At 37.9% G+C, this 72,089-nt stretch overlaps 1 protein-coding gene across 5 annotated transcripts; it reads right to left on the reverse strand.

Moving 5' to 3' along the window:
- Window positions 1–1,659: 1,659 nt before the first annotated feature.
- Window positions 1,660–33,253, reverse strand: VSTM2A (V-set and transmembrane domain containing 2A). Of its 5 annotated transcripts, none has more exons than XM_015447402.4 (5): window positions 32,851–33,253; window positions 30,864–31,030; window positions 28,715–28,765; window positions 25,540–25,876; window positions 1,660–6,643 (listed from the first exon to the last, which is right to left on the reverse strand). In XM_015447402.4, exons 1-5 carry the CDS (start codon window positions 32,927–32,929, stop codon window positions 6,555–6,557), a joined length of 723 nt encoding a protein of 240 aa, XP_015302888.2. In that variant the 5' UTR covers window positions 32,930–33,253; the 3' UTR covers window positions 1,660–6,554. The 5 variants fall into 5 exon arrangements, with proteins under 5 accessions (XP_015302888.2, XP_005549623.2, XP_045245091.2 ...); XM_005549566.5 differs by having other exon boundaries at window positions 1,660–6,765; XM_045389156.3 differs by having other exon boundaries at window positions 4,711–6,825.
- Between the last annotated feature and the right edge of the window lie 38,836 nt (window positions 33,254–72,089).

Below are 72,089 nucleotides of genomic sequence, written 5' to 3' on the forward strand. Positions count from 1 at the left end.
TATAAAATGTATTGGAGAGCATTCCTTGTCTTTCTGTTGACTGCAATAGTTGGTGAAAGACTGGAATTATTACTTCCTTGAATGTTTAAAGATATGTTTGGAGCCATCCATGGCTTCGCATATTTTATAAAGTTTTTCCATCCTGTTGAGTGTGTATATAAATACATAAAGGCCTCTAAGGTGCTGCTTCTTCCTGATCTCCAGATCTCATCAATAGGACATCGTAGGGGATGGTCAGGCTGACTAAATTATGGCTCAGATCTGGAAAATCAATGCAACTTGGAGGCAAAATTATAATGTAAAGGTACTTCCATCCCTTCCAGGTAAACAAATAGAAAACAACAAAAAACAAGTCAGACACCTTTTTCTAAAATTCTAACTGCAGTAAGGTAGAAAATTACCAAATTATAGACTACAGGACAGGAGCCAGGAACTCTGCTAATATGCTCCAGTAAGTAGCCCACATGAGGACCAGCAGCAACCACTGTGCTCAGCGTGGAAGCAAGTCTGTGATGGTCCAGAGTGAGGACTCCGCTGCCCCGGGTACTACCAAAGAAAGAGAGAGATCCACGTTTCCTCCAGGGACAAGACACTGCTTTTTACTGACTATTTTGGTAAAGAGGAGAAATTCCCAGCCCCTTCATAAAATTACAGCCTTTACAGGACAGAGAACCAATGCAGACTTTCTTCCATCTTTAAGGTATACCTTTCAACTGTATGTTTAGAAGCTGCAGAAATATTACACGTGGGTATAGTGGTCTCCTAGGGCTTAAGGGGGTCTAAGTACTTGCCCCCTAAATCTTTGACTAAGGCACCCTAGTGACCCCAATATATAGTATTAGTTCTGAGCCACTGTCTGGTCACACGGCGTGGTGTGAGTATTTTTTTTTCTCTAATAGTCTCCAAAAGGCCTCTCTCTGTGGGAGGCTGAGAGTAATACTCCCAGTACACACAGGACATATTATCGTTGCAGCCAATGCGCTCTTCAGTGATGGTGCTCTAGGCTTATAAACTCTGCTGGTGGGTTTGGATCAGGGGGTGTGACTTTATTGTGGTGGCCCATAACTCTGCTTTCAAGAACTGAAGAACCATTCTTATGAGGTTATACAAATCAAGCGTGTCTTCAAGAAGGTTGTCCTTCTCTTTCCTCCCTAGCAGCCCCTTGGGCCACGTACCATTCAAAGTTGGTCAGACTAGTGATTACCCAGAACTTCATCAAAGTCTGCTCACTCTCTGGGTACTGGGGATAGCACAGGTGGACTCACGGGCTGGCATGCTATTCTCCAGTGCATTCTTCAAGCTTTGAAGAAGGAAATGTCTTCTGGAAGACCCCATGAGCTGTCACTAGGGGTTGGGGATAACTCAAAATAGGAAGGAGTTCAGAGGATGATAAGCCAGAAAAGAAAGAAAGAAACCCGAAACAACAGGAAAGACCACAGACATGGAAAGCAGCCCCATCGCCTCCCAATGCCAACAAGAGTCACAACCACTTATAGCAGGGGGCAAATAATGCATTTTTTCTTCTTTGAATCATTTCTGACTTCCTGGCTTTTAATAACATAATAAGAGTGTAAAACTAAAGTTATCATTTTCTATGATATATTCTCACTTAATTATGTTTGCTATTGGTATTCTATTTTGGAATAAATACATCTGTGATTTTTATTTCAAATTGTAGGTTGCAAAACCAATTTAATGTTTTGTGTCAAGCATGAACAAAAAAAGAGACAGGACAAAATAGAAAATATTATAATGCACTGCATATACAAAATAAGGGTATTATTTGGTGAAACTTTTGTTTCTTTTCACATACAGTGAGATACAATAAAATACTGACCCATTCTTTAGATTTAACACAATCTGGTGGACAGTTTATATTATGCCTATTTATTTTCAACCTCACCTTTGATTCCTATCTTAGCTGGAGCATAAAGCCGACATAGATTTCAAGACGAGTAAATACATGCTATTCTCCTCTGAGCTTTAACTACCTCAAAATGGTCTGTTTATTTCTTTAACAATGAAAACATAGCTAAGTATGCAATGATTTTATCACAATATTTCTCCCTGACAAGACTGTAATCCATTGTCCTCTAGGGTTTGTATTGTGGGGTCTAAGATCTAATTTTTTTGAATATCTGATAACGTGTGTGTGTGTGTGTGCGCACACGTGTGTGTGTGGTGTACATGTTGTAGCTTCTTTCCTTCCTTTACCTTTTTAATTACACTGCTTTCTCAGCACCTGTCTAGAAGTCAGTCTCTTCTTTCTGTCCACCTACCCTTTCAATTTATATACTCATGCTTTTATTTTGAATTGCATTTGTAGTTATTACAATGAGTTCAGTGCCACGTCCACTCAAAGTGGTCCCAATCTTTCGCTCTTTGCTTTGGCTCCTCAAAGTGATCAACTGTAAAGCAGAGGTACTGATTGCCTTCAAGCTTCGGGTTATAGGACCTTTGGCTGGGAGCTGATGGCCCTACATAACTGATCTTCTGGTTTTGTAATGAGAGAACATGGAAGAATCTCTCTGGAAGGAAATTGAACACTTTAATAGTTCTGCCTATCTTTCTTTGCCAGATCAATTGTAAATCAGCATAGAATGTCTCTAGTAATTCGAGAGACATTGTAACTCTAGAAAGTTAGTCTCTACTGCCTCCTGTATCCCTGCCATGTCAATACAAAGGGGCAGCCTGGCTGGAAGACTCAGTGCTGTGCCCCAAGCAGTTTTGCTAACAAGTTAGTTAAGCACTAGAAGAGGTCAGGCTGGGGAGAGAGCCTGTGTCCTGATTTTGCAAGTCATTCATGTTGGAATTTCCACACACTCCTGCTCTGTCCTGTGCTCTCCCATTGGTGTGGTCTTGTCTAAGGCGCCCTTGCCTGATGATCTTGCCTCTCGCCACTCTCCCCACACTTAATGCTCTTGTCCTCTTTCTCGTCCTTGAGCAAGCCTAGATGGACTTCGCCTCTGGGGTTTTCCACAAGTCCTTCCCTTTCCCTGTAAGGCTCTGCTCCCAGATATCTTGCCTGGCTTCCTATCATTCAGATTTGCATAAATATCACCTCCACGGAGCAGCCTCCTCTGACCTCCCTGAGATACAGGGTCACACCCCTGTATATCATCCTATTGGGTTTTCTTCTTAGAATGTATCAGTATCTTACATGTTCTTGCTTTTGAATGTTTACTATCTCTCCCTAGATCTAGGGAAGAGCCTTATCAATTTCATTGCTGAAACCCTGAAGTCTTCACACTTCCTGAAACACTGAGTGCTCCCATAATTAGTGAGCAGTTCTGAAAATAAAATTACTTGGGCCTAATGTTTGAAATTATGTGCACACATATTTTTTTAGCTTCATAGTCTTAACTCCAAAATATAATCATCAGAGTTTTATGTGTTATCTCAGACAGGTTGCATTGACCTCCTGCAATAATTTTTTCTTATACAAACTAAGTTATGTTTACTATTTTCACTTTAAAAAAATATAGGATAAATAACAGAACCATTTATTTGAATGGCATCTACGTATCCATTGCAAAATTACATTACTATTCCTGAAAATTCAGCCACCATCATCCTGTATCATTAGTCTATGCTGTTAACAAATTGCAATAATTTTTTTTTCTGAACTTAAACATGTGTTTTTTTGTCCCCCCTGCACACACCCACACATATGTGTGCCTTAGCATATCTTCCTAAATTATATTCAAGAACTTTAAGGCAAACCAGTTCAAAATGATAATTATCAGGTTTTCTTAGATGCTCAAAATCATCTAAACATTCTTCTTTTAGGCCAGCAAATCATAATCAAATCACTCAGAATCAATGAATTGATTGGCCATATGAAGGACCATCTCCATAAAACAAATATGCAAAAATATACATGGAATTTCAGTGGGTTCACGAACTCCACTAAGCTTATTTACTAACCCCGTCTAGCGGCTTTTGCTTTAAATAATTTTTATCTTATTTTATTATTTTATCCTCATCTGTTTTCATTTGCATTATTTTATTGCAAGCAATTTATAAGTCTTTAAGAAAGAACAAAAGCATTCAACTTAAATTCAAGTAAGCAATTTTAATATTTTAGGATTCTCTCTTATGATAAACATTACATAATCTTGGAAACAAGGTTGAGAATGTCTGCTAACTTATTTTTAAATCTTTATTCATGTTCATAGTTATGGTTATTTACAAAGTTATACTTGCAGAGACAAACTATAAGGTTAAAAATCTCTGAAAGATCTCCTTAATTTGTTTTCGTTTCTGTTCCAGTTTTTAAGGTTCCATATTAACTTCTTGAGTTTGAAGCAAATAGTGCACCATGTTCTTTCTCAAAGTGGCCAGTGAGTTGGACTCTTGGTGGCACAGTGACAGATAAATCTTCATTCTTTTGGACACCAATACAATGAGCCAGTAGCTCATTCCAAACTAGCATATGTATTTGATTATGAGCATGGCAAACATTGCTGATACAGGTACAAGTCTTTGTTGCTTTAGAAATGACCAATCTCATGACCTAAATTTTGAGTAAAAGTACATTACATGTAGATTTTTTCCAATTTGACTGAACTTGAAACAATATACTTATGCTTTAATGTATGCAATCTTTAAGGCCCAGCTAAACTTAATAGATGGTGTTTATCTTACCATTATTTTATGCATTTTTAAGTATTAAACTTTGAAAGAAAATACATTTCTAGATTAATAAAATAGCGCAGTCAAAACCTTTATTAATTTTTCTCATTAAACTGAAATGATAAACCAAATGAATGAGAAAAATGGCAGTAAAAGATTTAGCATGAAATATTATTTCTCAGGTAATGTCAAGAATATTATGAAAATATATACTTGCTTATAACTGAATCAAAGAAAATGAATGCATTTACCTTTGAAAAGCAGAGGTACTGATTGCCTTCAAGCTTCGGGTTATAGGACCTTAGGCTGGGAGCTGATGGCCCCACATATCTGATCTTCTGGTTTTGTAATGAGAGAACATGGAAGAATCTCTCTGGAAGGAAAACTTAGGTCATTTATCTCTCAAGCTCTATCTATTCCATAATGTATATGGAACACTTTAATATTTCTGCCTATCTTTCTTGCCAGAGTAGGAAACAGGTTCAAAATAAAGTAGTCTGAATTATCATAAAGCCAAAAATAAGAATGGAATATTTAAAATTGTAACTCACTTAACCAGTGAAAACTGAACACATTAATCTTCTTTAGTCGGGGACCTGCCATCATCTTTTGCATATTGTATTTAGCCAACAACCAAATTTTAATTTTTAATTAGGAGACATTAAAATATAATTAGCAGCAAATAACAGAATGACAAAGGTACAGAAATTCATAAAGGTCAAAGAAAGCAGCATTTTTAGCCATAGCAAGAAATGTTCTAACATGAATTTTGGGAATTATGGTGAGTGCTTCACCTTCCCCACATTCACCTCCAAGGCAAATTTTCTAGAAGCAACATTTCTATTTGACAAGAGTATAATGATAATAATACAGAAATAGCTGTCAAAACCAGAGAGTGTACATTCTTCCGAGTCAAGAGACTCTCAAACCTCAATAAACCTTTATCCCATGTATAAAGGAACATAGCAAATTCCAACTTAGCACAGATGTAACAAAATTAATTAATCGATCAGAGACTGATACAATTTTGAATATGCACTTTCCAGAATGAAGCAGAGGACAACAGAGACCATCTGCAGCTGTCAAACCTGTGGAAGTGAAACAATGGATTACAAAATTCACGGAGTGTATGAATTATCAACGAAAAACAAACACTTGGTCAAAAAAAGTTGGTCAGTGGCCCAACACGTAGATATTCTTAAGTATATATTTATATATATAATGATAAAAATTAGCTTGCATGAGGGTCGCAGTACATCTACTTTGAAGTTATAGCACATATACTATAAGCAATTTACAGAATTTGTCAGGTTTGCATATACAGGAATTGCAAAATGAATTAAAATACATTGAAATATAGAACACTCAAAATGTAGTTCTGTAAACCTCCTAGGATTGACGGAGATTGGCCATAACCAGCACTTGCCACCATTGAATAAGAACTGTAATTAAGAAAAATAAGAAAAATCCAAGAAAAAAGGGGAAAATAAAAAAAAATTCTTTCTTGTGTTATTCCTTATTTAAAGTAATGTCCTCCTTGTTGACTTGCAGTGTTGATAGTTTTGTTCTTGCCCTAAAAAGGGGGTTTTGTTTGATGATAGCTTCTGTTTTGTAGCGTTTTGATCTCTGTTTGCTTCCTGAAGATACTGGGTCCTTTAGTAGGAAATCAGTGGTATCCATAGTAAATATTCCCTATCCTGATGACATTCAGGCCAACCCTCGAGCAGTCAGTGAGATGATTTTAGTCGCCGAAAGAAAAGGGAAAAAAATAGATCTTGCTATTAGAAAACGTTCTATCGCTTCACACTAATTCTCTTAAAATAAAAGATCAGTGTTTTGCCAAAGAAAATATGATCAACAAAGCATGTGATAGCCTCTTCATTTATGCTTCCGGAAGCAGGTGCTCCTTGTGTAGTGAATTAGAGTACAGTGGGTGCAGGGTGGTGCTTGGAGTTTAGGGTCAACTTTGCTGTCCGCTCCGTAGATTTTACAGGCGATTTGCTCTTTGCTTTAAGAAGAGAAAGTGATATTGGAAAAAAGTCAGCACTTTAGATTAAAGCAAAGCACCCTTCACAAAGCCACAAACAAGAAGCAGGACAGAAAGTCCATGGCTTGTAGCTATCCTCGCACCTGCGGAAGAAGTTATAAGATATTCGCTCATCTTGAAGATTTCCAACGCTCCTTATTAGGCTGTTTTAAACACATACATATATATATTTAATTAGCTCGCCAGCTTGGCTCTGGTGCTCATGAATGTCTTGGCATGCACTGCAAACAACAACACATACAAAGGATTTCAGTCCCAGGAAGTTGGTGTTGTTTGTTTTGTCTGTTTTCAAACAATGCCATCCCATGGCTGGGAACACTGAGGGGGCAAATCCAGATACTTTTCCCTCAAGTAATTCCTTGAGGATCATTCCCTAAAGTCATCTGGTTCTTCCTATACTGGTACCTAAAAACACATCCCTTTTTTCTCCTACTGCATGAGCATAAATCCACAGGGCATATGACACAACCTGAGAACAGCAGGTTCCTCAACGAGGGGGGAACTTGTTCTACGGTGGGTGCATTTGGGCATTTACTTTTAGAGTGAGATGTTTTTTTTTTTTAAATCTTCAAAATCTTGGAGAAAGTTAGTGCTATCAAGAATTGGAAACTCCTGAAAGAGCTCCAAGACTATCTCAGGGAAGAAATTGTAGTTTTGCATTTTTTTGTCATATATTTTATTCAATAAGCTTCTAGCTACAAATGACATATTGAATGCCTTTATTAGTAAAGAACAAAAATGTGATGAGGATCAAAGCATTACCTTCTTTCATCTTTAACTGGACAAAGATTAAATGTGTTTGAAGGGGGTAAGCATGGGGAAATGCAATCTTTTGAATACTTCATCTAAATCATATTTGGGTCCACATTGACAATGATAAAAATTGTGGCAGAACCCCTTTTTCTCTAAAAGTCACTGTTTGTAGAATAAATATTTGGGGCTTCCAAAGTAGCCATTTAGTAAACTCACATTACTGTGTTTCTGCTAGGTTACTTTAGTGTTGTCATTGATTTGCCTTACTGGTAGGAGGGCTATATATTTACCAGTATACAGTATCTCCTCACAGAAACCTAGTGACTGGAGGAAGACCCAGAGGTTAGTAGTGGGGCTCTGCAGAATGGTCCTCTATTCAAATTGGGTGACACATTTCAAAAAATGCAACAGTGATAGCTCAGTTCACATGCAGTTCTAAGTACAGAGATTTTGCAAGGAAAATGTACACAATCTATGTAAAACCAATAACATCAGAGCTTTCCAAAATTAAACACGTATTCTCATTATCTTTTGAAGAGAAACTCTTTGACAGGGATTCATTTAATGAAAAAAAAGAAAGAAAAATAAATTATTAAATGCTTCCCCAAATAGGCAATGGTCCTTGATTTCACACAAAGTATGTCTGGTATTGAATACAAGTTTTAAAATGCTGAAAGCAAATACAACTTGGTAAAATAATTCACTATTTAAAATGTATTTTGTGAAATAATGGTTTTCTTTTCAACATGGGCATTGCAGATTGGCTCGAATTTGTTGAAACTGCACCATAACTTATGTCGTCCCTTTTCTTAATTAATCAACCCTTCATAGGACATGCCTGATCCCATTAGCCCAGTGAGATATTATGGAAACAGCTGCTTCATTTTGACCCACCATTTCCTATCATACTATATCCAGCATGTGCAAGTTAAAGCATAATTTACATGAGTATTATAACTAAAAGGAAACCCAATGATGCAGTGTAAAGAATATTTTGAGCCTACTAAAATTTTGAACTTCCATCAGATATGTAATAAACTATTGAAGCGGGGTACTTTTGTTTTCAGATTGTAATCATTCAACCACTCTAGGTGCATGCATTTCCTAGCATATTTTTAATTAAATACAATTCATTTTCACCAGGAAAATTACAAAGATTTTTTCCTATATAGTGAATTCTAAAGCAAATGTGCATTGTCATCAAATTACTGACTGTGTTTCTCTCCTTTCTGTTTTTTATGTCTTGAATGAAAAGATATGTACTTCTTTATCTTTGTAGGCCCAAAGACTTTTAGAAGTGACATCTGAGAATCTAAAATGCTACAATTTGTCCTGTGTAATTTTAACAAATAATCATAATAGTCATTTTCATTCAGATTTATACTAATTACATAATGCCATTACTTCTTATCAAACATGTTATGGTTTATTGTATGGAAATATTAACTTTTATGTAACAAGTAAACTTCGGCCACTCTGTGCTCATTTTACAGATAGAAATGCTTTACTTTTGTGAAATACTCAGAGCCAGGGTTGCCGTCAGGACCCCTGAGTTCTGATTTTCTCTGCTGCCACTCACTTTTGAGATCTTAAATGAGATACTATTTCCCAAGGTTTCCTAAAGTGAGCATAATAACTGTGTAGAATTGTCTTATTCTCATCATATTAGTATGCCAGGTATTGTGTTGTGATAGGATTGCCTGTTTTGTTTTATTTGCTTTTGTTCTCTGCTGAGGCCAAGCAGGATAATTTGTTATCCCCTTAATACAGTCACACATCTAAGCAACTATTGCCCTCAGATAATTGCCTGTCCATTTATCTGTTCCTAGTAGCTAGTTATAATCTCTCTCTCCTCTGAACTTCAGCAGTATTTTCTTTTGCTAGGTTCTTTACCAGGCCTACATTGTGTGTAATTAATCATATTTGTCTTACCTCACTGATTATGCTATTAGCTCATTAAAAGCAAGGAGTAAAATTTTTTGCAATTTTAAAAATTACTTTCAATGTGTAAAGCAACGCCTCGAGAGTTTTCAAACTTTACCCCCAACATAAAATGCTCTGTGAAGAAGAAAGGAAGATGCTATTATCTAAATTATGTGAAGAAAATTTACAGGCAGTAGGCTTAGATGAAGATAGGCCTAATAGGACCTAGAGGTTTCTCTTGGACACAGACTGCCGTTTCATAATGTCCTTCGACATCTGTTTAATCATGATGCCTTTCATTTGCTTTGTTTCTACGCTTAAAGATTTTCATAGTGCTCTCATAAGTGTAATCCCCCGTCTTTGTAAGGCGGAGGAGGTAATTTCTTCATTTTGTAAATGGAAGAGTCTGAGAAGTCTTAGAAGTCTCAGCAGGGCAGAAGCTTGGCTTCCATTTCTCATCCTTTTCTCTTCCTCATGCAAGAGTGGTGTGGGCCTCGCCTCTTCTGAGATGCAGCAGGCAAGCATTTCTCAAGAGAGTGTGACAAATGAAAGCCCGGCCGAGGAGAAACATGGAAAAAGCCTTCCAGGTATTAACTTCACTACGGTTATGATTTCAGAGAATAACAGAAATTCCATATATTTCATTACAAAAAGAAAGGAAAATTAAAAACAATCAAAGCATAGTAGTTGAGACCTCGGTAGCCTCAGCAGTCCGGCGGAAACGGTGTGGGGCTGCCCGCCTCAAGTGGACTGCCTGTTGCCAGCCAGAGAGGGCCACTGCCTGGAGAGGTCAGGGTCTGCTTCTGCGTCACTGCCTGAGTGCCACCAGCTCCTGTTCTCATGCCTCTTGCCCTTCCATGCCCCTCTCATATGTCCGCCAGGTAGAAGTGCTTGGCTGCCTTTCAGCACCTTCCTTTTCAGTTTAGACCTCCGTCTGTGCTACCATTTTTTCCCTGCGTCTGCAGTCACCAGGCTGGGAGACAGTGGGCAGGCTGAACAGTGCTGCATCTCTCCGCGTGCCCACACCTTACCCTCCAAAACGGCTGAAACTATTGGGGACCTGTTAGGTGCCAGGCAACATGCAGTAGGCACTGTGCCTCCATCATACTGGTTAATCCTCACAACAACCCTGTGTGGCAAATATGCAGATCAGGAATATGTAACCCAAAAATGTGAAATAACTCATCCTAGCAGGGAGTAATGCAAAGACACAGAAATGAAGAAACAGCAGTGTGGTCCATCAGCACAGAGCAGAAATCTGCCGCTTTCTGAAACCTCCTGGGACAAGCAACCTTGCTCCAATACCCCACATTTGTTAAATTGAGATGCGCAGCTATCATTTGAACGTATACTCATCTTTTCAGAGGAAATGCACCACGTGTAACATAGTTCGCATATAACATACTTCATACTTGATATAAAACTTAACTTTTCCCCAACTCTGAACTGATAAATATTGAATATGAAAACATTACCAGCCTCTTGGTTTTTCTATGCATTAATAAAATGTAAAGCCTGTTTGTTCTTCGTAATGTACCAAATTTCTTATGATATAACAATATTTTTAACTTTTCATAGCATACACTTTTACAGCTTGCAAAGGTTCCTCTGAATTCCTTTAAATATTCATTTAATACCTGGCTCCACTATTATTCTAGCATTCCTTCCTCTTTTCAAAAATCTCTTTTCCAAGCTTTTTATTCAAATTTGGTAGTCTGGGCCCAGGAAAGGTTACATTGATGGATCAAAGTACCATCGTTAGTTAGTGGCAGGTGGGGGGTGAGAACCAGACTTTTGGCAGGGGATGTGGGTATTTAATTCAAAGTGCTGAGTGAAGAAAACTAAATAAACCACTTATTCCATGTACATTTGACCAATTCTCCAAATATCCACTTTCTCTTGGCTTTGAATATTTTCTGATGGATTAATTTCCTATGTAAACACAAGTTTAGTTGGCTTAGATATGGGGTACCATCAGTATTTTCGGGGCATCGTTCTGCAGAGTTAGGCGTGATTCGTGATTGGCTTTTCTCTTCTTTCTCTTCTTGTTTGGGTATCTAATGGAATCAAAAGGAGCAAGGAAAAAGAAAGAAAACATTTTCTACTCCCACCCGCCACCCCACTGTGGCTGCATGGTCTGACTCCAGAATCCTTGTTTTGTAAAAATGAATATGAGTGAGGTTCATAACCACAAACTTAAAACTAGAAATCCTCCAACAGTAAAAGTAGCAACAGCCAAATACTTTTCTGTCTGTGAAGAAGTCCAGCTTATGAGGAACTGAGTGTCCATTACAGCTCTTCGAGCAGACGGGCCCCTTCAACATATTTCTCATTTATTACAGGTGCCAGCTTCAGAAATGAAAATCGCTGTGTGAGAAAAACTGAGCTAGCTTCTAATGCAATTTTTATTCAGGTTTGAACATACTAAATCACTGTTTAAGGGGAAAGGTCAAATAATAGAATGATTTTATCCCATAATTTTTTGAGAAGAGTATCTTTTTATTAGAATGCTTATGCGTCCGGTGCCAATTTCTTCCAGAAATCTGCTTTTTAAAAGAAATGTGCTTCACTTTGACCTAATACATAAATTGCCTATTTAATGTGCCCCGGCATGCTGGTAGCAGCTGTTTAAATTTCCCTTCTTGCTTTCCTTTAGTCAGCAAATTTACAGCTCTGTTCTAGTTATGAGGGCTCTTACTGTAGCTGAGGGGGAGTGCAGTTGCCCATGAACGCAGGTCTACAGGACAGGGTGCATGGGTGCCACTCCATTCACCAAAGACCGTTCTCTTCTGTTGCTTAGAACCCTCCTCTGCAGCTGTCAGGCCTTTCTACCTCCTGCAGCAACTGAAGAGTGGATGTGTGCAAGCAATGCTGCCTTCTTCTTGCTGGGGACACGGCACATCTGAAAACAGCACATTTTCATGGTAGCACACCCCTACAAGCAAGAACTGATTTTGTGCAGATGGGATGATGGTTATGATAGAAGTTGCCAATAATTTTGAACACTTATGATTTCTTTACCTCTGGCTATGATCCCAGGAGTTAACCATAATCATTTTACTGATAGGGAACTGAAGCTGAAGGAGATGATGCAACTTATTGGAGTTTATTCAACTAGTAGGTGGTACAGGTGAGACTCAAATCCGGTTTCTGTTTGACTGTAGAGCTAAGATGGTACAAATATTTGCATCAAAATTTCATATGGCAATTCCTCATATCTGAAAACTTTATACTTTTCCAATTCTGCCTATTAAAAATATATAGAGATATGAATGGCTTTGGCAAAATGTAAAGGAGAACAATATAAATTGGTGGAAAAACAAACAGAAACCTTTCCAAGAATGAAATTCTAATACTGCATATATTTAATAATTGCTTTAATGCATAAATAAGAATGATTTATAATTAGCACTACATTTACTGGTATATAGACAAATGTTGCTAAAATGCTTGAAACTATTTAGTCACAGAGTTTAAAAATGCTTCCTGCCTGCTTGCTTTCATTATTCATTAGCATTCTCTTTATTAATCATGTATAGGTAGTTATTAATCCAGGATTTATTTGAAAAATCACAAATTTCATATTAGGAATTCCACATGTGGTTTTGTTGCCCTGATCATGAATGGTGCTAAATTTGACTAAGGGTTTCAGAAAGTGTATTCAAGTTGGGGAACGCAATAGAGACAAATGGCATCCATGTGCCCTGGCATCCTTTCAGCGATCGTGCACCCAGAGCCCTTCCCTGGCTCAGTGAGGACAGCTTGCCCTGAATTAGAAAGCCAACAGAAGTGCATCACAGCTAGTATTGTTGACTACTAACTGAAAAGGGCAGAGAAAAGAATAACTCGTGAGTTGAGGAAACAGGGGTCAGTTTGGCTGAATATCTGAGAAATCGCTCATCAGTTGGTGAAATAAAGAATACCTCTCCTTATCCACGTCCTCTTTGCATGTTGCTATAGACCTCCACTGCCAATACTGTCAGAGAAAACTCTCTCATCAAAGCAGGAAAAACATCTCATATTTTTAAAGAAATGGCAACTGAGGAACTCAGAGTGAAAAAAATAGAAGAAAAAGAAAGAAGGAAAGAAACATAGCTGCAAATACGTTATTTCATTTCCCACATATCTTCTTAGGTAAATTGAAAAATAAAGATATAGCCATGATTTATAAATATAAAAACTAAAGACCAGGAGCGGTGGCTCACGCCTGTAATCCCAGCACTTTGGGAGGCCGAGGCAGGCAGATCACCAGGTCTAGAGATCAAGAACATCCTGGCCAACATAGGGAAACCCCGTCTCTACTAAAAATACAAAAATTAGCTGGGTGCATGCCTGTAGTCCCAGCTACTTGGGAGGCTGACACAGAGAATTGTTTGAACCCAGGAGGTTGAGGCTGCAGTGAGCTGAGATCACGCCACTGCACTCCAGCCTGGGTGACAGAGTGAGACTCTGTCTCAAAAACAAAAAACAACAAAAAACTAAAAAACGAATTTTTATGGTTAATTAATGTCTGACTTTGAGGAAGGAATCATTGGAGGACCTAATGTCAATAGGACCTAAAAAAGCATAAATTATATGGCTTCAGAAAACACACCTGTTTTAACACAAGGAAAATGTCTTAAGATTTTACCCATATTTTTTCCAAGTTTGAGCCAGTGGCTTTACCGTTTTCCTTAATCTAGCTATTTCAAGTTTTTTTAATTAGAATGCTTTATTAATTACCTTCATTAGTAGAAGTTATCTTCTTAGCTATCAGCATTAAGTAATTAGAAATATTTGAAGCAAGATTTTAAAAATTCACATCTCATTTATCAAGATATACAAATAAAAGGACAGAAGTAAACCATTGCCTGGGATTTGTTCATCAAACTTCCCAGACATAATTTGTCATTATCTATCATTTTAAATAAATTAATATTATCATCATGAATATGTAATGAAGGATAGTCCAAGGGATGTTTTTTAATCTTTTCTGACCACTGCTACATAGGCAGTCTGGGGTTGTTTTCTTAAACATTCACCAAATTACACTAAACTTCAAGTATATTCTTAGCAGTGGTATTATCCTCAGAAGTGTTTTGCACTATACATAAACCAAAACGTAATTTTCTATCCCTAAACATTTAACTCTAAGTACATGCTAAACACAATGCTAAGTGCTGCAATAACACTTAAAGTTCAAGACACAATTCCTATCTTCACAATCCTTATAATATTTTCAGATAGTTTGAAATAGAGTGAGGTTTTAAATTCTAAAGTTTTTTTTTTTTTTCTGTTTAGTGGTTGTGATTCTATTGCTCAATCCCTAAATGTTGGATTTTTCAAATTAACTATTTACAATGCTAGAAGTTAGAGAATTGCCTTCGTAGCATATGAATTTGTTTAATCAGAAAAACTAAAGGTAAAAGATTATATGAATGGCTGAAGAGCAGGCTCCTCAGGGTGTGTCTGTAACAGAAGCCATCAAAATGAAGCAAGAAAAACACTGATCTCATAACAGAGCCCTTCGCTGCACAGTGCTTGACACCTTTACATTTTAACATTTGAAGTATTTCACTGCATTATTTAACTTCATTAAAATGTTTCTCTGTGAAGATAATAATAAAATTGCTAGACTTAATTTCATCTTTAAAATTTTCTCTACAGCTTCATATTTGTCAGCTTCAGGGACTAAGAAACCATAACTCCTAGATTTTACTATTTGCTTTAATTCAAGCACTGTTTAACCTATATCAGGTATGTTTTATACCTATAGGATTCTGAATTCATGCAAAAATGCTCTCTGAGAGTCTGTTTTGAAGCAGTTGCATTAAGTAAAACATAATACTCATTTATAAATCTTCCTGTGTCTGATTTCCCTTGATACTCCCAAAGACAATGGGAGTATCCTCACTTTGATCTCTCTTGGAATTGGGGGTTGTGTGAATCATCTCATTGACAGGAAAAATGATTGCATGATATTTTATTTACTTGTGTGTGTTTGATTTATTTAATCAATGTGAATTCATCAAGATCACACCTATTTGCTTAGAAAAACAAGACTAACTTGATGGTCAGATTCTCCACTCAGACTCCAGGAAATAAGATATAATAAAATACAAAGTTCCTAATTTCAATGCATTTTCTGAGTAGACCATTTTCACAACAGTACTTTAGGTACATATATGTACATGTGTAGATATTTTTAAGATTTTGTCATGAACTCTATAATTATACACCATTATTTTACTTTGCTTCTCTTTGTTGAAATATTTTATGTGTTTGCTAATTTATTTTCTCTCTCATGAGACAACTGTTTACCATTTTTAATTGGAAAAAATTTAAATTTTCTTTTTCTGCTTATAACAAAGTAATACATTATCATTGTACGAGTGTTATAAACAAGCAAAACAATAAAAAATTAAAAATAATAACATATTGACTGCTGTACATTTTCTTTTTTTCTTTTATTTTTCTGTGCACATGGCTCAGACTGATTTAAAGCTTTGTACGCTACATTTTTTCACCTTAAAGTTTTGTATCCTATATTTTTTCATGTGATGTTATGTACTGAGTCCTTTCTAATGTCTCTAAACATTCTTTGAGAACATGATTCTAGAAACTGCTTAATGTTCACTGTATGCTTTAACACATTCACTAGGTAACTTGCCTTTTGGTCATCTGTGTATTTCCAGGTGTATGAAAAACTCCATGATAAGCATTGCACTTCATGACTCACTATGATATCCTTGGAATTTCCTCCTGAAAGTATAATTTCAGGGACATACGGGTTGCATAATCTAAAGCCTCGTGATGACTCTTCCCTGACAAATTTTCCTTCACAAGGGAAGTACTGATTCACCATGCCAATGGCAATGTAGCAGAATGTCTGATTCACTGTAACCTTTATGATGCTTGTTGATTTAGAAAACTTTTGCCAAGATTATATCTGTCAATTTTTTTTTTTAATGACAAAGGGTTTTGACTGGGACTGCATCAAATCTATAAATACTTCTGAAAAACCTGACATGCTTGCAATTCTGAGATGGGCCATCCAAGAACATAGCATTGTAACTCATTTATTCAAACCTAAACTCTCTCAATGAAGTGTTTTAGTGGTCATCATATTCATACTACTGATTTGCAACCATACTTTTTCAAAAAATGATTATATATTTTATATCTTTTACTTGTTGCTACTATTGAGGATTCAATATTATTCCTAAAATTATTTTCTACTTTGGTATTGGAGTTATGTAGAAGGTTGACCAAAGTTTATACTTTTATCTTAATTTTATTCATATTATATGATCACTTTTAATATCTCTAAATGACTAGGAGTGGGTTATAAAATCATAGCATCTGTAAATATTGACATTTATTATTTTCCTAAGTATTAGACACAAATATTTCCTTGTTTGATGCTTTACTTTTTAGTTACATATTATTTAGTTAAATAAAATTTTAAAGTTATAGCTAAATATTTTCACTTGCAAATGATTTTGTAACTTTTAACCTTCAAAGTCACAAGTATCTTATTTTATGCTAATCTTCCTATATTTGATTTTTATTTTCTGCTTAGCTCTTTAACTGGCGTTCATTTGGATATATATTGTAAACTGTGATTATATGTCTCCTTTTGGCATTATTAATTAAATAAATCCTTCATTAATTGTTACATTTTAAAATTCATTAGATATTATTTTGTATAATTTTTGAGCTTTCCAAGCTTGTTTTTATTTGCTTTATTCTCTATTCATATTTCTGTTTCTTTGTTGTCCTCTTAAATAATGGTTATTTTGTAGCCTAATTTCTTATCTGGTAGGTAAAGAGATAGAGAACTAGGGCATTGCTGAGCTCACTCATGTGCTAGGTTTACTCTGCTAGATTTTTAAAATTCATTATTTCATTTAATGTTAAAAATGATCCTTGGTAGATAAGTATTACCATATCAGTTTTATACATAAGATTTTGAAGTTCAGAGACATTTTGTGAGCAGCTCACCCAAAGTAACATGCTGGTAGATAGCAAATCTAGGAATCAAATCTATATCTACCTGGTACCATAAACTATGAAATTTTTATTATTAATTTATATTCCTATTTTATTTTTGTTTCTTTTTAAGTCTTTAAATAATATTCTAACTTGTTTATGTTTTCAGATGTATTGCTAATTACTTTGTGATTTTAAAAACTCAGAAAACCTTTTTTGAAAACTTGAATTTAATTAAGATGAACACCAGTTTGTATAATTATGGCTTTAGAATACCTGTTATTTATTCAGGTTGCAGTTTAAATTCTTAAAAATCCTTTGGAATTTTATCATGTTTTATAATAAAGATCTAGTTACAACCTTGGGCAAGACAGCTGGTGGCTAATATGTTGTGTTTATTTAGAGGAAAATTTATCATCAATTAATGGCATTGTGACAGAAGAAAACAAAGAAAGCTCTGAAATTATAAACCACCAAACATAAGCCAGAAATGGAGATCTAGTTTTCCTTCCTTAACCCATCACTTCCACACACTCAGGAAGGAAAATATTTGCCTAGAAGAACCAGGTGGTAAAGACCATTAACTCTAATCATTTCATGCTGATAATGGTATATAAGCATATGCAATAATAGTCATATTTTTACAGCAACTAGCCACCGTTTATTCAGGGATTATTAAGTGCCAATCTTCATATGTACATCATTTCCTTTAACTGTCAAAACCCTGTGAGGATTGTAGTATAGTTCTCATTTAAGAAATGAGGAAACAGGCTGGGCACAGTAACTCACGCCTGTAATCCCAGCACTTTGGGAAGCCAAGAAGGGTGGATCACTTGAGGTCAGGAGTTTGAGACCAGCCTGGCCAACATGGTGAAATGCTGTCTCTACTGAAAATACAAAAATTAGCCGGGCGTGGTGGTGTGCACCTGTAATCCAAGCTACTCAGGAAGCTGAGGCAGGAGAATTGCTTGAACCCGGGAGGTGGAGGTTGTAATGAGCTGGGATCACACCATTGCACTGTAGCCTGGGCGACAGACAGAGCAAAACTCCGTTTCAAAACAAAAACAAAAACAGAAACAAAAACAAAAAAAAAGAAGGAAATGAGGAAACAGACATACAGCGCTATGAGTGATGGAGCTGAGATGTGAAGCAGCCTTCCTCTTTAACTGCTGTGTGCTAGTGCCTCTACCAATTAGTAGGCAAAGCCGTAGGCAGAAGGTCTGAGGAGTGTGTCCCTGCTCATTTACGCCCCTTCACTGCTCAGATGAAGGCACTGGTTCAGCCTATCAGTGGCAGAAGTGGTCCTTGGAAGAAGGAGCTCTTGACCTTTGTTGCTCTTTTAGGGTGTGTGTTATTGTGACTAACAGAGTGAAGCCTTTCTAGCAATTTCTCAACACTTTGGCCATCTAGCCAGGAAGCTGGTCCTCTGGTAGCTTCCTGAAGTCGCAGACATCATGGAATCACTTGAGACAAGAACTTAGAACATTGGCAAATTCTGTTTCATGTCTCCTTAACTACAGAGGAACTAGGAGTCACAAGCAAGCCTTCATGTGGCCAGTTATGAATGGAAAAGCCCATCCAACCTACAGCAAGGCCTTGACATTCTAGGCCCAAATAGTTCTGAACTTCAATGAGTAAAATTAAATATGGTTTTCAGGAGAATTTAACCAGTATAGAATCTTAATCCACATAATTCTGGTTCAAATATAGCCCTACCAGATTCCTTGGCCTGTATTATCCAAATCATTCCCTCATATCTATTTTTTGTCTTATTCATAGACACTTGATTTACATAGTTGCCATTTATATGATAGAATTACAATGATGAAATTAATTTAACCTGTGTCAGTAGCCAAGTTGGATCATTTAAACAAAAATCAGCAGTAAGGGCTGAATTATATGACTGACTCTACCTCAAAGCAGTGCATCATTTACTCACATATTAAATGACACAAGCAATCTTCCTGCAAAGACCCTCAGCCTCTCATCTCCCTCCACCCAATGGCTTTGCCATCCCGTGTTAAGACGAATCCTGCTGAATGTGGCCACTCTGGGCTCCTGGCAGCTGTTGCAGCAGCTGCCTCTTCACAGTCAGGTTCATATCACGGTGAACACACAATAATTGTATTTCGGAGTTCGGAGAATCAGCATTCCTGCTGAACTACTACAGACTCCACACATGGAGACACAAGTACCACCTTCACTGCAGCCAGTTTCCTTACAAATACCAGCTGTTGATCACAGGAGTGAACAGATTCACAAAAGTCCACCCCAATACTGGAAACAATAAGAGCAACAGAGCAGAGCCTCTAAAAAAATAATTTTGTAGCATGACACATACAGATATATATCTCATAGTAAATGATAAGAAGAAATTTTTTTTTACCCAGAAAAACTTCAAAAAGCTAATGATTCTTTTAACTTTTGGAACATAGCATGCTTATTTCTGGTTCTACAATCATGCTGGTTCAGTAGGCACTGGGTGGAGTCCTGGAATATGAATTTTTAATAAGGTCCCTGACGAGTCTGGCATAGGTAGGCTGCACAACTCACTTTCAGAAACACAGTTTGGGAGGCTTGATCAGTTCTGGAGTAGTGGCAAAATTATCTAATTATGAAAACATAATTATACAAAAAAAAAAAAAAAAAAAGAACATGAGCCCCATTTGTTCAGGGCACATAGAGGAATTGCAAAAGCAAGTTACGATATTTGTAGCCAAGAAGTTACAATTAGGGTGATCAACTGTCCCGGTTTGCTTAAAACTAAGAGGTTTTCCAGAACGTGTGACTTTCAGCACTAAAGATTCAACAATACAAGGCACAGTGAGGGCTTCAAAGTAAGTATAAACAAATTGCTGAGATCTTGATGAGTAACCAATTCTGACAAAGAGAAAAGGAGAAAGCTTTAATAAAGGAGTTTTCATTTTTGTAGCAACTCAGCAAATAGGGAAAGGAAACAGCATTTGCAAAGCCATAGAGGTAACAAAATATCTGAAAACATTCCTGCAATACCAAATGGAAAGACTGAATGAGATTAGTAACTCAGAAGAAACAAGGCTGGAGTTAGACTACGAAAACTAATGTTGGCACTTTGAAAATAATAATCATTTCATACATGCTCTGTTGTGATATGCCCCTTGTATTAGAGTTAAAACAAGAAATTCTTATTGGAATAGATTGGATTAGATTAGGAAAATGAAAAGAGCCTGTGTTGACAATAAACCAGTATTGGTTAGAACAGAAAAGATGCAGTTTCTCAGGGATGTTTTAGGGAGACAATTACTAGGACAATTCAGTGTGTCAGCTGACAGAAGAGATGAGAACATTTTCAAGGCTTCCTCAAGACCAACGACTGTGATGAATGCTATTAAAACAGTTTGCGATCATAGGAGGAAGAACATTTCTTTTTGGTGAGAAAGCTAAGATAAATTCAGTTTTGAATATTTGAGTTTTAGATGTCTTATCTGAACATCTACTACGAAACAAACCTCACTACAACCTAGTGCCTTAAAGTGACAGGAGATCATCATCTGTCTCTGTTCTGCGTGTTGTCTGTGCTTAGCTGGGCAGTGCTCACTTGGGCTCCCTCATGCTGCAATGAGACAGCCACTGGAGCTGTGACTGGAGGAAGGCTGGAGTGGCTGGATACCCAAGGCTGCTTCCAGGCTCGCACACCAAGGGCCATGGCTGAGCTTCAGTCAGTAAGGTGGCTGCACTGCCTCCACAGTGGCTGGCCTCCAGGAGGGCTCAGCAGGTGCTGCCTGCCCCTGTAAAGGATAGGTTTATAATTGGCACAGCTCACTTCTTCCTACTTTATTGGGCAGAGTGGTCACAGGCCAGCCAATGCTCAGGGGAAGGAAAATAGGCTTCATTGGGTGGGATGGAGACAAGTGTGTAGACATTCTTACTCTGCCACAGTTCTTGCAGGACATATATGTAGATGCTCTGGGGACAAGAGTGAATATGAGTCTGGATCTACAGAAATGAGTCAGAAGTACAAAGGTGAATGGAACAATTTTCTAAGAAAATTTAGCAGTCAAAACCATGGAAGTGGATGAGAAGATCAGGGAGTTGACAATGGGAAAAGAACTATATTTAAGAGAGGAATTTAGTGGGGGAGGCCAATAAAGGAGAGAGGGCAATGCTAGGAGCCAGTAAATAGGGGACCAGCCAGCAAAGAGAAGAGAGGTAAGAGTGTCAGGAAAGAGCGATCAAGGGAGAAAGGTCACCTAGAGACTGGGAAGGATGAGATGTGAGAGGGCAGGGAATTGGAAGCAGGAGACACCAGTGACTTGCATGACAGCATTGGGAGTGCAAGTGACCTGGGCAATTGACCTGGAGGAGCCAGCATGCAGCTCTGCACAGCAGGGGTTGATCCACGGCCAGGTTGGGGAGGAAGAGCAGGAAGCTGCTTCACAGTTCTGTGTGACCTTGGGAAGGTGGGGAGGGGTCAGTAGAAAAAAATGAAGACAGAGAGAAGAAAGGAAGGACTGGTAGAGGTGGTCTGTGGAGGAGATGTTTGACTTCTGGAAGGATTGGAGACACTGGAAGAGACAGGAAGAAACAAGTAGAGAATGGCTTAGTATACTGGGGTATTTGGGGGCACAGTGGAGTGGCATTGAGTCCTGTGTTCTCTGCAAAGAGGGACCTAAACCACCCCATCCTGGTCAAGATCCTGGGACTTCCACAGTCAGTTATGCTTGGTGCCACCCTCCTCTCCGAAAGGTCTTTCTTCACCGTATTTGCTTGTGTGAGCTCTCCCTATCCTCCAAGCCCCTTCATCCAGGTTGCCCTCCCTGACTCCTCCAGCAAGAAGCAAGAATTCACCTTCTCAGAACATCTATAGAACATTTCTTCTGCTTCTAACTTTATGTATTGCTTTCCTGATAACATCATATTTATTGGCATCCTCTCTTGATAAGCTTCTTGCAAATAGAGCCAAAAAAAGTGGGCAGAGGGGAATAGGTTTGATATGATCTAAGCCGGTCATGGTACACAAAACCGGAGAGTGTTCAGAACAATTGAAGACGGCAAACTTTAAAGGGATTGCAACAGCCAAGTTTTGTTTATCTGTTTGCCTAACTGTTTTGCTTCAATATTTTGTTTTAATTGTTGATCACAAAATGGAGGTAGAATTGAAATAATTTTACAAGTAAAGGATTCACAAAGATAAAAAAGAAACGATTTTAAGTGGGAGGGGAAAGTCACATGCTCAAAAACTGTTGGAAAATACCTTAAATGATAGTTAGCTTTATCTTGTGATAGGTAGATGGTCATAGACTATCTTTTCCATCTTCCTCTATTCATGTAAATCTCTGCTCTAGAAAAACTGGTTAAATTAATTGTATGAAAATTTGAAGATTTTATATAAAACTATTTTCAGCTAATACGTTTTCCTTCATAAAACAGAAATTCGACAGAAAAATAGTATCAATTAAGAGGTGAGTGCTTCAGTTTAAATAATTTAGTCAACTAAGTCAAAGATTATGATGAAAATAAAGGGCCAAACAGGCCAGCTTTTTGTGACAGAGGTTGATATGACAGTGTCCCATATACCATAGATGAAGGACGCCTCTTTGCGTCAAACAATAAAAGATAAAAGGCTAGTACAATATAGCTATTGACTTCCAAAAGTAAGATTTTGATTTTTGTGCCTTCACCACATCTTGCCTTTCACAGAATAATGAAATAAAGATGCATGATAAATGGAATGTACAAATATTTTATTTTCTTGCAAACTAAAATACAAACTCCTTGAGGAGAAGAAGTGTGTCTTCCTTGTTTGCGTCCCTATGCTTGGTATGTGAGTTCCTGGGTGGGATGGAAGGTGAATAAATGAATGAATAAATGAAACATGGGTATTGAAATAAGCTTTATTTGAATATAATCTGAAAATTTTAAGGCAAAAATCATAAATCAGGATGTGGGTATTACAGTGAATATAATACATAAATATCCACCCCGATACTGAATTATATATAATAATTGTGCAAGTATAGGAACTTACACATAAGTCAGTGGCTGGACTGCCCCAGCTTCTGAAATAGAAATTAGAAAATGTCGATAGAAGTATATAAAAATATGATCCAGTATTCACTGGTTGGAAATATTGAAATTAAATATTTTGAGGTATTTCAGGTTACTCTTTGATACAAGCAGATACTTTTAGTGAACAGGACTTTTAATGAATATAAACTTCATGAGTCATTTGTTTCTCTCCTTCTATCTTTAACTCTAGAAAAAGCAATTTTGTATCTAACAGCAAGGCTGGCAATGGGATGAAAAAAGAGCAGTAATTTTCATTTGAAAATTGTTAGAAGAGATCTGGAGTTTATCATTTAGCACTAATCACAGCGCTAAGAGATATTAAAATAAAAGAAATAGATATTTTTAGATTGCATTATTAAACCCCAAAAGCTAAGAAAATATTCTAGAAATAGATAAAGCATTTCACTCTACCCCTCTATTCCAAATTCTTCACTTGGAATAGATAAGCTGTTTGATTTTATTCTGCCGAACAGATTGATGACATCTAACTTGGAACAGTCTATGTAGGATAATATTAATAATTTCACTTCCATGACTGGAGTTCTTGCTAATTAGGTTGTAAACTGTCTGCTTAGTCTACTCTGTAATCTTGCCTGTAGTGTCTAACTTCTTTTCTGATAATGTGAAGAAATCTTCCTGAAATAATAGTCACAAAGTTGTAACCATCATTTGGTTACCATTATAATTTAGCATATACCTGTGTGTTTTGTGTGTATGGATACACACACATATGTTCCAGCTATATTAGTTTGTCCTTTAATTTGGGAAACAGAAAAGATGATAAAGAAAAAAAAATTAGACAAATCCACACACACTGGGCTTCAGAGAGGCTAAGCCATCTATTCATCAGACTGACATAAATTGCAATGACCAAGGCATGCCAGGAGAGTTGCTCATCTACATTATAAGGCAGGGCAAACTCAGAGAACCCTAATCCAAGTGCCCTACAAATGTGCAAATCACATCCATTAGGAAGTAAAGCATTAACAGAAAACCTATTTTGGCATACAGTATTTTAAAAACATTTAAAAGCATTGTTCACAAGCAAGGACTTAAAGATACAAACCTATATGTATTTCTACATGTATATATATATTTGATATACATATTAAAGTCTATATTTGATTAGGATGATTTCTGAGATGTGTGTGTGTGTGTGTGTGTGTGTGTGTGCGTATTCAGGATGATATGAGATGAGATCTCAGAAATCATCCTGGTGAAGTAATCAGACTTTTTAATTTAATGGCTGAAGAGATCTTAAATAATATTAGCAATGTAATTTTCCATTACTGATGGTAGCATCAATACTTCTTCAGTGATAAAATATAAAGGGAAAAACCTAAAGAAGGATGAAGTCGGTATGTTTGTGCTCCCTTCATCCCATGTCATGTGTTTGAGGAAATCGTGATGGCCGCGGGGTTGTGCAGGGTTCCGCTCATTCCATGGAGCCTTTATCCCACATCAAGGTTAAAACTTCTATGCATTTCCATTGGCTGAATGATTGCATACATTAATGCCATTCAGAACAGCTTTAACTTGCACAGCTGCCTTCAGAATCCTGTGACTAAGCTTCTAAATTGGCCTGGAAGGCACATTCACAGGAGTTGCCTTATCTCTGCACCACTTACTGTCTTCAATCCCCTCTCTGTCCTTCCATTATCATCATCACACGCAGCTGAGGTTTCTCCTTCAAAATCAAAAGCCCTTGGAGAATAGTCCTGCTTAGAGCTATGGGTCGCTGAAAATGCATGATATGGCATGTCTCTCTCATTTACATTTTGATTAAGTGAAAGCCTCTTAATTTGGGTCATTATCGATACATAAATCTGTAGAGAAAATGAACATGCATTTGTAATGTAACCAACATTACATGATTTATTGTTCTTATAATGTGTAAATACAGAAAGGAAAAAAACCAGAGTCCAGCTCTCAGATGCTCTGGAAATGCAGCACCACTAGGGGACTCACGGGGCGCACCCACATGCTTTGAGCTCTGAGTGAATCGGTGCAGGCTCAGCAGTCACCTCTCATAATCACTTGCACTGAACTAGGTCTCCGATTTTAAAAACCATCATTCACAAATGTGTCTACTCTATACGACTGACCTTTCTGTGGAGGGTTCGTGAGTGGTAAAATAAAAGGCTCGAAATGGGTTTCCATACCTGATTGTGGACTTTGTTTGGGCATTTTGGCTACCGCTTGAGGGCTGGAGGTGGAGTGCGTTCGTTGGTTGGCAGAGCCATGGATGCTGCTGGGGACGGCTGCAGAGGCGTTCTTGCGGGGCTTCATATCCTGCAGCCACATGGGAGAGGCTTCGAAGGCCTGCATTCTGCGGGCATGGCTGTTGGCATTGACTTTCAGATAGGCCTGGGCCTTGTGTTCCTGAAGCTCCCCGTAGTTGGCATCAGTCACCCTGCACTCGTATAAGCCTTCATCCTTTTTCCTCACTTTGGAAATCTGAAGCTTGTGGGAGATATCATTGCCTTGGACTTTCACTGTCTGAAAGATTGCAGGTAAAAAAAAAATAAAGTGCTACATCAAATGATTTTGTTCCCATTTTTTTCCCCTGAGCTTGCTAACATTGGAAAGCTAAAGGGTCTTAATGGGCCCATAGCCATAGTGAAGGAGCTTTTTATTTCCTTAACATCACATCTGAAGGCCTTGGTTATCCTATTCCACCAACCACTGCACTTGCAGACTCAGGGGATAATTAGTTCAATGCAGCCAGTGCCAGATTCTGTCAGCCATATGCCCCCCATTGTCCACAGGCCAGTAGCAGCTCTGTCATTTTTCCATCATGGGATTGGCCTCTGCCTGCTTAACTCAGTTCAATGAAGCACAAACCAATAAGGCCAACTCTCTAGGTGAAACAACCTCTTTCCTTCCCTGTGGGCTATAAACTAACCCCCTCAACTCTGAGACATCACAAAAATATTTTGTTGGTCATGGGTTTGAGTGAGAAAGCACTTGTATCCCCACACTGGGATGACTACTAAAGGTGCTGTTAACGAACTTGAATACTACTATTTTTTCTTCTTAAATTTTATATGCAGTCTTGCCTCTAGTCATGGGGTGGCATGACTTGGGGGTACAGCTTCCTATCACCTGAAGTCTTGTTGCTCAAAGTATGTATCCCATGCCATTATAGGGACTTTATGCTACAGGGACTTGGGATGCCATCGATAAAACATTGGCTTGATTTTCAAAATTGAAATTGGCTTTCTTATTTCTTCTAATAAGTTTTATTCCAGACTAATAGAAAGATCAGATATCTGATAGATATACTAGATATAATATATGATTTTCTATTATATGTCATATATTGTATATATAAGCATCTTTATCAGAACAGTTAGGTTTAATACATAATCACGTGTTCTTCATAACTGAGACAATTATAGGTTTCATAAGACGTTTGGGATTCAAGAATTTGGTTGATTTTGAAAGATACAGAAAAGAAATGAAGGAGGCCGAAAGTTATTTTTTCTGCTAATGGCCACTACACTACACTTTCAAACAGCCATAAATTATTAGAAAAACCTGAGGAGCACTCATCTGTTTTTACATATAGGGGTATATATACAAATAATTTCCAACAATTGAACCCTATGGGTTTAAGTGTATATAAAATTACATATAAATACACTAATACTATAAAAATGGAAATGAATACTTCCACGTTTATTCTGGGTTAAATCTCCTAATAAAGTTTGAAGTAGCTAGAGTATTTATATTATTATCCCATTTTATAGTTGAGTAAACTGAGGCTTGGGGTGTTTGGGTCAGTGATTTTCAACACTGAGTGTACATTAGAATCACCTAGGGTGCTGTTAAAAATACTGTCATGTGGAGTAATACAGAAATATTAAGTCTGCATCTCTAGAGGGTGGAGCTTATATCAGTATTTTATAACAACTCTCCTGGGAATTCAAAGTTAATAACTGTTGGTTGAGAACATATGTTCAAGGTCACACAGTGGGTAAACAGAGAATAAACTACTTTCTGCTTTAGTTTGTGTCTAAAACTCTCTTCCACTCATTAACTTTTATGCACTATTGGCACAGGAAATACCATCAACAGTTGTGTGTGTAATCATGTTTCTCATTGTATGCATCAGAGGTCAGGATGTATGAGACTATTTTTGTTACTGGCCTTTAGATGATAGGGGGACGGGTGAAGGCTGAAGGAAGAATAGGCACCAAGCAATCTATCTAGTTATAGATGTATGTGAAAAATAAAATAATTAAGAAAAAACTAGATTTCACCTATACAGCTTTTCTAATATTGCAGGAAAACAACAGTTTCTGTGATATAAGAATAATTGAAGTATCCTAAAAAGTCAGTAATTTTATGAGTTTTAAATCAGAGTTTATGGTTGATATTTCATCTTTGTCATTTTTTCTTCCATGTTGAGATTACACATTTTGATCACAGAATTAGATTCTATGTACAATATATTTGTACATTTTTAGTTATGATGTAACTCCAATCTTCTACCACTTTATGCTATTGTAAGAGCCTTAAAATATATTTTCTTTTAAAATGTAGGTCATTGGGATTTTAGATTTCTAAAAACATATAATAAGGATATGTTTATGCTTAACAGATTTCCTCCTGTTGTATTACATAACTATTTCGTTTCTATTTATCAAATGAAGCAGTATTATTAATATTAACTGATGCTATGTGGCTTCATTTGAGGTACAGTAAAAAAATGACTTTCATTTTTTAAATTTTACGCACACTTATTAAAAGTAATAAGCAATAGAGTAGAACTGTAAATTTACATTTTCAATAGGTCAAGCTCCTATAATAACGGTTTTACATTTATATTGGCTTTTGGCATTATATTTATATGATTCTGAATAACAGCACTGGAAATACATTCCATGCATTAAAGTGACATTCAAAATTTAGTTGCTTAATTTAATCACAATTTCAGTATCCTGTTGGATGCTTTATATTTTTCTCCCTAAAAATATTTTCCTCTGCTAGTGTTTTACTTTCTACTAAAATATAATTATTTCCATAATTTGAATAGATGTTAGCATTGTATTTACTCTTACTGTTAGGTAAGTTACAAAAAGCAATGAAAGAAAGTGTCACACAACCTCTCTGGATAGCAAACGATTCTCTAGAATGTTTGGATATTTACGTGACTAAAATATGTAATTTTCTGTAGGGACTCTAAACGTGCTTCCATTTGTATGTATCTAGTGAGGCAAGCAAGGGGCACCGGGCTGTCCTGCAGCGCTGGCAAGCCGCCTTCTCGGGGACAGGGAAGGGCTGTGCGTCCCGGGCCTGGGCTCCCGGCCCCCGGCGCGCCCCCTAACTCACGCTAATCTTGGTCCCGTCGCTGTCCGGGTCTCTGTCTGGCAAGAGCTCCACCTGCGGGCAAGGAGCGAACGCTCAGTCCCACGCCAGGCCCGCCCAACCGCCCGCCCCCACGCGAGCACAGCCTTCGCCGCTCCAGGCAGGGCCCTCAGGGTGACCTGGGGACAGGGAGCGACTAGGGGCGTGGCCACCCCCGTCCAGGCCCCGGCCGCACCGCCCCCACGCCGTCCCCGCGCCGTCCCCATGCTGTCCCCTGCGCCCTCCCGGCGCTGTCCCCGGAACCGTCCCGGCGCTGCGCTCGGGAGGCGGGGCCGGGAGCCGCCGGGTCTTTTTCGCGGGTTGACCAGTGCGGACGCTGGCCCGGAGGTGGCACGGGCGCCGGGGGTGGGGCGGCCGGCGTGAGTAAAGGTGAAGTGCCCCGGGACGAATTTCCGCGCCTTTGCCCCGGGGGCCATCCCGCCCGCCGTCCCGCCCCGGGCTCCTGGCCACAGATTCTCTTGCTGGCTAGCAGGGGCTCCGCCTCTCGCTCAACTAGGTCTCCCTTCTCGCCCCGACCCCCTTCCCTTCTCCCCTCCTCCCACTATTTTCCTTTTCCTCTTCTCCTCCTTTCTCCCCCTGCTTTCCCACCTCACCACCCTCTCTCCTGCCTCTTCCCAAGTCACCCTCCGTCCCCTCCATGCTCCCCACTCCCGTAGTCCCTTCTCTCCTGCTTCCTCTCTTCTCTCCTCTTCTTTCCCTTCTCCACTCTCCTCCTTCTCTCTTCTCTCTGCCCCTTCTCTACTCCTTCTCTCTCCCCTTCTCTTCCTCTCTTCCTTTCCATCCCTCTCCCTTCCCTCTCCCTCCTTCTGTCCCTTCCCTCTCCCTCCCTCTTTCCCTTCCCTCTCCCTCCCTCTTTCCCTTTCCTCTCCCTTCCTCTCTCCCTTCCCTCTCCCTCCCTCTCTCCCTTCTGTGCCCTGTCTCCCCCATCTCTTTCCTTCTCCGTCTCTTCCTCTCCCCTTCCACCTCTCATTCTCTCTCCTCTCCCACCCCTTCCCCCTCTTTACCTCTCTCCCTCTCTCTCCCTTCTTTCTCCCTCTACCCCTTTCTTTCTCTTCTTTCTACTTCAATCCTCCCTCCCTTCCTTCCCCCTCCCCTTCTCTCTCTCCCTCTCGCCCCCTGCCTCCTTTTCCCCTACCCTCTCTCCCTCTCTTCTCCTTTCTCTCTCCCTCTCCTCTCTTTTCCTTCCCTCTCTCCCTTTTTCCCCTTCCGGTTTTCTCTTTCCCTTCCCTCTCTCCCTTTTCCCCTTCCCTCTCTCTTTCCCCGTCAATCTCTCTTCTCATCTCCCCTTCCCTGTTTCCCACCCCTTCCCCTCCCCCCTTTCTTTCTCCCTCTCCCCCTCTCCTTCTCCCCTCCCCACTCCAATTCTCCCTTCCCTCCTTCCCCTTTCCCTTCTCTTTCTCCCTCTCCTCACTCCCTCTCTCCCTCTTCCCCTTCCCTCTCTCCTCTTCCACCTTCTTTCTCCCTCCCTTCTCTTTCCCTTCCCTCTCTCCCCCTTTTCCCCCTCCCTCTCTCCGTCTCTTTCTCCTTCTCTGTGCCTCTCCCGGTCTCCCCCTTTCTTCTCTCCCTCTCTCCCTCCTCCATTTTCCCCTTTCCTTCTGTCTCCCTCTCTTTCCCACACCCCACGTATCTGTTAGAGGTGGAGGTGAGAGGAGCTGGCCGCTCTGGTTCTCTGGTTGTTCAGCCCGGGGACTGGGGTCCCAGGTGGTGCCTGGTGCCCAGAGAAGGGAGAGGGGGTGGGGTGGGGGGTGGAGGCCGCCCACCGCTTCCCCTCCCCCTCCTTCCGTCCTGGAAAGGGGCTTGCAGATGTCCCGGGAAGTGGCAGCGCGGCAGGGGCAAGGCGGGCATCTTCCTAAGAACCAGAACTTATAGGAGGAGGCGCTTCCCAGTTTAACAGGAAGAAAATGGGCAGCAGGACTTCCTTCTGGGTTTTAACTTCGCGTCCCCAGGACAAATTCCCTCTCCCTCCCTGGAAGCCCTGGGGGGTCACTCGCTTCTACAGAACCGGGCGGTTCCCCAGGGGTGCCCAGGCAGCACCTCGGCCCTCAGTCCCGGGCCGGACACCCTGAGGACCGGGCAAGCGAAGGGGAGACGCGGGGTCGGCGGGCTCCGCTACCTGCGCGCCGGCCCCCTCGGCCCCGGGCTCCATTTCCTCCGGGCCCCGCAGGAACCACCACTGGATCTCCAGATATACCGAGGCGGAGCCGCTCTGGAAGGCGCAGGACATCTCCACATTCTGCCCCTCGGTCGCCGTCACGTTCCGCGGAAACTCGGTAAATTTTGCTGCAAAACAGAAAGGCATCCTTTTGGAATATCCACACCCCTCTTGCCAGAGTCTCTTTCCTTGAGAGCTCGCTGCATTTTTCCTGGACTTAAATAACAACAAAACCCCTCTCCTACATCCCCGGCTTCGTCTGGTTCCCCCAGCCCCCTTCCTTTGCCTCTTTCCTGTCTAACTTTTGGTATCATACCTAAATCACTATGTTGTTGATCAAATCCAGATAATGGAAAGGTTAACAAGCTTGCCAATAACTCTGTTAGCCAAGATGCCCGCAGGTAGATCCAAATACCTTTTGTCAGATTGCAGTATTCCGCAAAATTTACTGAGAGAGTTAGTGAGATACAATTTAGACAATCTGTCAAGTTGATATATGAGGAGAGTCTCTTGCCTCTAAGTTTCTAAACAATCTACCACTAACTGGATGTTTCATGTAACAGAGTAGATCATGATTATCTGTCAAAATGCACATTCCTGATACAGCAAAACAGTTATTAGCAACACCAGTGAAACACGCCTGCAGTAGTGAAACAAGTTGCACACTTTATAAACTGTGTATGTTTCCTTCTCTCCAAATTAACCTTTATTTGTTCCCATCAAGTCACTGTATTTCAAACTGCCATACATCCTAAGATGTAATGATCACACATCTAGATTGAGTTCAGATTAAATATTATTTAGAAGTCACTATGGAGATGTTTCTCAGTCTTTTCATTACCAGCCTTGACACTGCTAGTTTGCATGATTCATGAAACCATGGTGAAACTCACAAAAATATGTTTCCTTCCTCCTAAAGGCATTTCTTGAACATACAATGCTCTTATCTTGTTACCAACATGGTTGTTTTTATCTTATCTAAGGGGTACTTTGCAAAGAGCTGATGGTTCCCTAAAAGTAGTCTTGGAAAGATTTGTATGGCCAATGGAAATGCACAACCACAATGCACACTTACGGAGAGGAGGGCTGTGAGGACTGCAGAAATGATTTAGGGTGGATGCACTCCTCCCCCCCCTCACCTCACCCCCGTTTTAAAGAGAGACATGGTCTCTTTTTAACATTTTATGAAATCCCAAAAATAATCTCTAGTGATATGAAACTGTATTTATACCTAAAACAGGGAAGCTATTAAGGAGACATTCTGATCGGAAAAGGACTTTTCTATTCTAGCTGGCAGAAGGAGTATGGCATTTCTGCTTGCAGAAGTGATGCAGTCTTTTGGCAGCAGAGATGTGATCTGTTCATGGTGCTGAAACGACCATTGCAGCCTACGAAGTCCTGAACAATCGGGTTCAGCAGGCTGCTGCTGCTTGTCATGCAAGTTGTGGCTTTTTATGGGTCCTCAGAGGAGTCTGTCCTTTGATAAACACACATACAAAAGGAGTCACACGGACCTAGAAAAGGGAAACTCTAAGCTCAGTTTGACTACCCAAGGAAGAGGGACTGGTAATGGAGAGTCCCCATATCCAGCCCTGTGTTTGTTTGTGATGATTATGTATGCATGAGTGGCTACCCTGTGCATGCACACAGATAGAAAGCGCACACACACACACGCACACACACACACACACCACATCGACCCTGTGTTTGTGCTCACCGAGGAGCCCACCTCATTGTCAGGCACCAGCTAGATTTTCTCTCCAGCCTAGCTTGTCTACAGTTTAATAAACTTTAAAGAAAATCGTCAAACAGAACACTATTTATACAGCCTAAGCCCACTGTTACTTGCTAGGAAGCTTATTCTATCTGCCTGTCCATTCTTTTTGAGTGTAAGAAACACACACACACACGCGAGCAAATGTATATTTGCCATTGAGCACAGACTTACCTTGAGAAGAAAGCCCTTGTTGTACATATAAAACGGAAAAGAAAACAAATCCAACATACGCCAAAAAGATCCCCATCATTCCAAAAAGGGAGGGGGGGTCACATCAGTGTAGCCAACAGCCGAAAAGCCCTGAAAGAAAGGCGTGCGAGTGGATGGCAGGCTCTGTCTCAGAGCCCTGGGCGCGACACTGCAAACATCCTGCTGCTTGCTCGGCGAGGGCTGGCTGTGGGGAGAAGGGACTGCGATTCTGGAAGGTTAGAACCAGCTGGCTGGGATTCAGCGAGGCTTCCAGCGGAGCCCAGGCTGGAATCGCTGCGAAGTGTCTCGGCTGCCTGGCTGCCTGCTTCCAGCTACCTGGCAGCTCGTCCAACGTCAGCCCGCCGCTCCGGCTTGCGTGATCACTGCCCTCCCTAAACACGGAGCCGGCTCGGGAAGTGGGGAGTGGGCAAGTGGGGCGGGCTGAGGACTTCGCTGGGCTCGCGGCGCCGCAACTTTTCCCTCTAATGGCTGCGATGATGCCTTTAACTCTGTGCGCGCTGGACAGCGCCCCGCCCGGGAGCTCGCGCCGGGCGGCCGCGGAGGGCTCAGGGCACCGCGGCGCCGCCGGGGTCTCCCTTCTGGAGAGCAGGGACGTCGGTTTTTTTCCACTTTGGTTCTCTCCCCCATCGGGTGTCTTTCTGGCTCGGCGGATCAGATCGCTCGGTGCCGAGGAGCACAATACAGTGGCGGGATTGCGGCGCTGGCGGGGGGCTCAGAGCGAGAGGTTCCGGGAGGGAGTTGGGGCATTGCTGAGGACCGGGGAGCAATGGGATGGAGGAGAGACGGCTGGGCCGAGGAAAACAGCCATTTAGGGAAATGCCGCTTAACCAGTTATTAACTGCTCCAACCAGGAGCATCACATGCTACGATTTCACACGAATTTCTTGCTGAACAGCCTTCAGTACAAGCAGCTCATGCAGGAGCCATATCGCTCCAGCTGGCAGACGGAAAAGAGAAAAAGTACAAAAAGTCACGCATTAAGGGAATTTTCTCGAAACAAAAGCCCACCATACTATGTTTACTTTTTAAAAAATTATATACCTCCTGCCTTCCTTTCCTTCATCTGCCATGTATTTTGGAGGGGGGAGGGGTTTTACATACCATTAAGGTCTTCATTACGTGATTTTGTTTTGTTTATTTGCTTTTCGTTTGCATAGCACAATAATTATGTAATGTTCCCTGGGACTAAGTGAATAAAGAATCTCATTTTAGACACAAAAAATCATAGTAAGTTTCAGAATGTGGAAGAAATCTACTTATCTGCCTTGGTGAAGATTTGAGATGTACATTCTGTTTTTTATTAAGAACTGAAACAACAATGTATATTATGTTAACGACTCAACTATTACTGGATTTAAATCTTTTTAACAAAATTAATAGCATTTACCATCTAAGAAGAGTACACATTTTTTATTCCCATTATTATTTCTATGCAACTATACCACAAATTTTCAGTATTAGTTGGAAATATGAATTAATCTTAACGGTGCTATCAGGAAGCCAATGTAGGGTATGTATTTTCATTTTACAGATAAAGAATTTGTAGTTGCCTAATACCTTTACTAGTCAGGAAAAAATTAACATAGTGGTTGCATTTTAAATCACTTATCTTCTATCGCTGAATGCAGCAATAACTTAAAGCTCAGAAAACTAAAGACACAATAACTTCATCACAATATTGTTTATTTTCTGAAAATATATTTATTTTTCACTGTAAGTAGGGTCAGAATATGGGATTTGGAGACAATCATGGGAGATATTTTACATCTGTTCATGTTTAGGCCAACCAGACTCTGTATCCTCCTTGTATTTAGCAAAGGATTTTGAAGTTTATCATTCTAAGGAAAGGAATCTCTTTATGTTCAAACATTCATGGACAATGAGTTCAGAACACAGAAACATAATCCAAGTTAATACACCTGAACAATACTAAGCATTACTTGGAAAGTAAACAACAAAACCTTGTATATGCTTTAAATGTTATGCCTAACAGGATGTTTTCAATGTGCTAGCATGATTTTGGCTTTATTTCAACCTTTAGCATAAACATGAGTATAATATGTCATGGAAATGACCTGACCTCAAGGTTATCTGATGTTAAAACAGTTCTCAATATAAAGGGCATTTATTTTAAGTAAGAGGAGTTCTAAATTAATTTAGCAAAGCATTTCAACTATTTTAAAGAAGTACTTGATCACTGTAACAATAAAAGTACAATAAAAATAAGCTTAAGAGTGTGAAAAATAAAGTGTGAGAAATCCTTTTTAGTAAAAAAAACCGTTGAATTACTTTAAAAGAAAGTTATAAGCATTTAAGCTATGAAGGAAACAAAGAAGAAAGGAGGGAAGAAAGAAAGGAAGGAGAAAGATGAAATTGGAAAAACCTTTTGTTCTCCTTACAAAAAGTGCCTAATAGGTATTTTAGTTTTGCCAATGTAGACCAACACTTTTTTCTTAAATATCTGTTATATCATCTCAAGGACTGTAAATAGTGCTAATAAGCATGTATGCATTATCTTCTATAGGTCTTTTGCCTTGTTAACGATAAACTGTCTCTATATTAACAGTTTGAAATGAGAAAATTTAATTAAGAAGTAAATATATTCAATATATCACATGATCACAGTTCTGAGACTAGGTCCAATTCTTTATACAAGTCCTTGTAAAACACTGTACTCTCCCACAAGATTGGAAGTAAATTATCAGGAAAGAAAATTTGTCTGCATCCAGATATAAGAGAAATATTTCCTGCCCATTTCTCCTTTGTCAAAATGATTGCTGATGCCTTATCCTATAATAATAATTGCACATCTGTTCTTAAAAAATACCTATTGATAGTGCTCCAACAATCAAATTCTACCATCTCACTTTTTGATTGCTTTCTTGCCCTGTTAATTAGCTTTTGGTCATTATTTTGCTTCTTAAAAATTCAGACATTTTCCCCCAAAACCTAAAATAGGAATATTTATTTGAATATGCTCTTTCCTTGAGCATAATACAATCTGTTGGAGATTATTCCATTGTGTTCCTTTGGCATCATATTTAGATTATATTTATTCATTTTCTTTTACATATTCAAACTTGGTCAACTTACTCTTTCAAACACTTTCTTTGTGATGTCTGTAGGCTTCTACATAAACTTTCAGAGCAATTGATCCACGTAAGAGCTAAACTGGCGAGGGGGAGGGTCTTTACATTTTGTGGCTATGCCCTTTTCTCCTAAGGATTCGGGGACATTTTTCCATCTTAAAGTTGAAGGAGATCACTGTATTTCACTCCCATGGGCTCATGATAGAATGGCTTTCCATATCACACTTTCAAAATTTGTCCTAAGTTGAGGCTTAAGAGCCAAATGTAAACTTCAAAAGTTTTTCATAAGTAACTGGAAGATACAAAATAAGATATTTCCTTTAGAAATAACTTTTAAAATGGCCATCTAAAGAATTGGAAGACAATCCTCACTGGGTTAGATGAGCTGTTCCTGTCCATGCCCTTCGATGTGTATCCTACTGTGTTCTTGAACGCTTTCTTTACAGATGATCAAAACTGCATAAGAGAGAATATGTCAGGGTATTGAGAAACATTTTCACTCACAATCTCATTCCTGGATTAAATTCTTTTCTCACTTCAGGAAATAAAAGGAAATAGTACAGGGTCTTTAAATGTTGAAGCAATATAAAAATATCCACAAAGAAATTCTATTTCAATTGAAGAAAATAAGAGTGCAGGAGAAAGCTGCTAACTCATACTAACCAAAGATGAACTTTGCATATTTGCTTTCCACTTAGTTATACCAGTCCATGCTTTGGCCTGCTGAATGTATCAGTCTCTCCCTGTTGTAGTTTAAAAGACACAAGAGAGTCTGTCATGTGATAATGACGGAAGAAGCAGCATGAATAATGCCTCTTTCCATATGTGTACAGTGTCTTCACAGCATGTGTGAATTTCAGAATTGGAATAGAATTTAATAAGCAATTAATACAAACCACTCATTCTACATATAAAGAACCTGCCATAATTAGTCACTTGTGTCACAGAAGCAAATCAATATTTTATTTCTTCAGGATTCTAAGATCTAAAATGCTTTCAAGGTAGGGTAAAACATTAAGTATCTTGAGCCAAGCAAATAAAAGTTGTTGTTTACTAAGAAAAGTACCACATAAAACAAAATTAATTGCACCCAAACTCTTTTCTAGACACTGGTAAACAAGTCTTTTAAACATCTCAACACAACTTGTTTTCTCAGAGTTTGTGTTTTAGTAAGTAAACAATTTGGAGAGAGAGAATAACTGCTGGCCACTGGAAGTGTCAAACATTTTAAAGAGGCAGGTGACCTATGTGGACACTAACCGCCCATTACGTGGCTACTGTTGGTTTTAATCTTCCAGATGGCACTTCTCCTTTTATCTCTTCCTTTTATACATGACTAAAATGTAAATTACTTACATCTGGCTTTCATTCTGTGGAACTCACTGTAACTTTGTAATTGGAGTTCATGAAGTTAGACCTCAAATTATTCATGAGGTCATGTTATGTCATTTTAAATCGTAATGTCTGGCCTAGAGGCAACATCCAGGAAAGGCAAAGGGAAACCTCAATATCACTATCTGCTTAGATGCCCTGTACAAAACTCATGGCCACTTACATTCATTTTTCTTTTCTCTTATGAGAAATCAAAATGGGCTCATGATCAAAACTAAGCTGTGCCTCTCAATTTCTTCATTAGCAACCCAGTTAGCATCAATATTATGTGTCCTTTCCTTTGTGAAAAATATCTTCAGCTGGAGGCCACCAGATAAGAAAAGCTGAGGATGTTGTGGCTGAATGTACTGTCTCAGGAATGCTCCTTCCTGTTTCAGAATTATGCTGCAGTTAAAGCTCAGGATTTGTGATATTTAATAATTTCAATATATGTGTTTCTCATTAAAAATTCTGTTATGGATTTTTAGCATGAATAACCAAGTAACCGCTTTCCATATCTATTTTTGTGCAGCAGATAATTATTTAGAGAAAGAAAACAAAACTATGAGAAAAGCAGCAATTTTTTATAAAGTCTATAATTTCTAAGTTTGTCTATGGTTCTATACCTCTATTTACAGTTTGAATGAATATAAATAATGACTTAAAGCAATGCTTGTGAAAATCTTTCAAGAAACAAAACACGTTATAAACATTTAGCTAGCCTTACATTTTTAAGTATACACATTCTCAGTTAAAAGTTGTTTCTGGGCCAGGCGCGGTGGCTCACGCCCGTAATCTCAGCACTTTGGGAGGCCGAGGCAGGCAGATCATAAGGTCAGGAGTTCGAGAACAGTCTTACAACATGCAGAAGCCCTGTCTCTACTAAAAATACAAAAATTAGCCAGGTGTGGTGGTACATGCCTGTAATCCCAGCTACTCAGGAGGCTGAAGCAGGAGAATCGCTTGAAACCGGGAGGCGGAGGTTGTAGTGAGCCGAGAGCATGCCATTGCACTCCAGCCCGGGTGACAGAGTGAGACTCCATCTCTAAAAAAAATTAGTGGTTTCTGAGTTCTACAAACCTGGGCTTAAATTTCCACTCAGTATTTATTATCTATATGTTCTTAAGCAAATGACTTACCCTTCCTAGACCTCACCCACTTTCCCTGTAAATAATAGTTCCTGTTTTATATTTTGTGCAGATCCAGTGAGATAATGCATGCAAATGCTTGATCACACTGTCAGGTATACAGTAGTGTTCAACAAAAGTTAACTTATTTTTATTATCATTTATCCCTATCTTTGATGCATGAACCTGAGGCTTTGTAAACTTCAGATGGAATGAAAAGGGAAGTCCCATTAAACCTTATAGTGATATTTTTAGGAGAATGCATGGGAATATTCTGAGCTCCTGAGGCAAACTATGGTAAGTATACTCTGTGGATATTGAAGAATTAAGAACTAATATTTGAAAGAAAAGCTGAAATTAGTTCAAAACAAGACTACATAAAAAATACACTAGGGCCTTGAGACTATATTTATGAGATATGTGTGAGAAGAGGGGCAGGGCAACAGTCTGGAGTTCTATATTTGATTTAGCAGTGTTCTAGCAGAGTTATTTTGGGAAAAGGGTTTTGGTATGACTCCAGTATGTATGGAGCTTCCACCCATCCTAAAGTAAACTGAGCCAGATATGTTATGAAATGGCGATGAAGTGACTCTTTATAATAATAAACTTGATTGGAGTTAATTGGGTCACAGTAGGAAGGGCTCAGTGACTTAGGTAAGGGATCCTAGTCATCACAGAGCTCTGTGTAGTCCCTGGACTCTTAGAATCCTGAGAATCAGCGGAGCATCTTGGAAATCCTAGGTTGGTTAAAAATGTGACACAACTAGAATGGTCCTAGTTTATGCCAGTTGTCCCATCGGAATTACTAATAGCACACATTTTTGTTACACTGTCAAAAGCTGTGCCTTTTGGATGGTAAATGATATGACTACCCTAGCTGAAGAGTAACATGAAGGCCTTAGATCTGATATCAAATTAGGAATCATGACTGCGTAATTGTCAAGGTACAAGATGAAAGATCATTTAAGAGTCTTACAGACCGGGCGCAGTAGCTCGTGCCTGTAATCTCAGCACTTTGGGAGGCTGAGGTGGGCGGCTCATGAGGTCAGGAGTTCAAGACCAGCCTGACCAACATGGTGAAACCCTGTCTTTACTAAAAACACAAAAATTAGCTGGGCGTGCTGGCACGCACCTGTAATCCCAGCTACTCAGGAGGCTGAGGCAGGAGAATTGCTTGAACCCAAGAGGCGGAGGTTGCAGTGAGCCGAGATCGCGCCTTTGCACTGCAGCCTGGGCGACAGAGCAATACTCCATCTCAAATAAAATAAAATAAAATAAAATAAAATAAAATAGTCATATAATAGTCAGAATTTAGTTGGGAGGTTATTTGAGGTGGATAAAAGAAAATTTTGATCCCAAGTCAGAGTCTTCTAAATTCAGAGAGTAGGAGTCGGCTCACATTCTCTTTGGAGAGACCTATAGGTCCTGTGGGAATGACCCCAATGGCTGGGCTGGATCATCAATTAGTTTTGGTAATTGCTAAGATTGGGCAAAGACACTTTAGATGTAAGGAAGCATGGGTACAGGAAACTATACTTTGGAAACTGCACTGCAATTTAAGAAGCAGAAAAGAAAAAGATAAAGCAAGTCTTCAAAATTTCCTGGGATTTGTGCTATATTCAGAGGGCTTGGTTACTAATTGTGAATATTATGTTTGCTGCTCCATACTGAGAATGGCGGATGTGTGTGTTGTGTGCATGAATGCATGTACACAGGCATGGTGTGCTGTGACAGTGAATTTCAGGGGTGTGATAGAACTGGGGAGAAGGGAGTAAATGTAAGATTAAAGGGAAAACTGTAGCTGGCATTCTTTTAGTTGCAATCTTTTAGTTAGACAACATGATTGGACCACATGTGCTAGATACCCTCATTCTCCAAGCAAGATGTACCAGCCTTCTGTACTCTGTGGGGCCCTCTCTTTTCCATACTGCTCCAGACCTTCTCCAGTTCTCTCCATTGCATCTTAGAGTTATCTCTTCTTCTTTTATTCTTTTTTTTGAGATGATGTCTCACTCTGTGGTCTAGGCTAGAGTGCAGTGGCACGATCTCGGCTCACTGCAAACTCTGCCTCCTGGGTTCAAGTGATTCTCCTGCCTCAGCCTCCCAAGTAGCTGAGACTACAGGCATAGTGCCACCACGATCAGCTATTTTTTTTCTTTTTCTTTTAGTAGAGATGGGGTTTCGCCATGCTGGTCAGGTTGGTCTTGAACTCCTGACCTCAGGTGATCCACCTGCCTTGGCCTCCCAAAGTGCTGGGATTACAGGCCTAAGCTACTGTTTCCAGCCTAGAGTTCTCTCTTCTAAGATTAGAGACATAGAGAAACTTCTCTATGAAGTTTCTAGATCTAAAGTTTCCAGATCTAAAGTATTTTATGTTTTTTTCCCAGTTGCATATATTGGGTAATACTATATATCAGTAGTTACCTATTTATTTTCTAGGTTCATCGTGATTAATAGGCCACAAACAGAGATCCATACAGATTAAATTGGCTTATTACTGTACTTTTGTTGCTTAGTTAAATGTTTAAGTGTTGCCTTGAAGAGGTCAACCCCATCAAAAAAGGAGCCCATTACAATGGTGCACTACAGAAGGCTGACCCCACAGAGCTGGCTTTATGGAAGCTAGTGATGCTTCACTGATACTTGATAATGTCTTAGCGAATAGAGTGTCTTCTGAGCCCTCCCAGGAAACAGTGGGAATGTAAACATGTTTCACATAATAAATACATACAGCATTCCTATCTTCCTGAATCTTTGGTATCTTTCTCCATATTATACTATGGAAGTTAATAATTTTAACTTCCTTAAATATAAGCCATCTTTAAATCCAAGTTTCAGTTACCCAGCCAAGCAAACTCTTAGAACCACTTTCAACTTCTAAAGCTAGCATGGTAAATCTTGGATCTCATTTAGTGAACCACTTTAAGAAGTTAATGAAAATGTAATGAAATTAAATATCCATTTGTGATTATTATTTTAAAAATTTCTTAACACATGTAATAAAATTAAATATCTATTTGTGATTATTATTTTAAAAATTTCTTAACACCAAAATATAAGAACTGTCTTAATATTAAGAAGGACATCTATTACATATCAAAATCAAATATCACATTTAACAGCAAAATGTTGGTGTGTGCCTCTAAGTTTGGGACTTAGAGAGAATGCCCACAACCTTCAGAACCATTCAACATTGTACTGGAGGTACTAGCTAACAGCACGTTAAGTCAAGAATAATGAATAAAATATGTAAGAATCAAAAAAGTTGAAATAAAACTGACAATATTTACAGTTGATATGATTATATATGTAGAAAATTCAAAACCTAAAGATAAATTGTCAGAATTTATATATAAATTTAGAAAAAATTGTTGCATATAAGGTCAATGTATCAAATCAATTGTATTTCCATATCCTAGCAACAAAGATTGACTATTAAAATCGTTTAAAAAGATAACATTTACAAAAGAATAAAATTATCAAACACTCGTGAATAAATCCAATGAAAAAGTGCAGGATCTCTATATAGAAAACTATTAATGTGTTGAGAGAAATATAAGAATATCTAAATAAAATGAGGGTATTTTCATCTTCATTGACTGGAAGACACATGAGTTTATGTATTTATGCAATCTAATAAAAATCTCAAGAGGTCATTTGTGGTGATTGACAAGCAATTTTACATTTCTTCTGGAAATTTTTGAGGATAAAGAATAGCAAATTTTTTTTTAAAGAAGAGATATTGCCTTAGTCAATATGGGCTGCTACAACAGGATACTATAAGGCTGGGTGGCTTATAAACAACAGAAATTTATTCCCCATAATTCTGGAGGCTGGGAAATCCAAGATGAAGGCACTGGCAGATGGTGAGGGTGCACTTCCCGATTTATAGATTATTGTCTTCTCACTGTGTCTTTGCCTGAATAGACATGGTGAAAGAGCTCTCGGGTTTCTTTTATAAGGACGCCAATTCCATTCATGAGGTGTTCACTTTCATAACCCAATCATCTTCTAAAAGGCCCACCTCCAAATGCCATCGCATTGGGGATTAGACTGTAACATATGAATTTTGTAGAGGACATAAATATTCAGACTATAGCAGCTATGAAGCCTTGATCTACTAGGTATTAAGACAATATAAAGAATTGTTAGGACATTGTCATATTAGCATGAGCTTAGAGAAATGAACAAATGATATTAAAGGAGAGAATTTAGGCATCTGAAGGTGTATACATGGACTTTTATACATGATAAAGGTGAGATTTGAGGTAAATAATCAAAGGAAGATATTTTCTATAAATAATGGTCAGTCATTTGGATGGCTGCATGGAAACAAAGGAAAATATGATTCCTAACTTCAAACTCTGTTCAGAAAAAAACCTAGGTTTAATATGATCGAAATGAGAACACCAAAACATTAAAGTTCCTAGCAATAACATAGAGGAAAATACTCTTGATTTTGGTATAGGGAAGTATTGCTTAAACGGGGCTAAAGTTACCACCCATAAAGGAAAAAATTGACTAACTGAACTCCATTAAAATTAAGTTCTGTTCACCAAAAGACACTATTAATTAAGAATTAAAGATGTAGAGTAGAATAGAAAAGCTCATATTCAGAATATATTAAAAATTTCTATAGATCAATAAGAAAAGGCAAACTATTTTTTAAAATCAGCAAAACACTTTACACTCACTTCACAAAAGAGAATATCAAAAAGGTGAATAAATACATGAAGACAATTCATCTCTTTAGTAGCAACTCAAATATAAATGAAAGCACAGTGAGATAGTATGCTCCCATTAGAATCGCCAAATTTAGAAGATTGTTATTTTCGAGTATTATTTCAAGTATTGACCTGTGAAGGAATATGTGAAGCAATATAGGAAGGCTCATGCAATGTGGTGGGAATACCACCAAATTAGTACTAGCACTTTGGAACACAGTTTAACATGTCTGCTAAGTGTAAGATGTACTTACACTAACTATGAACTCTAATTCCATTCCTAGGTATATATGCAGTAGGAATTTGTGTATCTGTACACTAAGAAACTTATGCAATAATATCACAATAATTACCTGGCATAATCCATGATAATTATATTTAAGTGGTCAAAACTGTAAGTAACCCTAATGTCTATCTACAGCTTAATAAGTTGTGGCATATTCATATAATTAAATATCAGACATCAAAGAAAATCAATAAGTATACCTATAGACAACAAAATTGGTAAGTCTCATAAATGTATTGAACACAGGGGGTTAGACATAGAAGAGTACATATTCTATGGTACCATTCAATAAAGTTTTAAAACCAGGTAGAGCTATACTATGGTGATAGAAATAAATACTGGAAAAGCGAAAGGGGTGTCATGTGGGTAGGGGCCCAGCGGGTCTCATCATATTCTATTTCTTGACCTGGGAACTTGTTCTATGGGTGTTCTATGTGTTGATTTGTTGATCTGGACATTTATGTTTTCTTCAATTAAAAAAAAAAGAAATTCAAAACCATCACCATTAAACTGATATCATGAAACACTCATTCTTAGTAGTCTCGAATGGGCCCTTGGTGTTGCTTGTAACACTATTATTTTCATAGCAATAATTATAAATCTATTAACTATTATTTTCAAAGTAATAATTGTAAATCTAATAATCCCTTACTTGGTTCACTCTCCACTCTCCACAGTTACTATTTCATACTCTTGCCAGCTACCTCTTCCTTCAGCCTCAATAGCTCTCCTTTTGTAATATAAAGACACCCAAGACACCCACTATTGCTGCTCTAAATATTCGACAGAGGCTATGGAAGGAAAGCTCCTTCAGCTTTCTGTCACCAAACACACAAACGTACCTGCAGGAGTGAAGCTAGCACTGTAAGACAGCAGGTTTATTAGTAAGAATTAAATTATGTTCAGAGTGACGAAACTCCCCAAATAACACCTTAAGCAAGACTGAACTTCATTTCCCTTTCACACAAACAATGTCTGGAGGTCAGAGAGATTCAAGGCTTTTCTGACAGTCTGCTCTCTGAAGTCTGAGAGAGGCTGAATGTGGTCCTCGTCTTTGTGGTTCAATGTGGCCACATCTACATTCCAGACAGCAGGCCCGGAGAAGGGAGAGGGCAAAGGACCAACCTGACAATGGTCACAGGACTCAAGGCAGCTGATGCAGGTTCCCCAGGGGTGGTTTCCAGCTGTTCTGTTGCCCTGTGGCTCACTCCACACAGACTCTGTTGGTGTTGCCTTATTTCCCAGATGGTCTTTATGGGCCGAATTTAGGTTGGTTCTCAGATGGCTTTCCCTTTTATAATACATCCATTTTCCATTCATGACTTAATCCAGTGTAATCAGGATTGAGCCAACAGAAATTCACTGAAACTTATTTCACCAAGGTGACTAAAAACGTTCTTGCAAAATAAACCAGTGGACATTTTTCATGTCTTACCTAATTGGACCTCTCAACATAATTTAATTCTGATGGCCAACTTATGCATTTAAAACTTTATTTTCTCTTGATTTTTAAGCATCACAATCTTCTATTTCTCTTCCTATTTCTTTGGCTGTCCCCAGTACCTTTTAACCAAGGCCCTCTTTTTCAACCCTTCATTGTATACTAGTACTTCTAAGAGCTATGTCCTATGCCATATTCTTTTCATTCTTTACCCAAGTCTTAACAATCTCAGCTATTTCAATTTCAGTTACATCATTGAGAATCTCCAGGCCTACACCTTTAATTCAAAACTTCTCTTCTGAGATCTAGGACCTTCTGACTATTGAAAATATTCACTTTAATATGTCCCAGGCACATCAAACTCAACATGGCCAGGACTTATCTTGTGATCTTCCCAAATCTGTACTTATTTTGCTGTTTACTAACACAGCAATGGCATTATATTGCAATCATTCTGCAATTAAGAGAACTTCAAGTCATCTTGCTTTCTTCTTTTTCCCCCAATTTCCAATGAATCAACAAGTCCTGTTGATTTATCCTGTTATTACTACTTGAATTTCAACTCTTAACGTCAACACCAGGCTACCTAGATTACCACACAACCTTTGAATGTGATTTTCTGTCTTTACTGTTGCTTTACTCTACATCTTTTCCACCCTGCAGTAATAAGGAGCTTCCAAAACTGCAAATCAAATATTGTCTCTCTTCCAACATCATCACTGGAATAATAGCTGTAATATTTTGGGGGGCCATTCCTGCCTAGCTCTTTAGCTTTACCTCTTGCCACTGACACATTTAATTTTATCTTTCATTTTTATCTGGTAAAAAATATTCTATGCTTTGTCAGTACAAAAGATGTTTCTCTCCAAGAGCAACGTTTCTACCTCCACCTCTCCCGTTTCAAGTTTTCACATGGATCACTCTGAATCAACATAAAGATAACACTGGAATATCGCTTCAGAAGATTCTTTCTGATCACTCTATGCTATAGTACACCTTTTCTGCACTTCCAATCACCTGCATTTCTTTTATACAACTTGTTACTCTGTGGTAATTGCTTACTAATATTCTATTTTTCATTACAGACCATTAGCTCTGTTTGTTCGTAATTTGAGTTACTTTGCTCAATATTTTTCCTTTAGTACACAGTTTAGTGTCTGTCAGAAAAAAAAAAAAAAACCTGTCCCTGAGAAGCAGATGATGTTGGAAGAGAGACAATATTTGATTTGCAGTTTTGGAAGCTCCTTATTACTGCAGGGTGGAAAAGATGTGGAGTAAAGCAACGGTAAAGATAGAAAATCACATTCAAGGGAGTAGTGAACACAACAAAAAATGAATACCTAGAAACTGTATGTACTTTTGTTCAATGCCAAGACCATTGGTGAGATGAACAATTGCTTATTTAACAATAAAACTGGTCTAGATCTATTTTTCTTACATCAAAAAGAGTTTTATAATATTTTTCACATCTGTGATTAAAAATACATGAAGAGACAAAGGCACAAACACAACCTAATTGAGAAAGGATAGTGTTTTCAACAAATGTTTCTTTCACAGCTAGAACTCCATATGATCAATAATGTACCTAGACACATGCATTACACTATTCACAAAAATTATCTCAAAAGAGTAATAGACATAAATATAAAATTCAAAACTATAAAACTTCTAGAAGAAAACATCAGAAAATTAATGAGATCTTGGGTTTTAGAATTAATTTTCAGGCACAATGCCAAAAGCACAATTCATAGAAGAAAAAAAGTTGTTACACTTTATTAAAATAAAAAAAATGTCCTGTAAAAGACATTGTTAAGGGATTAGATGGGCAAGCCTCAGGCTGAGAGACACTATTTGAGAAACACATATTTAATAAAGAGCTTGTATCCACAAGATACAGAAAACTCTTAAATCTTAATCATAAGGAAATAAGCAAATGAAAGCATGGGAACGGATCTGAATAGACAACTCACACTAAAGAAGATATACATATTGCAAATAAGCATGTGAAAAGATACAAAACATTTGCCATTTGGGAAATGCAAACTAAAACAATAATGAGATACTGCTAAACCTATTAGAATGGCTAAAATTCAAAAACCTGACAAAACCAATTGCTGGTGAGGATGCAGGGAAACAGAAAATCTCATCCATTGCTTCTGGAACTGCAATATATGAGAGCTAAAATACTGTCTTTCTTATGATCCAGTAACTGTGTTCTTAAATATTTACCCAATTTATTTGAAAATGTATGCCCACACAAAACCAGTATGCAAAAGTGCTATTAGAAACTTCATTCATAGTAGCTGGAAGCAACTAAAATGTCCTTTAATAGCTGAATGGATAAAAAAAACTGCAGCAGCCAGACAATGGCATACTCCTCAGTGGAAAAAAAGGATGACTTATTAATTCATATGACAACATGGAGGGATATTAAATGCCTATTATTAAATAAAAAACTCAGCCTGAAATGGGTACATGCTGTATGATTTCAGTTATATGACTTTTTGTAAACGTAACAGTGGTTGCTACTGTTCAAAGCGGGTGAGAAGGTGGAATAAGTGAACATGAGAATTGTTTTAGGGGCCAGGCACCGTGGCTAACATGTGTAATCCTAGCACTTTGGGAGGCCAAGGTGGGCGAATCACCTGAGATCAGGAGTTCAAGACCAGTCCGGCCAACATGGTAAAACCCTATCTCTACTAAAAATACAAAAAATTAGCTGGGCCTGGTGGCCCACACCTGTAATCCTAGCTACTCATGAGGCTGAGGCAGGAGAATCATCTGAACCAGAAGACAAAGGTTGCAATGACCTGAGATTGCACCACTACACTCCAGCCTGGGCAATGGAGCAAGGCTCTATCTTAAAAAAAAAAAAAAAATTATTTAGGATGGTGAAACTATTCTGTATTACACTGTAATGGTGGATACATAAATAATTTACCTTTGAAAACCAACTTTACAGCATAAAGACTGAACTTTAATTATGCACATTTAAAAATTTTAATTATGAGTTTCCAGGATGGAAAGCAGAATATGAAGAAAGATTCTAACTCTACTGCAAATGTTAGAAACAACTTCACTGAATGGGGTGAGGAATAGGTGCTGATTTAAGTTAATTTAGAAATAAGTAGTCTATAGGATTGAAAAGAAAGGAAATATGCATAAGGACTATTTTCAACTAAAGACTTGAAAAAGTTGTTTCTATGGGAGTTAATAATTCTGAAACCACTACATATACACTGGAATTAAACAAATAAATGGATAGAAGATGGTTGGAAGCTAGGTTTCTCACTATCAGAGTGGAAAATTGCAAATAAGCAAGAGACAAAACCAGAATGATCCATGTGATAATGGATTACAGTTGGAAGCATCCAATAAATTTGTTTAAATTAGTATAAAAACAGTTGGTTACACATAGAAATAAGTAGATATATGTGTGAAGAAATTGTTAGTATACACTTATATATATGCCTTTGCAGTTGAGAAATCCTAGATGCAAAAGTAACACTGTAGCAATGAGCATAGCTACTTCTGAGAAGTTAGTTTCTAATACCATTCTTCAATAAAATTAATAGAGGCCGCTTGGAGAAATTCTAGGACTGGAGCAAAAAATACACAAGTTAAGCCTGGAGCATCTTGTAGTACCAGCAGAGAGTGAAGAAGTGCTTAAAACAGTAAGAATGATGAAGACAAGTCAAAGGGACACAGGAGCCAACTGAAATAATTCTCAATTGTCAAAATTGAAAAAATTTAACAAAAATTAAGCAATGTAGTGTTGTGTTATAACACTAAGTATAAAATAAGCGTATTTGATTCCATACTTTCATAGACCCTTGATATGGTGTGATGAGAATGTTTTCATACTTCCGTGGTCTTCTTCCACTAAGTCCATAACCTAAGTCTAATTATGAGAAAATTATCACATTATTGTCTACTGAGAGACATTTTACAATTGCCTGACATTAGTATTCAAAACTGTGAAGGTCATAAAAATTTTCCTTATTTTTCATAAAAAATAAGGAAATTCTGAAAAATTACAACTTAAGAAAATATGATGAATAAATGCATTGTGGTATACTGAATTGGATCCTGAAAAAAAAATAAAATTAGGTAAAAACTAAGGAAATCTGAATAAAATATAAACTCTACCGAAAGATAATTTATCAACATTTGTTTATTAAGTGTAACCAAATAATTACACTAATGTAAGATGTTAATAGTAAGATAACTAGGTGTGGGGTATATGTAGGAGTTTTCTTCACTAACTGCATTTTTTCTGTAAATCTAAATGTTTCAAAATTAAAAGTGTTTACTTAAAAATACACAAAGAGTGATGTAAGCAAGATGGTGAAACAGGAGTTTCTTGCACTTGTCCCCTCAAAGTAACATCATTTGGAAAAGGCATCCATGCATGAAAATATCTTCAAAAGAGCAAAAGAATTCCAGTGAGTGACTACAGCACCTGGGTGGAGCACGGAAATGAGAAGACACACATTGAAGAGGGTAGGAAGCACAGTTTCACATTATTCATGTCACCTCTTCCCTAAGACCACAAAGCCACAGCACAGAGATCCCTCCATGATTGAGAAGGATAGTGAAGTGAGCCCCTAGCTTCACTGTAGACCCTGGCACCAAGCCAGCCTCTGTGGATCCAAGTTCCAAGCCTGCACCTGTAGACCAAGGCTCTAGGCTTGCCCTAGGATCAGGCTAGCCCCTAAAGAACCATGGTTTAGTCACACCCTGTACCGTGCTGGCCCCCAATCTAGACTCAAGGACTGCCCCAGCTCCAGGTCAGTTCTCATAGACTCAGGCTTTGGGCAGGTTGGTTCCACAGACCCAGGCCCTACTCCGCTCCCACAGACTTAGGGTTCAGAACTTCGCTTGCAGATCCAGGCACCAGGCCCACCACAGAGAACTCTGGCACCAGATACTTCCTCATGGACTCAGGACCTAGGCCTGCACCCACAGACTCAGGATCGAGGTCTGCCCTCAGGCCAAGCCCTCCTTTGCCTCGACCCAGGAATCAGGAAAACTTATTCAAGGACTATCTTCTGCAGCAAGCTCAACCATAGGCCTCACTAATCAGCCTGCCAGGAATCTCTGGATTGGCTGACTACTAGAGGGTTTTCCCTGCCAAATTCAGTTGTAAATACTGGAAGAGGTGCCTACTTCTTTAAATGTACAGGAACTGGCAAAAAGACATGAGGGGTCGTAAATAAACAGGGAAACATGACACCACTAAAGGATCAAAACAGGACTTCCAGTGGATCATGGCATACGGGACTAGATTGCAGCTCCAACTTGGACTGACAGAGCACTGTGTGGAGACTCCCATCATGAACTTTTGCTCCAGAACAACTGCAGGAATACATGAGGAAACCTGAGAGGAACCACAGATCCCCTGAAGGAAGCGGATTGCTTCTGCAGGACCTGGGAGACACTCCAAATACTGTGAGTGCCCAAACTCTGGAAGGGGGAAAGGGAGATCGTCTGCCTTGGAACATACACTCCCACTGGGGAAACTGACAGCCTAGATTGTGGGAGAAGATTCTGACCTTACCTGAAGCTGAGTTAATTTAGAAAGCCGAGTGAAATATGGGGGTAGAGGAAGCAGCGTGAAAAGCCCTGGGAGCTCGCTGGGCTCCCTAGCCAGCCGTTTTTGCCTGGCCTCACAGGGGTCCTTTGTGAGGACCGCCAGAGGCACTGGGAAAAGACCACAGGGAGAACAGAATTTCCAGCTGAACTTTGTGACAATTTGAACTGATTAAGAAACCTCCTGGCCAGAACTTGGGTGAGGGTGTGAATCTGGTGTGCAGATTCCACAGATGGGGGAAGAAGGAAAGTCACAGCTGGGAGGTGGGTGGCCTGGGAAAGTTCTCAGTCCTGCTTGCTCACTGCCTGGAAACAGACTTGGTGCTGTCATGGGGAGCACGGTAGGAGTGAGACCGACCCTTTGGATTCTGTGAAAGCTAGGTGAGGCCTGTGGTTGCCAGCTTTCCCCCACTTCCCTGACAACCTGCATGACACGGTAGGGGCAGCCGTAATCCTCCAAGGACTATGGAGTTGTGCAACTTCAGTGACCTGAGAACCTCACCCCCATCTCTGACAGCAGTTGTAGCAAACCTCACCCAAGGAGAGTCAGAGCTCAGACATGCCTAACCCTGCCCCAGTCCGATGGTCCTTCCCTACCCACCTTGGTAGCTGAAGACAAAGGGCATATAATCTTGGGAGTTCTAAGGCCCTGCCGATCGCCTGTTCCTTCCCATACCACCACAGCTGATGCTCTCTGGAAAGTGCTGCCTTCTGGCAGGAGGCCAACCAGCACAAAAATACTGAATTAAACCACCAAAGCTAAGAATCCTCACAGAGTCCATTTTACCCCCCTGCCACCTCCACTAGAACAGGTGCTGGTATTCATGCTGAGAGACACATAGACGGTTCACATCATAAGACTCTGTGCAGACAACCCCCAGTACCGGCCTGGAGCTGGATAGACTTGCTGAGTGGCTAGATCCAGAAGAGAGATGACAATCACTACAGCTCGGCTCTAAGGAAGCCACATCCATAGGAAAAGGGAGGCAAGTACTACATCAAGGGAACACCCTGTGGGACAAAAGAATCTAAACAACAGCCTTCAGCTCTAGACCTTCCCTTTGACAGAGCCTACCCAAATGAGAAGGAACCAGAAAACAAGCTCCGGTAATATGACAAAACGAGTTTCTGTAACACCTCCAAAAAATCACATTAGCTCACCAGCAATGGACCCAAACCAAGAAGAAATCCCTGATTTACCCAAAAAAGAATTCAGGAAGTTAGTTATTAAGCTAATCAGGGAGGTACCAGGGAAAGGTGAAGTCCAGTGTAAGGAAATTAAAAATACATATATATAAGAATTGAAGGGAGAAATATTCAAAGCAACAGCATAAATAAGAAACATTCAAAACTTCGGGAAACAATGAACACACTTATAGAAATGCAAAATGCTCTGGAAAGTCTTAGTAATAGAATTGAACAAGTAGAAGAAAGAAATTCAGAACTCAAAGCAAGGTCTTTGAATTAACCTGATCCAACAAAGACAAGGACAAAAGAAAAACAAAATATGAACAAAGCCTCCAAGAAGTCGGGGATTATGTTAAATGACCAAATGTAGGAATAATCAGTGTTCCTGAGGAAAAATAGGAATATAAAAGTTTGGAAAACATATTTGGGAGAATAATCAAGGAAAACTTCCCAGGCCTTGCTAGAGGCCAAGATATCCAAATACAAGAAGTGCAAAGAACACCTGGGAAATTAATCACAAGAAGATCATTGCCTAGAGACATTGTCATCAAGTTATCTAAAGTTAAGATTATGGAAAGTATCTTATGAGCTGTGAGACAAAAGCACTAGGTAACCTCTAAAGGAAAATCTATCAGATTAACAGCAGATTTATCAGCAGAAACCTGCAAGCTAGAAGATATAGGAGCCTTATCTTCAGCCTCCTCAAACAAAACAATTATCAGCCAAGAATTTTGTATGCAGTGAAAGTAAGCTTCATATAGAAAGAAAAGATACAGTCTTTTTCAGACAAACAAATGCTGAGAGAATTCACTACTACTAAGCCACCACTACAAGAACTGCTAAAAGGAGCTCTAAATCTTGAAACAAATCTTGGAAACACATCAAAACAGAACCTCTTTAAAGCATAAATCTCACAGGACCTATAAAACAAAAGTACAATAAAAAAACAAAGAACACAAAAAACAAGGTATACAGGCAACAAACAGCTCAACGAATGGAATGGTACCTCACATCTCAATACTAACATTGAGTGTACATGAGCTAATTGCTCTGCTTAAAAGATACAGAGTAGAAGAATGGAAAGGAATTCACCAAGGAACTGTCTGGTGCCTTCAAGAGACTAAGGACTTGCATAAATTTAAGGTAAAGGAGGGGTGGGGGGCGGTGAGGGAATACATTTCATGCAAATGGACACCAAAAGTGAGCAGGAGTATATCAGACAAAACAAACTTTAAAGTAACAGCAGTTAAAAAAAAAGAGAGACATCATATAATGATAGAAAGACCTTGTCCAACAGGAAAATATCACAGTCCTAAACATATATGCACCTAACATTGGAGCTCCCAAATTTATAAAACAATTACTAATAGACCTCAGAAATGAGATAGACAGCAACACAATAATAGTGTGGGACTTCAATTCACTGACAGCACTAAACAGGTGATCAAGACAGAAAGTCAACAAAGAAACAATGGATTTAAACTATATCCTGGAACAAATGGACTTAACAGATATATACACAACATTCCACCCAGAACTGCAGAATATACATCCTATTCAACAGTGCATGGAACTTTCTCCAAGATAGACCATATGATAGGCCACAAAAATGAGCCTCAATAAATTTAAGAAAATTGAAATTATATCAAGCACTCTCTCAGACCATAGTGAAATAAAACTGGAAATCAACTCCAAAAGGAGCCTTCGAATCCATGCAAATACATGGAAGTTAAATACCCTGTTCCTAAATGAGCATTGGGTCAAAAATTAAATCAAGATGGAAATAAGAAAATTATTCAAACTGAACAGCAATAGTGACACAACCTATCAAAACTTCTGGGACACAGCAAAAGCATTGCTAAGAGGAAAGTTCATAGCCCTAAATGCCTACATCAAAAAGTCTGAAAGAGCACAAACAGGCAATCTAAGGTCACACCTCAAGAAACTATCAAACCCAAACTCAGCAGAAGAAAGGAAATAACCAAGATCAGAGCAGAACTAAGTGAAATTGAAATAAGAAAATACAAAAGATAAATGAAATAAAAAGCTGATTCTTTGAAAAGATACAACTGATAGACAATTAGCAAGATTAACCAAGAAAAGAAGAGAGAAAATCCAAATAAGCTCAATAAGAAATGAAATGGGAGATATTACAGCTGACATCACAGAAATACAAAAGATCATTCAAGGGTACTATAAACACCTTTACGCACATAAACTAGAAAACCATATTCCAGATAAACACAGATGCTAAAATCCTTACCAAAATACTAGCTAACCGAATCCAACAACAGATCCAAAAGATAATTCACCATGATCAAACGGGTTTTATACCAGGGATGCAGGGATGGTTTAACATACCCAAGTCAATAAAAGCGATACACCACATAAACAGAATTAAAAAAAAAATCACATGATAATTTCAATAGATGCGGAAAAAGCATTTGACAAAATTCAGCATCCCTTTATGATTAAAACTCTCAATAAAATTGGCATACAAGGGACATACCTCAACATGATAAAAGCCATCTGTGACAAACCCACAGCTGAATAAGAAAAAGTTGAAAGCGTTCCCTCTGAGAATTGGAACAAGACAAGGATGCCCACTCTCTCTACTCTTCTTCAATATAGTGCTGAAATTCCTAGCCAGAGCAATCAGTCAAGAGAAAGAAATAAAAGGCATCCAAATTGATAAAGAGAAAGTCAAACTGTCACTGTTTGTTGATGGTGTGATTGTTTACCTAGAAACCCTACAGACTCCTCCAGAAAGCTCCTAGAAGTGATAAAAAAAAATTCAGCAAAATTTCCAGATACAAAATTAATATACACAAATCAGTAGCTCTTCTATATACCAACATCGACCAAGCTGAGAATCAAATCAAGAACTCAATCCCTGTTACAATAGCTGCATTAAAAAGTAAAATAGGAATATACCAAACCAAGGAGGTAAAAGACCTCTACAAGGAAAACTAGAAAACACTGCTGAAAGAAATCGTAGACAATACAAACAAATGGAAATACATCCCATGCTCATGGATGGGTAGATTCAACATTGTGAAAATGCTCATACTGCTAAAAGCAATCTACAAATTAATGCAATTCCCATCAAAATATCACCATTATTCTTCACAAAATTAAAAAATAAAATTCTAAAATTCATATGGAACCAAAAAAGAGCCCAAAGCAAGACTAAGCAAAAAGAACAAATCTGGAGGTGGGGCATCACATTACCTGATTTCAAACTATACTATAAGGCCATAGTCAAAAAACAGAAAGGTACTGGTATAAAAATAGGCACATAAACCAATGGAACAGAATAGAAAGCCCAGAAATAAACCCAAATACTTACAGCCAACTGATCTCCAACAGAGCAAACAAAAGCATAAAGTGGGGAAAAGACACCCTTTGCAACAAATGGTGCTGGAAAAGTTTCATGTGGCTAGTCATAGTCACATGAAATTGGATTCTCATCTCTCATCTTATAAAAAATCAACTCAAGATGGGTTAAGGACTTAAATCTGAGATCTGAAACTAAAAATTCTAGAAGATAACATTGGAAAAACCCCTTTTAGACACTGACTTAAGCAAGGACTTCATGACCAAGAACCCAAAAGCAAATGCAATAAAAACAAAGATGAATAGCTGGGACCTAATTAAACTAAAGACCTTTGCACAGCAAAAGGAACAGTCAACAGAGCAAACAGACAACCCACAGAGTGGGAAAAAATTTTCACAATCTAGACATCTGACAATGGACTTATATCCAGAATCTACAATGAACTCAAACAAATCAACAAGAAAAAAAGTAACAACGCCATCAAAAAGTGGGCTAAGGACATGACTAGATAATCCTCAAAAGAAAATATACAAATGGCTAACTAACATATGAAAAAATGCTCAACATCACTACTGATCAGGGAAAGGCAAATCAAAACCACAATGTGATACCACCTTACTCCTGCAAGAATGGCCATAATAAAAAATTAAAAAAATAGTAGATGTTGATGTGGATGTGGTGAACAGGAAACACTCCACACTGCTGGTGGGAATATAAACTAGTACAATTACGATGGACAAGGGTGTGGAGATTTCTTAAAGAACTTAAAGTAGAACTATCATTTGACCCAGCAATCCCACTGCTGGGTATCTACCCAGAGGAAAACAAGTCATTATTTGAAAAAGATACTTGCACACACATGTTTATAGTAGCACAATTTACAAATGCAAATCGTGGAACCAACCCAAATGCCCAACAATCAATGAATGGATGAAGAAACTGATATGTGTGTGTGTGTATATATATATATAAGTATGCATATATGTGTGTGTGTATATATATATGAAATAAAATGCTACTCAGCCATAAAAGAGAATGAATTAATGGCTTTTGCAGTGATCCGGGTGTGAGATTATTATTCTAAGTGAAGTAACTCAGGAATGGAAAACCAAACACCGTTTGTTCTCACTTATAAGTGGGAGTTAAGACATGAGGATGCAAAGGCATAAGAATGACACAATGGATTTTGGGATAAGACTACAAATAAGGTGCAGTGTATACTGTTCAGCTGATGGGTGCACCAAAATCTTACAAATCACCACTAAAGAACTTACTCATGTAAGCCAATGAAACATGACCTGTTCCCCCATGACCTATAAAAATAAAAAAAATTGGAAGAAGAAACCAAAAGGATTAAAGTAAAACACCAGTTACTGACCTAAAGAAATGGAGATCTATGAATTGTCTCACACATAATTCAAAACAATATTTTTAAAGGACTCAGCTAGGTGTAATAGAACACACACATACAACAAAACAATATCAAGAAAAGAATACATAAGCAAAACGATAATTTCAACAACGAGACAGATGTAAAAAAATCCAAGAGCTGAAGAATACAATGACTTAACTTAAAAATTTAACAAGAAAACTTCAGTATCAGACTCAATCAAAATGAAGAATCAGTGACCTGAAAGATAAGTCATTTGAAATTATCCATGCAGAAGAATAAAAAAAAAAAAAGAAAACCTATGACTCTTGTGAAACTCTGTCTAGTAAACCAATATAAAAATCATGAACATTGTGGAAGTAGCAAAGAGAGTAAACAGTTACAAAACTTATTTTAAAATAATGACAGAAAACTTCTCAAGTATGGAAAGGCAAATGCACATTCAGGCCCACGAAGCCCAAATGTCTTATCTTTTAAAGAGATTTTCACTGAAATACACTACAATAAAATTTTCAAAAGTCAAAGACAAGGAGAAAATTTTGAAAGCAGCAAGAGAAAATGAGTCATCACATCCAAGAAAAAGCCCCTTCCTCTCCCTGCCACAAGACTATTAGTAGATTTCTCAGCAGACACTTTGCAGGTCAAGAAATAGTAGAATGATACATTCAAAATTCTGGAACAAACAAACAAACAAACAAAGCCTTCCAACTAAGAATACTATACCTAGCAGAGCCATCCTTTATGAATGAATGACACAGTTTCCCAGGCAAACAAAAGCTGAGGGAGTTTGTCACCACTAGACCTGCTTTAATAGAAATGCTAAAGATAGTGCTTTAAGTTGAAAAAAAAAATGCTACTTAAAACATAAAGACATATGCACAGCATAAAATTAACTAAAAGAGTATATATATAACCAAATTCAGACTACCCTAAGCCCAGGCTGGAGTGCAGTGGCGTGATCTCGGCTCACTGCAAGCTCCGCCTCCCGGGTTCCCGCCATTCTCCTGCCTCAGCCTCCTGAGTAGCTGGGACTACAGGCGCCCGCCACCGCGCCCGGCTAATTTTTTGTATTTTTAGTAGAGACGGGGTTTCACTGTGGTCTCGATCTCCTGACCTTGTGATCCGCCCGCCTCGGCCTCCCAAAGTGCTGGGATTACAGGCTTGAGCCACCGGCAAATCACTTTTAACTCTAGTATAAAAGCTAAAGAAACAAAAATGTTAAAATAGCTATAGCTACAATAATTTGTTAATGGATATACTATACAAATGATGTAAACTGTGACATCAATAACATGAAATGTGGAGGGAGAAGAAGTTAAAGTATAGAGTTTTGTATGCAAAGTTAAGTTGTCACTAGCTTAAAATTATATGTTAAAACCATATGATATTTTATGTAAGTCTCATGGTAACCACAAAGAATAAAACCTGTAGTCAACACAGAAAAGAAAACAGGCAAAGGATTCAAAGCATACCAATACAAAAAATCATCTATTCACAAAGGAGACACCAAGAGAGAAACAATAGAACAAAAGAACTACAACATAATCATAAAACAAATAACCAAATTGTGATAGTAAGTCCTTACCTATCATTAATTACCCTAAGAAAAATGGATTAAATTTTCCTATCCAAACACATAGAGTGGCTGAATGGATTAAAAGAAAAAAAACATATACTTTCTACAAGATACTCACATTAGTTTTAAGAACATACACACGCTGAAAGTGAAGAGAGAAAAGTTCAATGCAAAATGGTATCTACAACAGAGGAAGGATGGCTTTACTTATATTGACAAAATAGACTTTAATCCAAAAATGGTCACAAGAGATTAAAAAAAGCGATTATATAATGATAAAGGGGTCAATTCATCAAGAGGATATAGCATTTGTCAATATACATGTGCCCAATATGGGAGCACCTAAATATATAAAGCAAATTATAACAGAAATTTAAAAAATACAGCAATGCAGTAATAGCAGGGGACTTTAGTGCCTCATTTCTAACAAAAGATGGATCACCCAGAATAAAAAAAATTAGAAAACAGTGAACTTGATCAACGATATATACTAAATGTACCTAAGTGATACAGACAGATCATTTTCTATAACAGCAGTAGAAACATTCTTTTCAAGTACATACAGACCTTCTTCATGATAGATTATACATTATGTCACAAAAGAGTTCTTAACAAATATAAGAAGATTGAAATCATATCAAGTATCTTTTCTGACCACAATGATATCCATATAGAAATAAATAATAGGAGAAAATTAGAAAATTCCCAATTATGTGGAAATTTATGCAACATACTTCTGAAGAACTAATGGTAAAAAAATTCAAAAGGTAAATTAACAAAATATTGTGAGACAAATGACGTGGGATAACAACAAAAACTTATGGAATGCAGAGAAAGCAGTTCTAAGAGGGAAATTTATAGTAGTAAATGCCTGTATTAAAGTAAGCAAAAGATCTAAAATATACAACGTAACATTACACCTCAAGGAAACAGAAAAAGAAAAACTAAGCCCAAAGTTGCCAGAAATAAGAAAATAACAGAGAAGAAATAAATAATACAGACAACAGAAAAAATAGATAAGATAAATAAAACTGAGTGTTGATTTTCTGACAGATAGACAAAATTGACAAACCTTTAGCTAGAATAACTAAGACAAAAAGGAAAGACTCAAATAAATAAAATTATAAATAAAAAAGGAGACATTACAACTAATACCACAGAAATATAAAGGATTTCTTGAACAAGAAAACTGCTAGGGACAATTATATGTCAATAAATTGGTTAACCTAAAAGAAATGAACAAATTCCAAAAAACATACAACCTACCAAGACCAAATCATGAAAATTAGAAAATCTAAGCAGTCCAATAAGAAGTAAAGATATTGAATCAGTAATTAAAGACATTCCATAAAAGAAAATCCAAAAACCTGAAGCCTTCACTGGTGGATTTTACCAAATATTTAAAGATGAGTTAATTCCAATCCTCCTCAAACTCTTTCAAAAAATTAAACAGGGACCCCTTCAAACTTATTTTACAAGGCTAGCATTATCCTTATACCAAAGCCAGACAACAGCACTCCAATAAAAGAGAATTACAGGCCAATATTCCTGAAGAGCACAGATGCAAAATTCTTCAAAAAATACTAGCAAACTGAATTAAACAGCACATTAAAATGATCATATGTCATAACCTAGCAGGATTTTTTTGGCATGCAAGGATGATTTATCATAAGCAAATCAGTAAGTGTGATACACCATATTCACAAAATGAAGGATAATGATTATATGATCATTTCAATAGATGTAGAAAATTCATTTGACAAAATTCCACATTATTTATTATATTATTATTTTATATATATACATATTTTTGAGACAGGGTCTCACTCTGCCAGTAACATCATATTCAAGGGTCTAAAGTTGAAACTTCTCCTCTAAGATCAGGAAAAAACAAGGTCGCCCACTAGAAGTGTAGTGTTCCTATACATTCCTATACTGTATCACACTTACTGATTTACTTATGTTAAATCATCCTTGCATGCCAAAAAAATCCTGTTAGACTATGGTGTATGATCATTTTAATGTGTTGTTTAATTCAGTTTGCTAGTATTTTTTGAAGATTTTTGCACCTGTGTTCATCAGGAATATTGACTTGTAATTCTCTTTCCTTGGAGTACTGTTGTTTGGCTTTGGTATGAGGACAATACTAGCCTTGTAAAATAAGTTTAAAGAGGTCTCTAATTTTTTGAATGAGTTTGAGGAGGATTGGCATTTGTTCATCTTGAAATATTTAAATGGAGCTCTTATGCAAGAAAAAGAAATAAAGGCACTTGAGACAGAAAAAGTAACATTGTCTGTGTTTGCAGGTGATATAATCTTATATATGGAAAACCATAAAGACTCCACAAAAAAAACTGTTAGGACTAACAAATCAATTAAATAATGTTGCAAGGTACAAAGTCAATATACAGAAATCAGTTGCATTTCTCTATATTAATAACAAATTATCTGAAAAGAAATCAAGAAAATAATTTCACTTATAATAGCATCAAGAAAAATAAATCATTTAAGAATAAATGGAAGTAAAAGTTAGGTACACTGAAAACGATAAGACATTCGTGAAAAAAACTAAAGAAGACACAAACAAATGTAAAGATATTTTATATTTATGAATTAGAAGAACTGATATTGTTAAAATTTCCATACTATTGAAGGCAATCCACAGATTCAATAGAATCCCTATCAAAATTGCAGTGGCCTTTTACACAGAAATAAATGGAAAAAGAATTCTAAAATTTATACAGAAGCAGACAATGCCCATGCTAGCCAAAGCAATCTTGAGCAAGATCAAAGCTAGAGGTATCACACTGTCTGACTTCAAAATACTACAAAACTATCATAATTAAAACAGACATATAGACGAGTTACAGAATACAGAGTTCAGGAACAAATCTGCTTTTGTTCTCAATTTATCTTTAACACAGGTGCAAAGAACACCCAATAGGTAAAGGATAGTCTCTTCAACAAATAATGCTGAGAAAACTGAATATCCACATGCAGAAAAAAATTAGACCTTATAGTACCATAATTTCATTGATAAATCTATACAATAAATTGGTATTAATATAATTCACTTTGACTTGTAAACATTTGACTTTATTTTCCTTTCACTTGGTTTTAAGTAAGTCACATACAATTTGGTAATTTTTGACAAAATTGATCATCATGGCGGATGGGAGGCAGGACTAGATAGCAGATCCAGACAGAGCAGCTTGCGGAGGCTCACATTGTGAATTTTAGCTCCAGACTGACTGCAAGAAGAAACCAGAAATCCTGAGAGGACCCACAGACCCTCTGAAGGAAGCAGACGCTCCTGCAGGACCCAGGAGACACCTCAAATGCTGTGAGTACCCCAACTGCAGAAGTAGGAAAGGAAGACCCTCCTCTCCCAAACACACACCCACAGTAGAGAAGCTGTAGGTCTGTTTGTGGGAGAAATTTCTGACTTTACCTGGAGCTGAGTCAAATTGGAGAGCCAAGTGAAATACAGGGGTAGAGGAAGCAACAGGTCCTGGGAGCTCGCTGAGCCCACTAGCAGGCCATTCCTGCTGGCACCATAGGGACCTATCCAGAGGATGGCCAGAGGAGCCAGGGGTAAAACTCCATAGGGAGAAGGATGTTTCTAGATGAACACTGAAACAATTTGAATGGGATGAGAAGCCTCCTGCCCAGAACCCGGGGGGAGGGTGCAAATCTGGTGTGCAGATTCCACAGGCAGGGGAAGGGAACCAAGTCCTTTTCTTTTGTAGGTGGGAGGTGGGTGGCCTGGAGCAAGTTTTCACACCCATCTTGTTTTCTGCCTGGAAATGGATTTGGGGCTGTTGTGGGGGCATGGTGGGAGTGAGACCGGCCCTTGGGTTTGTGTGTGAAATGGGTGATGCCTGTGACTGTCGGCCTTCTTCCACTTCCCTGACAACCTGCATGACTGGGTACACAACTCCATTGATCTGGGAACCTCACCCCCGTCCCCCACATCAGCTGCAGCAAGACCTGCCCAAGGAGAGTCTGAGCTCAGACGCACCACCTGATGGTGCTTCCCTATCCACCCTTGTAACTGAAGACAAAGCGCATATAGTCTTGGGTGTTCTAGGGCCCCTCCCACAACTGGTTCCTCTCCATACTACCACAGGTGATGCTCTCTGGAAAGTGCCACCTCCTGGCAGAAGGCCACCGAGCACAAAAACAGTGCATTAAACCACCAAAGCTAAGAATGCTCACAGAACCCATTTTACCCTCCTGCCCCCTCCACTGGAATAGGTGCTGGTATCCATGGCTGAGAGACCCATAGATGGTTCACATCACAGGACTGTGTGCAGACAACCTCTAGTACCAGCTCAGAGCTGGGTAGACTTACTGGGTGGCTAGACCCAGAAGAGAGACAACAATCACTGCAGTTTGGCTCACAGGAAACCACATCCATAGGAAAAGGGGGAGAGCACTACATCAAAGGAACACCCCACGGGACAAAAGAATCTGAACAACAACCTTCAGCCCTAGACCTTCCCTCTGACAGAGCCTACCCTAATAAGAAGGAACCAGAAAACCAACCCTCATAATATGGCAAAACAAGGCTCTTTAACACCCCCCAAAAGGCACACTAGTTCACCAGCAATGTATCCAAACCAAGAAGAAATCCCTGATTTACCTGAAAAAGAATTCAGGAGGTTAGTTATTAAGCTAATTAGAGAGGTACCAGAAAGACGAAGCCCAATGCAAGAAAATCCAAAAAATGATACAGGAAGTGAAGGGAGAAATATTCAAGGAAATAGACTGTTTAAAGAAAAAACAGTAAAAAATTTAGGAAACTTTGGACACACCTTTAGAAATGCAAAATGTGCTAGAAAGTCTCAGCAATAGAATTGGACAAGTAGAATAAAGAAATTCAGAGCTCGAAGACAAAGTCTTTGAATTAGCTGAATCCAACAAAGACAAAGAAAAAAGAATAAGAAAATATGAACAAAACCTCCAAGAAGTCTGGGATTATGTTAAATGACCAAACCTGAGAATAATCAGTGTTCCTGAAGAAGAGAATTCTTTTTTTTTTTTTTTTTTTAACATTGATCCTTTTTATTTTATTTATTTATTTATTTATTTTATTATTATTGTACTTTAAGTTCTAGGGTACATGTGCATAACGTGCAGGTTTGTTACATATGTATACTTTGCCATGTTGCTGTGCTGCACACATCAACTCATCAGCACCCATCAACTCGTCATTTACATCAGGTGTAACTCCCAATGCAATCCCTCCCCCCTCCCCCCTCCCCATGATAGGCCCCGGTGTGTGATGTTCCCCTTCCCAAGTCCAAGTGATCTCATTGTTCAGTTCCCACCTATGAGTGAGAACATGCGGTGTTTGGTTTTCTGTTCTTGTGATAGTTTGCTAAGAATGATGGTTTCAGGCTGCATCCATGTCCCTACAAAGGACACAAACTCATCCTTTTTTATGGCTGCATAGTATTCCATGGTGTATATGTGCCACATTTTCTTAATCCAGTCTGTCACTGATGGACATTTGGGTTGGTTCCAAGTCTTTGCTATTGTGAATAGTGCCGCAATAAACATATGTGTGCATGTGTCTTTATAGCAGCATGATTTATAATCCTTTGGGTATATACCCAGTAATGGGATGGCTGGGTCAAATGGTATTTCTAGTTCTAGATCCTTGAGGAATCGCCATACTGTTTTCCATAATGGTTGAACTAGTTTACAATCCCACCAACAGTGTAAAAGTGTTCCTATTTCTCCACATCCTCTCTAGCACCTGTTGTTTCCTGACTTTTTAATGATCGCCTTTCTAACTGTTGTGAGATGGTATCTCATTGTGGTTTTCATTTGCATTTCTCTGATGGCCAGTGATGATGAGCATTTTTTCGTGTGTCTGTTGGCTGTATGAATGTCTTCTTTTGAGAAATGTCTGTTCATATCCTTTGTCCACTTTTTGATGGGGTTGTTTGTTTTTTTCTTGTAAATTTGTTTGAGTTCTTTGTAGGTTCTGGATATTAGCCCTTTGTCAGATGAGTAGATTGCAAAAATTTTCTCCCACTCTGTAGGTTGCCTGTTCACTCTGATGGTAGTTTCTTTTGCTGTGCAGAAGCTTTTTAGTTTAATTAGATCCCATTTGTCAATTTTGGCTTTTGCTGCCGTTGCTTTTGGTGTTTTAGACATGAAGTCTTTGCCCATGCCTATGTCCTGAATGGTACTACCTCGGTTTTCCTCTAGGGTTTTTATGGTATTAGGTCTAACATTTAAGTCTCTAATCCATCTTGAATTAATTTTCGTATAAGGAGTAAGGAAAGGATCCAGTTTCAGCTTTCTACTTATGGCTAGCCAATTTTCCCAGCACCATTTATTAAATAGGGAATCCTTTCCCCATTTCTTGTTTCTCTCAGGTTTGTCAAAGATCAGATGGCTGTAGATGTGTGGTATTATTTCTGAGGACTCTGTTCTGTTCCATTGGTCTATATCTCTGTTTTGGTACCAGTACCATGCTGTTTTGGTTACTGTAGCCTTGTAGTATAGTTTGAAGTCAGGTAGCGTGATGCCTCCAACTTTGTTCTTTTGACTTAGGATAGTCTTGGAGATGCGGGCTCTTTTCTGGTTCCATATGAACTTTAAAGCAGTTTTTTCCAATTCTGTGAAGAAACTCATTGGTAGCTTGATGGGGATGGCATTGAATCTATAAATAACCTTGGGCAGTATGGCCATTTTCACGATATTGATTCTTCCTATCCATGAGCATGGTATGTTCTTCCATTTGTTTGTGTCCTCTTTGATTTCACTGAGCAGTGGTTTGTAGTTCTCCTTGAAGAGGTCCTTTACATCCCTTGTAAGTTGGATTCCTAGGTATTTTATTCTCTTTGAAGCAATTGTGAATGGAAGTTCATTCCTGATTTGGCTCTCTGTTTGTCTGTTACTGGTGTATAAGAATGCTTGTGATTTTTGCACATTAATTTCGTATCCTGAGACTTTGCTGAAGTTGCTTATCAGCTTAAGGAGATTTTGGGCTGAGACAATGGGGTTTTCTAAATATACAATCATGTCATCTGCAAACAGGGACAATTTGACTTCTTCTTTTCCTAACTGAATACCCTTGATTTCTTTCTCTTGCCTGATTGCCCTAGCCAGAACTTCCAACACTATGTTGAATAGGAGTGGTGAGAGAGGGCATGCCTGCCTTGTGCCAGTTTTCAAAGGGAATTTTTCCAGTTTTTGCCCATTCAGTATGATATTGGCTGTGGGTTTGTCATAAATAGCTCTTATGATTTTGAGGTATGTTCCATCAATACCGAATTTATTGAACGTTTTTAGCATGAAGGGCTGTTGAATTTTGTCAAAAGCCTTTTCTGCATCTATTGAGATAATCATGTGGTTCTTGTCTTTGGTTTTGTTTATATGCTGGATTATGTTTGCGAATGTTGAACCAGCCTTGCATCCCAGGGATGAAGCCCACTTGATCATGGTGGATAAGCTTTTTGATGTGTTGCTGAATCCGGTTTGCCAGTATTTTATTGAGGATTTTTGCATCAATGTTCATCAGGGATATTGGTCTAAAATTCTCTTTTTTTGTTGTGTCTCTGCCAGGCTTTGCTATCAGGATGATGTTGGCCTCATAAAATGAGTTAGGGAGGATTCCCTCTTTTTCTGTTGATTGGAATAGTTTCAGAAGGAATGGTACCAGCTCCTCCTTGTACCTCTGGTAGAATTCAGCTGTGAATCCATTTGGTCCTGGACTTTTTTTCGTTGGTAGGCTATTAATTATTGCCTCAATTTCAGAGCCTGCTATTGGTCTATTCAGGGATTCAACTTCTTCCTGGTTTAGTCTTGGAAGAGTGTAAGTGTCCAGGAAATTATCCATTTCTGAAGAAGAGAATTCTAAAAGCTTGGAAAACATATCTTGGGGAATAATCAAGGAAAACTTCCCCTGTCTTGCTAAAGACCTGGACATTCAAATACAAGAAGCACAAAGAACACCTGGGAAATTCATTGCAAAAAGATCTTAGCCTAGGCAGATTGTTATCAGGTTATCCAAAGTTAAAATGAAGGAAAGAATCATATCAGCTGTGAGACAGAAGCACCAGGTAACCTCTAAAGGAAAACCTATCAGGTTAACAGCAGATTTATTAGCAGGAACCCTACAAGCTAGAAGTAGGGGCCCTTTCTTCACCCTCCTCAAGCAAAACAATTAGCCAAGAATTTTGTATCCAGTGAAACTAAGCATCATATATGAAGGAAAGATACAGTCTTTTCCAGACAAGCAAATGCTGAGAGAATTTGCCATTACCAAGCCACCACTACAAGAACTGCTAAAAAAGATCTAAATCTTGACACAAATCCTGGGAACATAACAAAACAGAACCTCTTTAAAGCATAAATCACAGAGGACCTATAAAACAAAAATACAACTTAAAAAGCAAAAACAAAACAAAACAAAAATCAAAGTACACAGGCAACAAAGAGCATGATTAATACAATGGTACCTCACATTTCAGTACTAACATTGAAGATAAATGGCTTAAATGCTCCACTTGAAAGATACAGAACCACAGAATGGGTAAGAACTCACCAACCAACTATCTGCCACCTACAGAAGACTCACCTAACACATAAGGACACACATAAACTTAAGGTAAAGAGCTGAAAAAGGCATTTCATGCAAATGGACACCAAAAGCGAGCAGGGGTAGCTATTCTTATATCAGAAAACAAAAACTTTAAAGTAACAGCAGTTGAAAGAGACAAAGAGGGACATTATATAATGGTAAAAAGTCTTGTCCAACAGGCAAATAACACAATCCTAAACATATGTGCACCTAACATTGGAGCTCCCAAATTTATAAAACAATTACGAATAGACCTCAGAAATGAGATAGACAGCAACGCAATAATAGTGGGGAACTTCAATACTCCACTGACAGCACTAGACAGGTCATCAAGTCAGAAAGTCAACAAAGAAACAATGGATTTAAACTATACCCTGGAACAAATTGACTTAAAAGATGTATACAGAGAATTTCATGCAACAACCACAGAATACACGTTCTATTCAACAGCATATGGAATTTCCTCCAAGATAGATCATATAATAGGCCATAGAACGTTCTTTAATAAGTTTAAGAAAATTGAAATTACATCAAGTACTTTCTCAGACCACAGTGGAATAAACCTGGAAAAAACTCCAAAAGGAACCTTCAAAACCATGCAAATACATAAAAATTAAATAACCTGCTCCCGAATGAGCACTGGGTCAAAAATGAAATCAAGATGGAAATCAAAAAATTCTTTGAACTGAAGGACAATAATGACACAACCTATCAAAACCTCTGGGATACAGCAAAGGCGGTGCTAAGAGGAAAGTTCATAGCCTTAAACACCTATATTGAAAAGACTGAAAGAGCACAAATTGACATCGTAAGGTCACATCTCAAGGAACTAGAGAAACAAGAAAAAAATCAAACTCAAACACAGCAGAAGAAAGGAAATAACCAAGATCAGAGTAGAACTAAATGTAATTAAAACAAACAAAATACAAAAGATAAATAAGACAAAAGGCTTGTTCTTTGAAAAGATAAATAAAATTAATAGACCATTAGTAAGATTAACAAATAAAAGAAGAGAGCAAATCCAAATAATCTTACTAAGAAAGAGGAGATATTACAACTGACACCACTGAAATACAAAAGATAATTCAAGGCTACTGTTTACGCCTTCATGCACATATCTAGAAAACCTAGAAGAGACTGATAAATTCCTGGAAAAATACAACCCTACTAGCTTAAATCAAGAATTAGATACCCCAAACTGACGAATAACAAGCAGCAAGATTGAAATCGTAATTAAAATTACCAGCATATTCCAGGACCAGGCAGATTCATAGCTGAATTATATCAGACATTCAAAGAAGAATTGGTACTGATCCCTTTGACACTTATCCACAAGATAGAGAAAGGAGGAACCCTCCCCCATTCATTCTATGAAGCCAGCATCACCCTAATACCATAGCCAGAAAAGGACATAACTAAAAAAGAAAACTACAGACTGATATCCTTGGTAAACATAAATGCTAAAATCCTTAACAAAATACTAATTAACCTAATCGAACAACATATCAAAAAGATGATCCACCATGATCAAATGGGTTTCATACCAGGGATGCAGGGATGGTTTAACATATGAAAGTGATACACCACATAAACAGAATTAATAACAAAAATCACATGGTCATGTCAATAGATGCAGAAAAAGGGTTAGACAAAATCCAGCGTCCCTTTATGATTACAACTATCAGCAAAATTGGCATACAAGGGACATACCTTAATGTAATAAAAGCCATCTATGAGAAACCCACAGTCAACATAAAACTGAATAAGAAAAAGTTGAAAGCATTTCCTATGAGTACTATAACAAGACAAGGTTGCCCAATCTCATCTCTCCTCATCAAAATAGTACTGGAAGTACTAGCCAGAGCAATCAGATAAGAGAAAGAAATAAAGGGCATCCAAATTGGTAAAGAGCAAGTCAAACTCACTGTTTGCTGATGATATAATTGTTTACCTTGAAAATCCTAAGGACTCCCCCAGTAAGCTCCTAGAACTGATGAAAGAATTCAACAAAGTTTCTGGATACAAGATTAATGTACACAAATCAGTAGCTCTTCTCTACAACAATGAGCAAGTGGAGAATCAAATGAAGAACTCAACTCCTTTTATAATAGCTGCAAAAAACAAAACAAAACAAAATAAAACTTTGGAATATACCTAATCAAAGAGTCAAGGAATTGAAAGACCTCTACAAAGAAAACTACAAAACACTGCTGAAAGAAATCATAGACAATACAAACAAATGGAAACACATCCCATGCTCATGGATGGGTAGAATCAATATTGTGAAGATGACCATAGTGCCAAAAGCAATCTTCAAATTCAATGCAATTCCCATCAAAATACCACCATCATTCTTCACAGAATTAGAAAAGAAAATTCTAAAATTCATATGGGACCAAAAAAGAGCCCACGTAGCCAAAGAAAGTCTAAGCAAAAAACAAAACTGGAGACATCACACTATCTGATTTCAAACTATACTATAAGGCCATAGTCACCAAAACATTGTGGCACTACTATAAAAATAGACACATAGACCAATGGAATAGAATAAAGAACCCAGAAATAAACCTAAATACTTACAGCCAACTGATCTTGAACAAAGCAAACAAAACATAAAGTGGGGAAAGTTCACCCTTTTCAACAATTGCTGCTGGGATAATTGGCTAACCACATGTAGGAGAATGGCACTGGATCCTCATCTCTCAACTTATACAAAAATCAACTCCAGATAGATTAAGGACCTAAGCCTAAGAGCTGAAAGTAAAAATTCTAGCAGATAACTTTGGAAAAACCTTTCTAGACATTGGCTTAGGCAAGGATTTCTTGACAAAGAACCCAAAAGCAAATGCAATAAAAACAAAGATAAATAGCTGGGACCTAATTAAGCTAAAGAGCTTTTGCACAGCAAAAGCAATAGTCAGAGGAGTAAACAGACAACCCATAGAGTGGGAAAAAATCTTCACAATCTATATATCTGACAAAAGACTAATATCCAGAATCTACAACAAACTCAAACAAATCAGTAAGAAAAAAACAAACAATCCCATCACAAAGTGGGCTAAGGACATGAATAGACAATTCTCAAAAAAAAAAAAAAAATATATATATATATACACTAATGGCCAATAAACATGAAAAAATGCTCAACATCACTAATGATCATGGAGATGCAAATCAAAACCACAGTGTGATATCACCTTACTTCTGCAAGAATGGCCATAATCAAAAAATCAAAAAACGGTAGATGTTGGCATGGATGCAGTGAACAGGGGACACCTCTACACTGTTTTTGGGAATGCAAACTAGTACAACCTCTATGGAAAACAATGAGGAGATTCCTTAAAGAACTGAAAGTAGATCAACTATTTGATCCAGCAATCCCACTACTGGGTATCCACACAGAGGGAAAGAAGAAGTCATTATTTGAAAAAGATATTTGCACACGTATGTTTATAGTAGCACAATTTACAATTGCAAAATTGGGAACCAAGCCAAATGCCCATCAATCAATGAGTGGATAAAGAAACTGTGGTATATACATATATGATGGAATACTATGCAGCCATAAAAAGGAATAAATTAACAGCATTTCCTGTGACCTGGATGAGATTGGAAAGTATTATTCTAAGTGAAGTAACTCAGTAATGGAAAACCAAAAATCGTGGGTTCTCTCCGATATGTGGGATCTAAGCTATGAGGATGCAAGGCATAAAAATGATAAAATGGACTTTGGGGACCTGTGTGGGGAAGAGTGGGAGGGGGCTAGGGATAAAATACTACAAATATGGTGCAGTGTATAGTGCTCAGGTGATGGGTGCACCAAAATCTCACAAATCACCACTAAAGAACTTACTCATGTAAATAAATACCACCTGTACCCCAATAACTTATGGAAAAAATTTGGTTATTTTTGTGAGAAGTGATGTTGGTGAGGTTTTCCCCATCGTTTTTCTTGGTAGGGATATATAGCACTGTAAAATTTAATATTGGAGCTACATTAAATGCTGTAGGATAATTTAAACTTGTAAATAATTTAGATACTTCAAAAAGAAATATTTCAACGGTTTTCGCAAAGAATCAACAACAAAATGAGAGGAAATACATAATATTCTTTGTGTTCTACCTTTGTTTCTTGTGTGAAAATTTCCGTGATTTTGCCATTGGTGTTGTGGAAATACTTTAATTGTGTTAAAAATTGTGTGCCATGAAAATATGATAGTGCAATTGGGAAAAAAATTAGAAAGGCAAAGAAACCCTACTTGTTATTTTACTATTTTTGAATAAGTGAATTTTTAGTGTGGGCTTTCACTGACTTATTTGATGTCCTTTTTAATATAGATAATATTGTAAACAGTGCTAGTGGTTACAAAAATCTTGCAACTTGAGCATTTATGTTAGAATTCTCCATTAATTTGTCACATTATTGGAAACAGATTTTGGATTCTGTTATTTAAGAAATAATTTTGAGTATTTTGGAAAGAATTAAGTGAGATTAATTATGTAAATGTTTAATAGAGAATCTGATAAACTGAATGAGGTTCGGCAATAATCACTGCTTACTGGATGATCCAAAAGCAAATGGTTCTGATGTTAAATATCTTTTTAAGTATAAAACAGAGTGTAAGAATACTACATGCCAAAACACATGAAATTTTCTAAAGGTGTACTGAGAGGAAAATTTTCTGAATTTAAAAGCTTGTCTTACTAGTCAAGAAATTGAAAAAATGAATTAACTCTACATTTAAATTTAAAAATTATCATACATGAAACTTCGTAAAAGTGAGTGGAGGGATAAAATTTTAAAGAAATAAATTGTTAAATTATGAAGTAGAAAAAGTAGAATTGATAAGTATATTGTAGTCCTGGTTCTTTTTATTTGCTTAATTTAACATTTTCAATAAGAAATTATTTTAATAACGTAGAAATAGCAAGAAAATAATAAAAGCAACAACATACTCATTAGCTAGACATGACACATTTTGTCATACTTGCTTCAAATCTCTCCCTCTTTTTGTTTAAGAAATCTTACAGAGAGAATTAATTAAAAGCCTCTATACCTTCATTCCTTTCTATTGGTACTTTTTATTCATTGCTCTTCAATGACTATAATTTTTATTTATTTTTAATATATTTCCTAAATATGTATGTACCCACAATATACATTTTATTATTTTAAAAAATCTTAAATAATTTTCTATTGAATTTATCTTTTTATAATCTGATTTATTAACCAAACATATTACAGCATAAAAATATAAAGTTGAACCAAAATGAATATTACCTCTTTTGAAATAATTAGATTGAATGGACATAACTTGATTGGTAAAATGTATCTTCTAAAGTTTAACTGTGATTCTCTTGGATAATTAGTGGCGACTTATTTTTAATTTTGCTAATGCATTTTCTAATTTTCTATAGTAAAATTTTTTGTTTTCACAATAAAATGCATATGCATGTGTGTTTGAAAATAAAATGTA

This window comes from Macaca fascicularis, chromosome 3 (assembly GCF_037993035.2).
Source record: "Macaca fascicularis isolate 582-1 chromosome 3, T2T-MFA8v1.1".
NCBI lineage: Eukaryota > Metazoa > Chordata > Mammalia > Primates > Cercopithecidae > Macaca > Macaca fascicularis.

Bases quoted from the DNA above. Each gene is read 5' to 3' on its own strand.
- VSTM2A (XM_005549565.5), bottom strand. From the start codon at position 32,929: ATGATGGGGATCTTTTTGGCGTATGTTGGATTTGTTTTCTTTTCCGTT. The intron at 28,766-30,863 runs GTAGCGGAGCCC...CCTTGCCCGCAG, and splicing joins CCGAGGGGGCCGGCGCGCAG to GTGGAGCTCTTGCCAGACAG. The intron at 25,877-28,714 runs GTGAGTTAGGGG...GCAATCTTTCAG, and splicing joins GCGACGGGACCAAGATTAGC to ACAGTGAAAGTCCAAGGCAA.